This window comes from Haemorhous mexicanus, chromosome 15, assembly GCF_027477595.1.
Source record: "Haemorhous mexicanus isolate bHaeMex1 chromosome 15, bHaeMex1.pri, whole genome shotgun sequence".
In the NCBI taxonomy this organism is placed as follows: domain Eukaryota; kingdom Metazoa; phylum Chordata; class Aves; order Passeriformes; family Fringillidae; genus Haemorhous; species Haemorhous mexicanus.
In genome coordinates, this window is record NC_082355.1 from 12,195,419 (window position 1) to 12,265,666 (window position 70,248).

General features: G+C 42.0%; 4 protein-coding genes across 5 annotated transcripts; 3 read left to right on the forward strand and 1 right to left on the reverse strand.

Annotated features, from left to right (window-relative positions):
• Window positions 1–18,506: 18,506 nt before the first annotated feature.
• Window positions 18,507–24,050, forward strand: CCNG1 (cyclin G1). Its single transcript, XM_059859887.1, has 7 exons — window positions 18,507–18,681; window positions 19,088–19,351; window positions 20,376–20,629; window positions 21,218–21,296; window positions 21,379–21,477; window positions 21,720–21,914; window positions 22,512–24,050. Exons 2-6 carry the CDS (start codon window positions 19,088–19,090, stop codon window positions 21,909–21,911), a joined length of 888 nt encoding a protein of 295 aa, XP_059715870.1. The 5' UTR covers window positions 18,507–18,681; the 3' UTR covers window positions 21,912–21,914; window positions 22,512–24,050.
• A 2,302-nt stretch (window positions 24,051–26,352) lies between these two features.
• NUDCD2 (NudC domain containing 2) lies at window positions 26,353–30,650 on the reverse strand. Its single transcript, XM_059859889.1, has 4 exons — window positions 30,308–30,650; window positions 28,977–29,025; window positions 27,621–27,772; window positions 26,353–26,692 (listed from the first exon to the last, which is right to left on the reverse strand). The coding sequence occupies exons 1-4, from the start codon at window positions 30,494–30,496 to the stop codon at window positions 26,609–26,611; spliced, it is 474 nt and encodes a 157-aa protein (XP_059715872.1). The 5' UTR covers window positions 30,497–30,650; the 3' UTR covers window positions 26,353–26,608.
• Window positions 30,651–30,748: 98 nt separating this feature from the next.
• Window positions 30,749–43,298, forward strand: HMMR (hyaluronan mediated motility receptor). 2 transcript variants are annotated; one of them, XM_059859819.1, is made up of 18 exons: window positions 30,749–30,857; window positions 31,280–31,378; window positions 31,972–32,048; window positions 32,868–32,948; window positions 33,649–33,837; window positions 34,052–34,138; window positions 34,433–34,533; window positions 35,604–35,678; window positions 35,812–35,990; window positions 36,799–36,947; window positions 37,239–37,453; window positions 38,066–38,182; window positions 38,973–39,131; window positions 40,273–40,425; window positions 40,534–40,645; window positions 40,882–41,058; window positions 41,547–41,709; window positions 42,330–43,298. In XM_059859819.1, the coding sequence occupies exons 1-18, from the start codon at window positions 30,803–30,805 to the stop codon at window positions 42,347–42,349; spliced, it is 2,208 nt and encodes a 735-aa protein (XP_059715802.1). In that variant the 5' UTR covers window positions 30,749–30,802; the 3' UTR covers window positions 42,350–43,298. The 2 variants fall into 2 exon arrangements, with proteins under 2 accessions (XP_059715802.1, XP_059715803.1); XM_059859820.1 differs by having other exon boundaries at window positions 40,534–40,633.
• Window positions 43,299–46,825: 3,527 nt separating this feature from the next.
• MAT2B (methionine adenosyltransferase 2 non-catalytic beta subunit) lies at window positions 46,826–58,092 on the forward strand. The gene is made up of 7 exons (XM_059859821.1): window positions 46,826–46,986; window positions 49,940–50,134; window positions 50,980–51,094; window positions 51,384–51,536; window positions 54,190–54,383; window positions 55,278–55,391; window positions 56,479–58,092. Exons 1-7 carry the CDS (start codon window positions 46,924–46,926, stop codon window positions 56,647–56,649), a joined length of 1,005 nt encoding a protein of 334 aa, XP_059715804.1. The 5' UTR covers window positions 46,826–46,923; the 3' UTR covers window positions 56,650–58,092.
• Window positions 58,093–70,248: the final 12,156 nt, after the last annotated feature.

A 70,248-nucleotide genomic window follows, 5' to 3' on the forward strand; every position in this document is an offset into this window, starting at 1 on the left:
CTTCTGATACCATTTTCATTACCAAGATCTATATATATAACATGTGGACATACAAATCATGTATTCATTCCCAAACCCCTTTAACATTTTAAGTTCCTTAATTCTGTAGTTATTAGTCATTGATTTGTACTTGTATTATACCTAGCCTTTAGAGCTCTGGAAACCAAATACAGAATTTCTACGGTCTATCCCACTACTTTTACTGCTGAAATAATGAAACCTTATATAAGTTAATAATTTCATTATAAAAGTTTATTTCACTATATCTTCCAGAAAAGCCATTCAAGAAAGGAATATGCAGTCAATTATCCAATAGAATGAAGTGGTAATGCCAATTACCAAGTTAATGTTCAATTAGATTTAACAAAAATACTGCTGGGAACTTGAGAAGAGCCATAATACTGATGGCTCTTTATTAATAGAATGATAACATACAACAAAGCAAAACCTGCCAGCAATGAGATGTCAGACTATAAAAGAGTCCCAAGAACAGATGACTTTTCCTGAGATTTAAGCTTCCTACAATCCTCATAGCTCCTTAGGGAGCCATGTCAATTATACCATCATCAATGCAAATGGCATTTTAAAGAGTCTGCAATGAACAGGGAATGCAAATGCTGATCAGAGGTGCTGGTGTTCAGCACATTTCTCCCAAAAGCTCTGGCACCTCTTGTCTGCTCACTTGGTTCTGATTGTGTCATTTTCTGATGAGCCACTGGTGCCCCCTCTGCTTTTGTCGAACATCAGCCATTAAAAAAGGCTCATTTCCACCATCAGAGCAGTGTGGAATGCAGCAGTGGCAGCAGCAAGATGAACTCCTGTACAGAGATAGTGAGACTGTGAATTCTGATGGCTTTTGTGCTTGATAGGCTCTTCTTATTAAGGTAAAATGTTTTCTAAGGAACTACCATAAATAGAAAAGTAATTAAAAAAAAAAAAAAACACCTAGCAGAGCATGAAAACACTTAATACTGCTACATGGTATGAGCAGGAAATGAAACTCTGCCTGAAATTTAATTACCACTAATCAAAAAAAAAAAAAAAAATCCCAAATGCTCATTTTCAAAGGGCATTTGATCTGCATCCTCTTGATGCTCTACCCAGCATATAACAGGGCTGTTCTGGGAATAGATGCAAACAAGTAAAAGAAGTAGCCTTACAAGTCAAAACAAAATCACAGTATTAATGAAAGAAACTAGCATATAAATCTGAAAATAAATTAGAACCCAGCCATTCACCACACTGCAAGCCATTCACATGTGATATATCCACTTCACATTTACATATCAAGCAAAAGCCAAAGAAAATCTACATTTCCTGTGTTAAGAAGTTGTAATGTTTACCCCTAATGTTGCAGCAATCCCTTTCGCCTTCATCAAAATTTTGTATTTGTTTTTGAATAATGTAGTTTTAGAATGTAGTTCAGTTAACCAGGATTAGATGCTATTTCCTAAATTACTTGAACATAATGACTGATTTTTCTTTTTCCTAAAGGTTATTTCTAATACTGCTTCACCAATGGACAAAGTTGAAAGCATTTTGATAAAACACAGATTTGCACAAGAGAATCAAGAGCAAAAATAGAAATACTGAAAGATGAAATATGGGAGACAGGTGGACTAAGCATTTAATCAATTTTACATAATGCAGAAAGAGTTTTGAACGGGGCAGTGTTAGGAGATGTACAGATACACCCAATTCTAACACTGGCTTTTTATTTAATGGCTGCTCCATTTTGATTTTAGCTTTAGTCACACTTGGGTGCATCTCAAGACTGTTTAGGCTTGAAAGCAATGCTGGGGAGAGAGGGAGACAAGAGGGAGTGACTTACACCCAAACATACTCATAGGACACGGGTCATGTGCAGGATGAGGTGTGAGGTCCCTGCAATGCCCATATCTCCCTGGGGTTATCTGCCTCTTTATTGGAAAGACATGAAGGAGTTCCAGCTCAAGGACTAGTGAACAAGAATAGAATAGGGCACAGGAAGGTGAACTTTCAAGGGATGTTTTACCTTGCAGAAAGCCATCCCATGCACACCTTTCCACAGCACAGAAGAAGGTGCTTGTGCTTCACCCACATAACACATATTAACTTAATGTAACTGTCTAGGAACAAATTGTAAGCTCTTTAATTTTCCTTTTTTTTCCCTAGCATGCACAGCTAATCAATGAAGTAGCTTAGTTTAAAAATGCTCATGCTTTCTAATAACTCTGTCTCTTGGGAAAAACTATGAAACTAATACAGTGGTAATCTCCCTTCCATAAGGAATTCTGTCCTGGGAAATGCAACATTGTCCTAGCATGAACTGAATACCATTTTTGATTCTGTTAAGAGCTCCTTGGCTTTCAGCACTGAGGTCTGAAACCTCCATCCATCAGCAGCATTGATCAAACAGAAGAGCATCAAGGGTTGCACTTCCCATGTAGCAGACAAAAACTCATTTCACAGGAGATGAGTTCACTCATATGGCATTTTCCCCCTGTCTGCCCAGCCCCAAAGGCAAATCCTCCAACCCCTCTGGCACACACTTAACTGTTCAAGTCACCAATTCCCACATGAAACTAAGACAGTGTTCTTCTGCACGGTGTGACTCAGAGTCACACACCAAAGTCTCACCTGGATGTCCAGGTGGAGACATGCTAGGGCAGCCTCAGTCAGATTCACCAGTTCATAGATATCTGTACCTTACAGAAATATTTTAGCTCCCACACAAAAGATTTTATTGGACTGTGATATGATTAGGCATAGAATCATTTTTATGTATATACACCAATATTTGTCATCAAATGCAAGTTCATTTGGGGAGATTTTAAAGTATCTACATGATATTTCTAAAGGAGTTCAATCTTTTCATCTGGATTTGTAAAGGAAGAAAAGAGGTGGAAATTGTACTCAGCTCTCCCATTTGTATTTCCGTATTTATAAACATGGAAGACTATACTACAATCACTCCCATTTTTCAAATTCCCAAGTGCAAAAACTTCAGCAGAAGCCATATGAAGTGAACTTTCAAAGTCCTCCATGGAACATGAATCCCTGCTGCAGATAGCTGATTTTAAATTAGTTTTTAAATTAGTGAGATAATCCCTATTTTTAATTTGGTATTTCAGTAAAGGTTTCCATCGATCTCAGTTTTCCAAGTGCACTTGAAAGCCTCTAAGTAACAGCAGTAGGCCGATTTTTAATTTTGCTTTCACACCACTTGATTGGATTCAAATTCTGTGAGGCAAAATGATATTTGGCAGCAAATGACACAAGATGCCACTTGGCATCCTATTCTGATTTTTAAGCAGAAACTGTTGGAACACTTAAAATCATTTCCTTGTCTTACTATTCAGTATCTAAAATACAGGTCTAATTTATTAATGACTCCAATGTCAAATAGAGGAAACCAGCACACTAAAACTTCCTTTTACTGTAGATTGGAAGGATGTTGATTAGATTAACTAGGGAAAAGTTCAAAATATTGCATGAGATGTATGAAAAATAAGACCTACTACATAATCAAGAAACTCTGCAGACAAATAGAGACTTGACAATCCAAGGACTCACAATGGTCAGTTCAGGAGCTACATGCATGTTTTACAGACCACTGCAACCTCAAAACAGAATTTGATCAATCTATGGTTACATCATGAACACCATCTAAATCAGAATATTTGACTTGATTACCATCAGCCCACATAAACACTTATTGTATCTCAGTGGAGCTGCAGTACCACTAAGTACTATAAATATTATTTTCATGCTTCTCCCATCCACATCCCACTACTCCTTGTTACCCTCTCTCATCTCAGTGACTTGGCCATTTGTATGGCAATTTCCTCTAACAGCTTTACTCAGATTCCAAACTGTGCAAAATGCTGAAAAAGCAGAACAAGTAATTCAAGCACCTTTAAGAGGACTACAGAGCCCTTTAGCAGGCATTAGATCAGCTTCTGAAAAAACAATATTTATTTTGCAAATTATCCCTAAGGTCACTAAATTCCACAACATCCAGAAGCAAACCCAACAAAGAGGAATGCACAAGGAACACTTTTACTGTTGGGGAAAACCTCGTCTAGCTGGGACATACAACCAGACATAGATAAATGGGGTTTAATGCTTTGAAGCAGCACTAACTCTTACTAATGCTTGCTTCTGGCAATCAAGAAGCCTATCAGAAAGAGAGAACCAAAAAAAGAACAAAGCAGTGTCAAAACATCTGTCTGAGTTCCTCTGGTACCCCAGGGAAGGATCCATCATTAGAGACTCACATTACACAAGGTAGGAATGTTTAACCTCTCTTGATATTCACACAACAGTGGTCAAGGGGTACAGGTTTTTTGCATCTGTTTTTAGCCAGCATACACTGGCTAAATAGATATTATAGAAGATGACACCTTTCAAAAGCAGTAATGGAATTTTGTTCTGAAGCTTCAAAAGGACACAATATTAGTTCAATCCTCTGGTTCATCAGGGATTTCAACAAGGCCCACTTCAATCTCTACTTCAAGAAATGCTTAAATTGCCAAGGCTTCAAGCCAAGTTCCTCATAACTGGAAGCACAAGAGTAGGAAATATGTGCTGATGATGTCTGGGGCCCAAATTCCAAGTTCTGACCAGAAGCAACAGTTCAACCCTTCCAAACCAAACTTTCTGTTGAAACTGGCCTATCATAACAAAAGCATTTTGACAAAAACATCTTAACCAGCTCTCATACAACAGTCAAGCACTTAGTCTCAGAGAGGCAGATGATTTTGTTCTACTTCTCTTCCATACAGCTCCAGCAAGAACCCCCCTGGTTCACTCAGGCAGATCAAGACTAACATACCTTCCTCACAGCTGCCTCAATTCAGCCAACATTTGAGCATAAAGCATGTTCACATGAAAGAGTGAGAAACAAGAGCCTGGCACTTGTTGAGTTTATAGACAAAAAGCAAGATTTCTTTTTGATAGCTGGAAAAACTGTCAAGAAAGATAGATTTAGGAGCTTGAACATCACTAAACAAGCAGCAGAAATGAAAACACACCATCCATTCAGACATGCCAAATACCAGCTTCATTTGTGATTCTAAGTTATGCATCTTTGATAGCTGGGGCTGGGGAAGTGTCCAGACTGTAGTGAAACACTGACTCATGCAAACAAAGCATAAAACAAACAAAAAAACCCCCACCCCAACCAGCAAACCCTTGTGTCTACAAGTGACTGGGGCCCCATTGAACTCAGCCTGTGAGGTGTGGAACAGAAGATGTTTTCCATATGAGAAGCTCTCAAAGTTACACTGCCAGGTTTGTTGCTGCATCAAAACCCCTTGCATTTCAAAGGGATGGAACAGTAATGTTCATCCACCCCAGGGTTGGCCCAGGAGTACTGAGAAGTCCCTTCGGTTCATCTCCCGTAATTACCCTTCTGAACCCTGAGCACAAGTCCTGGCTCAGACACACTGTGTTGAGCAGCACATTAAAGACAAACTCGGAATTACCACGGAGGGAACAAGTGCAAAACAGTCCCTATGTGATTTTATGTTCACTTACTCTAGAGCAAGGGCCTGTCTGCTTCTGTGTCTCAGGAAAAATCCTACAAAGCCCACAACATTCAAAGCAAGAAACAGAACACTTAAGTTTTATCATTTTTCCCAGAACACCATCAAAAAGACACAAACAAAACATGGCCACTCATACACTTACAGAGCTTGTGCCAGAAGGAGCTTTCAAAATGTGACATTTCAGAGTGCTAGAATGATTGTTCACAGAAACAAAGCCAAGCAACAGAGGCACAGAGCACAGATGAGCCAGCACTGGAGCTGGGCAGGAACCCAGTATTATAATCCCACTCTGACTTCAGCCTCAAAAGACTTTTTGTCCTCAGTCCAGCTCCCACTGCTGCCAGCCTCTCCACTGATTTCAGCAAAGGTTGATTGGGCCTTGGGGCTTAAGTCTCAGACGGGCTGGATGTGCGCTGACTTCAGCTGTCGTGGTGAGTGCTCAGCAACACATCTGGGAGAGCAAGTCCTCTGCATGCAAAACAGCTCAGGTCACATCATCACCTCAGAGGAGTCAGAAGAGCACAGAACTACTTTAACAAGAAAGACAGCCCTGAGAAGGATGGTGACAGAGAGCTCCAACAAATCCGTCAAGAAGACTAAGCAGAGGATGCAGACTTGCAAAAGGTTTCAGAAATAAATACACATCTTGTAAAATTATTCTCTATAAAGCAGAGCATTCAGTAAGCTTCAAACTATAAACCAAAGCATTCTACAAACTGAAACATCATGAATGAAGAGCTGGGAATTTCAACATACCTTAAAAGCCAATACAGTTCTGTATGACTTGCAGTAAAGCGTCTTCTTTCTTCCCCTGGTTTATAGATATGATAAGCCAGAACTTAGATTTTCTTCTCCAGTCAAAGATGGCTATCTTCTATTGAAATTCTTGTTTCCATTAAAGCACACGTCACTTAAGTACTTAAAATGTACATCTGCAATATTTTGTTTGCATCTATCCACAACACATTGAACAATGTGTCAGTTTCATCCTTAAAATACTATTTTTAATACCTGAGAAGTTACACAAAGGCATGCAGGAGGCTATCTAGAACGTGGTAGGTACTAAAAAAACCATTTCTTCTCTGGTTTTCATGCATAGGACTTGAGAGAGCCACAATGCAAAGAGTAACACCACACCACACCAGAAGACTGAAAGTCTCTGCCCTTTTGGCTCTTCTGCCCAGCCTTTTATCCCCTCACGCTGATGCACTGCACCTGTGTGCCCTCTGCTCCCTCTGGGACTGGTCAGTGCCCCTGGGCACTCCATGGCTCACCTGTGTGCCCTCTGCTCCCTCTGGGACTGGTCAGTGCCCCTGGGCACTCCATGGCTCACCTGTGTGCCCTCTGCTCCCTCTGGGATTGGTCAGTGCCCCTGGGCACTCCATGGCTCACCTGTGTGCCCTCTGCTCCCTCTGGGATTGGTCAGTGCCCCTGGGCACTCCATGGCTCACCTGTGTGCCCTCTGCTCCCTCTGGGATTGGTCAGTGCCCCTGGGCACTCCATGGCTCACCTGTGTGCCCTCTGCTCCCTCTGGGATTGGTCAGTGCCCCTGGGCACTCCATGGCTCACCTGTGTGCCCTCTGCTCCCTCTGGGACTGGTCAGTGCCCTGGGCACTCCATGGCTCGTTACCTTCAGTAGGAGTCACCTGAACAACACAGCTGTAGCCCATTAGGGATGAGGCTGGGCTGCAGCCCCACTCCCACTTAGCACAAACCCTGTGCCTACATTTAAGTACCTCACAGACTCAAACCATGATTTTTAAGGACTGGGAGAATATGTATGGAGTTCAGTTCTCCTAACCTACTGAGGAAAAGCAGCTTGCAATAACTACCCGTTGTAAATAAGCAATTTCTATCACTCAGAGAAAATACTTGAGATTTTCTCAACAGATGAGTATTTCTCTGTTCAAAGAATTTTGGTTTTAAATATAATAAATAAATAAATAAAATCTCTATCTTCAAAGGAAGCCCTTTTTGCCTGCCCATCAGGAATAGCCTTACAATTACAAAGTGAATGCTGTGATGAATTCAAGCTTAGAACCTCCCTGGAGTACTTTATGAATCCTACTGGCTTTCAGTGCTGTCTCAGAGATCTTCCAGATAACAGTGATAAAAAAAAAAAAAAAGAAAGAAAAGCACAGCATGCTTCTGATCAAAGATATTGAATGAGGACGTAGAGATTGACCAAAAAAGCTGCCATTTCCCCTTCCCTCATAGACAAGCTTTGACTAGTTAGCAGCTATCAAAGCTGGGAGTTCTTGCATTGTGTCTAGTCAATGCCTGGAGCAGTGATGACTTCAGGCACTATGAGAAGGGTGGGACTGCAGACATCAGTATTGTAGTTCCTGCCTGGATCCTAAGGTGTTCATAACTTTCTATGCCCAGGGAAGAACTGAATATAAGTGCCCAAAATGGTTTCCTTCAGCAAATTCAGCAAATTCATCATCTATGGCCTGGTTACAAATTGTGCCATTAGCATTTGGACATGCTGCTGCTTAGCAGAGAATCAGCAATGCAGATTTTGGGTAAAGCTCAGGGTAAAAGGAAATAAAAAGGTAGAGCTGCAAATCTCTGGCAGGGCAGAAACTCCTTACACATTCCCAGCAGCAGGATGGGCCTTCCCTACAAGGTAAAGCAGCTCTTGACTGAGGCAAACAGGTCCAAGAAGATTTATCAGCACAGCAAGCACTAGAAATCACAAATGTAGGCAAGAGGATGAAAAGAAATCTTGGACCACGAGAGACAATAGCAATTAACATTACTCCATCCTGACTATCTAGTCCTGCCAGAGGACACAGAAGTTAAGCAGCACGGGACCTTAGAAATTACAGGTTATGTTGTTTGTAGCTCACATTAAAAAGCCTCGGGTTATTTCTATTAGCCAGTTTTTCAACTTATTCTTTCCTTAAGTAAACCAAGACGTGACTTGCTAATGCCAAGTTTATGGAGGTAGCTGTTAACAGCCCTTTGATTTCTGCTTGAAGTTCTAAAATACTTTCTAACAAAACCACACTTTTTTTTACAAGACAAGCAAGAAACACATTTTCTGTTTATCTGCTGGGATAAACAAAGTAGTAATTGGTAATTCATATCTTCACTAAATTATTTTCCTCAGTTGGAACTGAGACACACAATGAGTGAGCATTGAAAGGAAGAAAAACAAACATCTGAAATGCTACAGGTCTTTATCTCACAGCAATGATTATGAAGACAACCTTTACAGGTCTTCCTCTGTCAGTATGAAAAAAGTTCCATGTTACAATTAAATCAAATCAGATGTAAGAAAAAGAAAAGGTATGAAACACTGAAGTGTAAAGATGCTCATTACCCTGAAAGAAAAATGAAACTGCACACAGAGTAACTGCATAAACCACACATTCTTGTGTCACCAGCCAAAACAATCTTATTGATATATATTTTTAAATCTGACATTAGTTTGTAATAACATTTTCAAACAATAGTTCTTTCCTATTGATTTTCTGCGTAATCCATTAGAGAGAATGCTATCACCTTTGAGTCAGCTACGGGGTTTTAACCTTCCAAGAAGTCTGGGAACACAAATATGACAGTTTTTCTGAGCAGCATTGATTGCTGCATATTTTAAGTTATTCTGCAGAGGAATAGCAGAAAAATAGCTTCTAGATGCATAATGTATAAGCTCATTTACAGGAAGCAAGCAACAAATCAAAAAGGGAAAAGTGACACCTAAGAAACTGATAGAAGAAACAGCAATTTTGTCAAGATAGATAACAACATGGAAATTTAACCTTATGGAAAATCTCTCTTTATTCAAAGCAGGCATTTTGACAAACAGCCTTTTAATTTGCGAACTGTGCTTCCCAGAGGTAATGAAGAGCACCCAAAATGAAAAGGAAGAGCATTGCCCCTTGTCTCTGAGACCCCAGCACACAACTTGCCAAAGCTCCAAAAGGTAGACTTCCCTGCCACAAACTTCCAGTGCACATGGAGCATGGCACTAGGCTTCCTGGCCAATGCACATACTCACAAACCTTGTGATCAATGGGAAATACAAGGTTTGCAAACAGAATGCAAACAGAATTCTCCATGCTTCTGCAGTTCCTCGGACCTAGACTCGTGCAAGACTCAGATCAGCAGCTAGCTGATCTGTAAATTCCTCCTAGGGAAGGGTTTCCCAAGCCAATATCAGAATTAATTTTATTTCACAGCTTTAACCTGAAAACCATACTATGTTACAACATAATAAACATCCAGCCAGGAGTCCATAAATATTTAACTAATCAGTATTGGTTTTTGTTTCAGGCAGCTTGACAATTTACAGCTGTGTGCTTAATGAAGCACAGGTTCTCCTGGCAGCCACCAAGTTCAGCAGAACACAAAGGGTGTTTTCCCTGTCCATTTTCTAAGAAGAGATTCCCAAACTCTTGTCACTGACCATTCTGTTCTAACCATGCACACACCAGTGGCCTCAAAGGAAGGAGCCAGTCCCTGTTGGACCCCACTACTTGAGGCACAGAAAGTGACCAGCAAGGATGCTTTAATCTACACATTCCTTAGAAAGAGAACATCTGCAGAGTGCCTGAAGACATGCAGGTGCCAAAATGGCTCCATTCAGCACACAAGGTATATCTGTACTAGAAATAATTCCTGCACAAAAGTGCAAGTTCAGCTGGAAAGTGCCACTTGCTCCTCTTGCACATTGAGAAGGCAGCAGACACACAGCACAGCACATTTAGCCTGCAGTTACCCTTTGGACTGCATACAGACCTCCAACATCTTCCTCATCTCATCAGAAGTTTGCTGCCTACATACTTTGAAAACATGATTATGTTTTATACAGGTTGAGTTCAGATTCCCACCTCCAAGGCCCATCCATGCCATGGCTTACCAGGCATAGAAAGCAAGAAGTGTTACTCTCTGGTACAGACTCCACTGGCATACTAGAAGATAAAACCAACAAAGAAAAAATTAGCTGGATAAATTTTATAGTTAAAATAATTTGCAAGCAAAGCTAATATACTTGTTATTCAGCTTAAAATAAAAGCTTTGCCTAGCAGTTAACACTCAGAACTCAAGTGCAGATGTGCTCTCTGTCACCTCAAAGCCAGTGACTCTACCCCTTTTCATCAAACAGGGATTACATATCCATCTTTCACATTGCTCTAGCAAGCCTTCAGGGAACTCTCATCATGAGCAGTGGTGTTAGCAGGCACATAAATACAAACATCCTACCCTTCAACAGCCAGCAGCAGTTGTGCTCGCAAGGAATTACTCTTTCACTTCATTTAATAATCTGCCAAGTCTTCTGCAGAGACCTCAGCTCACTGTTCTGCACCATTATTGGCCTGTGACTGCAGAGATTCCAGGCTCACTGGAGCACAAGCTTATATAAAGCTGGGCAGACACAGAGAACAAACAAAAGCAGACTGGACACAATATCAGCAAATTCTCAAAACCATAATACCCAATTACATAATTAATTCTGTTATTCAATCCTGTTCTTCTGCCACCTCAGCAAGCTGTCTAGTTACAATCTTATCTTCATTGCTACATTAACTGCCCCAAAAACCTTGTCACTAGACAACACTTGTCACTAGATGCTGTATTGAAAAGTCCTCAAATGGTAGAAAAGTCACACTTCAAAACACAACATCCATCAAAACACCTGCAACAACATACATTGTTCTCTTGCAAATCCCTTAATATTGCTCAATACTGAAAGCCAATTAAAAAAAGCATGATGGGTCTTATGTTAATGCAAAGAGAGGAGAAATTACTCATCTAAAATTTCCATAACTGCTGCTGCAAAGCAGCCACATGAGGATGTAGCAATTAAAAGTACAAGATTTAAGTGCATGTAAATAGATTTGCTGGGTATCGAGCTAAATGGTAAAATGAAACACTGTGTGTATGGAAAATAATCCTTCAGCAAAAATTACTCTTCATTATTGTAAACTTGATAATTGGAAAATCTAGAAAATTTCAGATACAGATTTGCAAATTCTATTTGTCAAGTGAGTGCATCTTATTCCCTTCAGCAAGTTGTCCTGATTTTCTTGAAAACTCAAAAATCCTTCTAGGAAGAGGTTAAGTTAAAACTTCTATATATAAAAATATCTCCCTTCACATTCTTTTCTCGTATTTCTCAGCCCTGAATTTATAAAAGTAATTCCACAACACATTGGCTGAAACTCCTAATATAAATACAGCAAATCTCACAGTCTGTAATGAGTGTTACATGAAACATGAGCAGGGATGGTGCTATCTGTGAGCCACCACTGCCCTCATCCGGGAGAAGGCTGAATCTCGCAGGAAAGATTTTAATTTTCCACACAATTTTTGTATCATTAGTTTTGGTACTACAGATCTGAGAATACATACTGTCATTTACATTTTCCTTCAAGCTTAAGCGTCCTCTCTCAGTGAAGGGATTCCTTGTGGATGCCCTAACAAGACAAGGAGAAAAACCTGCTAGTACACCTGGGCAAACAAACAGAACAAATCACCAAACCAAGAAACCCACAGCATCTGCTTCTGCACGAGTGGTAACAAGTGATTGCAGCGCCGAATCCATCTACATACAAATGCAAACTCCAAATATGCAGTGCAAACAAATCAAAATATGAAAACAACTGGGATTCAGATCAAACAGAAAGAGGTAACAGAACAAAAAATAGTGGCAATGGGAATAGCTTAAACGTGCTCCATGTTATGTCATTCATAAAGGCAAAACTACTCAAGGGTGGAGGAAAAACCAACCTAAAGGGGGCAGAAGGACAAGGACTGCTGTTGAACAGGTATGATTTCCAAAAAAAGGCAAGGAAATGGAGTCATGACAAGAAAAATTTGATTAAACATAATTTAAACCAAATCTGTGTCACCAACAATAAGGAGCCAGATCAGTTTAAAGGAGCAGAAGGAATCACACAGCCTTGACCCACTATGACAGAGAAACAGAAAAAACCCTACCAACCAACCATTACTTTACTCTCCTCTTAATCCTCTTAAGTAAACCACAGCCCTAATAAAATAATTTAGCATTTTAAACAATAGTTTTGGCATTAACATTTGATTAATAGTAAAAAACTATTTGAACTGCTTTTATTCCACAAAATATACATTCATAAAGAGCATTCTTTGCCATTTAAATTGATTGTTAAACACTCCCTCCAGAAGCTGGGGTCATGATAATATTTTTAAGGAAAATATTTAGTTATCTGTTTAGTCTAAATCAATCCCCAGCAGTATTAGAAATATTTGCCTATTTATGTCTTCAATGAACTACTCATTTGGCCATTTCCACAAAAAAAAAGCTTAGTCTTCCCTTCTCAGAGTGGTAGCCCAGCCCCTAAAACTGGCAGCAGATTCTGAGGCTCACAAGCTGAATTCAAGCTGTTCAGCAATCAGTGCTGGTTTCTGCAGAAATTACTTGTCTCAGCTGCTTCAGATCTTGTAGTGGGAGGGTGACACAAGCAGAAGTCAGTGAGGCTGCTCACAACCATTTCTTTATTTAAGCAAGAACGAATGTGTTCCATCTTTTCAACAAACAGCCAGCAGCTTTAGCCAGCTGCGAGCAGGTTGCAGGGCACTTAGTCCCACCACAGGATTACTGAGTGCACCCAGCGCTGTTTGAGCCTCCACAAAGTGGTAGCAGAGACCACTGACTAAAAAACTTTCAACTTTATATACCATAATTAAAGAAAACTATGACAAAAATAGTAGAGGCACATACAGGTTGGGGGCAAGGTGAGAGTAGCACTGAGGGGACTGCAGCATCTCTTTCAATTACCAAATTTCACAGCACCTTTCTCACCCATATATTAAAAACTAAAAAATAGACTTTCTTCAGCCTCCTCTGGGACCTGCTTTTCAAATGTGCAGCACCAGACAAGCAGCACAACAGGGCTCATGTTTCCCTCAGAGACAACACTGTCACTCCAGCTACACTCGTCTGACATTTTACATTCACACATTAGGAGACTGTGACTATTTCGGGACTGCAAACTACTGTCTGAAGGACAGATAGATTATATAACCTGCATTCTAAAGTGGCAGGTTGCTATGGTTTCCCCTTGCAAGAACAAAATTCACTTCATTAGGTTATCTGAAGAGCTCCACTAAAACCAAAAGGGGCCATCAGGGAAGCAGCCTGTCCTTTAATCACAGCTCTGCCTTCCTGAACACCAGTCCATTTTTCTTCTGAAACAGCTTTTGAAAAGAAGAACGTAGTTCTGCACATGAACTAAAATACCCTGAGATGAGCTCTAACCAGAGCTAGCACAACAACGTGAATACTGATTGATTGGAGACTGCTGTACTGTAAACCTATGGTTTAGAAAAAGATATTTAACTCTTGGCTGTTTAAACTACCACCTGAACTACTTAACTAATTTGGTAAATCAAATTAGGAATTAGCAGAACCTCTTGACAAAATATTTCTTCCTTATAAAGACACAAACCCAGCCGAAGCAAATTCCCATGAGCAGGTGTCACCCTGCTTCTGGAGATCATGGCAGGAATAACATATTGAAGATACTGTTCTTTTTCCCTCAACAATCTTTTCTGTGTATTTTTCCTTATCTCCAACTCCTATGTGATCCATCAAACAAAAATTACTTGTTCAAGCCATCTCTTTGGGCTCTTCAGCCAAGCACAGTGCCAAAGACTCCCAGTACTGCTTTTAGCAAACTGTTTTCAACCACTGAGAGCTCCTGAGCCCTCAGTTAGTGTTTCAAGGTGCATTCCTTTGGGATTTACGAAAAAGCTGACTTTTTTAAAAAGAAATAAAAGCTTCCAAGTGCAAGTGATTGACTTCCTATTTTTTTTTCTTAACAAAAACAGACAAACCGTGCATTTCCATCATGCCAAGTCTCAGCTTAGAGGGCTCACCAACTGTTACTCCAGAGTAGTCAGGAACAATGAGCCCATTATCAGCAAGCCTAAAGCAAATGTGCAGCACCCACACAATCGTTGGAAACATTCAGTCCATAAGCAAAAAACATTAAAATACTGAAACATGAAGCATGACTTTGTACTGTCTTGTAATGACTCAAGTATTTCTAACAGTTCTCTCTGAAGGAAACTGACACTTTCCCCAGGCTGCTCCTCCCAGGGTGATTAACAAAAACAGACACACTTTTGCAGGCCTATTAATCATCACAAGTGCCCAGTCTCAGCTTTCCCCCCGTCTGTTCAACAAATTACCCTTTGTTCCAAAATCAGCTGACATGACTCTTCCTAAAACAGCACTGCTGAATCTTCTCAAAGTGGGAGAAAATACCTGGCTGAAAATTATTGGTGGAGAAAATGTAACCATGAAGCGTAGGGGGATACAGTATGGGTAAATGAAGGTGGTATAGAAGGTAATCTTATCCCCCAATGAGTTGCAGCTGGAGCAATTACTACAGATTAGAAGCAGGCCTGATCTTAACAGGCCACACCTGTAGCCAATAAGGACAAGTGGTATGAAAGAGTGGATTGGTGGGCCCTGGAGTCAGATGGATGCTGCAAGGGTCAGGAGTAGTCAGTGCTTACTGGTGTTCCCTGTGAGGAACATCCAGGAGGTATGAAGCTCTGGTGATGTGAAATCCTTACACTGTAATGATGTTAGAACTCATCCTATCTAAGACCACAATGAAGAGCACAGGACTACTGCTAGTTTTTAAGTTTATGCTGTAGACTCATCATTTCATACTCCATGTGCATTCTCTTCTTCTAGGGCAGCCAATTACACACCAGTCATATTCATAATGCTTGCTGATGCTCTTAACAAGGGCTGGAGGAAAGGAGTGTGAAACAGGAAAGCATTTTCCTGAATGATGTCAACAGAAACACCGTGTCAATGTGGTGGCATGTCTGGCCAAGCAGGAGAGCAAGCCAGCCACAGTCCTTCCTTGACCTTGAACTTACTGAGGCTCCTGGATCCTCAGGCAAGGAGTATGGTGTGTGAGAGATGACTGCTCACTTTTAAAATTTCAAAGGTTTATTAAATCTTAACAAAAAATAGAACAAAAGGACTAAATATGGAAACATTACAGCACTGGGAACCCCTGTGACTGTCAGCCATGTGCTTGTCTTCAAAATGGATGCTCTGTGTTTTATACCTCTAGTTCCTCCTAAAGTGTTGTCATTTGACTCCTTCCTTGCTGTCCAGTGGTAGAGATGACTTTCTTTCACCTGGATTGGAGGTCAGGTGTCACTACATAGCAGAGAGCCAACCCTCCTCAAATGCCCCAACTGCAAAGGCCCCCCCCATGCTAACAATGCAAGGGGGAGGACATATTACAATGACATTAGTATACATTTAGAAAACTTTTCTTAGCATACATATAATGTTCACCCCTTAATTGTGAGAGCCAACTGTCTCATTACTGATCTGTAACAGGTGGAAATCTCAGGTGAGCCCAGTGCACATATTTACACCCTGCAAGAGCCGACTGTGGCAGTGAGGATTAAACAGACACAGATTTCTGAAAGACATCTGACACAGGTTAAGTAGAAAGGAGGTGAAGATACCACTCCTAGAGCTTTCCTCTCTGCTTCTGTGGCAGGCTTACCACCCAGCCCTGCAGCACTCCTTAGCTTGGCACAGGCACTGGGAGCAATGTGTGCCCTCAGCTACCAGACCAATCCACAAGAAATGTGTGTGTCTTTGTCTCAGGCATGACAACCACTGAAGAGGCAGAACAGACATCTAGGAGAGAAGATGTAGCATCTTTGCTATCCAGTCTGAATCCTCCATCTCTTCTCTGCCCTCTCTTGAAGCACTTTCCATCCACACACAGTAGCCTGCAGAGCAGACTTTGAGCACTTGCTGCAGCCACTCCAGTGTGAAGTCTGGCAGTTCAGAGCAAGACACTTTGCAAGCTGCTGCCCAAGTGGCTGCAGAAGCCCCATGAAGGTGTTTTGGGTTTCTGTTTGCCAAATGCCTCAGCCCAAAGAACATTTTAGAATCATAACTTATATGTTATATTGAATCAACATGAACTGCTTTTCCATGCCATCACCTCAGTCCAGAATCCTTCTGAAAGGACAAAAAACAGGCCAGTGATTTTGCCTGCTGTTGTGGTTTCACACCAGATCCATGGCCCACTGCTTTTTACAGCACTCCCTTAGTCTATTTTTAAGAGCAATTTGAGAAATAAAAGCTATTTAAAACAAGCAGCATGAAAAGAAGTATCATTTGCTTCACATGATTATTATGTGCATAGTAATGACAGGAAGAATACTGCAAATGTTTTCCAACTCTTAAAAAAAAAAAAAAGAACACTTCCTTTGCAATATGTAATTTTGAATTTTAATTTAGATAACTCAGACTATTTACTGGCAACATAAATATCCATATTCATGACATCTGATTTGCTATAATCTTTATTTCTGATGTGCTGCATCTGTGAATACTTGAAGTACTTGAGTTTGCATTCATGGACAATTATATGGGAATGTCATCCAATAGCAACAGATTGATTTACAGTTTAGACTTCATAGCACCAAGAGACAATTCATTTTCTCTCAGATGGGCTGTGACATGAGGCCTGGAATTGATGCTTCCACTCTCATTTTTTTAACTAATTACTTTTTCTTGTCCAATAGACATGCAAATCAAGGGCATTATAATGAGGGTCAAACCAGTGCCTTCTAGATACATTCTCTCAGAGCATCTCAGTAGTTTGCAAAGGTCAGAGGAAGGAAGGGAAATGGACAGCAAGTAGAAACTTGGATTTCATGCACGTGTTTTGGAGAGGAAAGAGGCACAGGTACGGTATTTGGTCATTCCACCTTCACACCCAAGGACTGCCTCATTCTGACTTCCACTGAGCCTTCCAAAAATCCAAGCTCTTGTTATGAAAAACACATTTTTCTTAAAAACTTCTGCATCTCTAACTATATTTCCTTCTAGTCTTGCCTGACAGAAGTTATTCTAAAGTAGAAAGGGTCTTCCAATAAAAAAAAATTTTAATTAATTTCCACAGGTGATAGGAAGAATTATACAAGCCCACAATAAATCTGTGTTAAGTATGAATATCACTTTTGATGCATATATTGTCAGAGGGGCTGGAGAATGTTAAAGACATGAACCCTTTAATGCCTTGTACTGGAGAGGTTTCAGCAGTGCTGGAGGTGGGAGCAATAAAACCCTGAACCCCTTCAGCCCTGAGGGAGAGCATCTACCCTGGCCTGGAAACCTAGCCAGGAGCCACTCCAGGGTTTAGAAGCCATTTATGCTTCAAGAGCCATTTGTTCTGGTGCCTTATCAAGGCTGACCTAGAGCAGAGGCTAGACAGAGTTAAAGAATAAAGTAGGTATTTATTAAAAGGCCTCAATGGATTCACCTTGGGCAGCACAAGAGCCCAGCCAGGGCTACACCCAAGATGAACCAAAATGGCCACCAAAAAATGGATGACCGGTCACGAGGTGTTTCACTTTTATAAGTTCTGGTCCATTTGCATATTGTAGTTAATTGTCCAATTACACCTTTAGGTTATGAAGTCACATCGCTCTTGTTTTTTTTTCTCTTCAGCCCACGTTGTTTGGCCACGTTGTTGTCCATCCTCTCAGGCCTGAAATCTGGGTGGCCGTCCTTAGTCCCAAGCTAGAGAAGGAATTGTTTTGTCTCCCTACTCTGCGAAGAAAGCTTACCAACACTTAATATGAAGCTCAGAACTACGCACTAAAGTAGCACAGAACCTGAAAAACACAAAAGTTAAAACCTAAGGCATCAATATCAGGGCTGGGTGGGCGCTCAGGGAGTTCCGAGTACCCCAACGAACGTGACCATCACAGCGGCCTGGGCCGGCCGGTCCGGTCCGGTCCGGTCCGGTCCGGTCCGGTCCGGTCCGGTCCGGTCCGGTCCGGTCCGGTCCGGTCCGGTCCGGTCCGGTCCGAGGGGCGATGGGAGGGCGGCCGCGCGCCCCGTCAGGCGCAGGAGGGGGCGGGGCCGTATGGCGGGGGCGGGGCCTGGCGCGGCGGGGCCGCCAGAGGGCGCCACTGCGCGGGCGGGGCGGCGGCTCGCGGGCTGGGGGTGCGCGCCGGGGCCGCGGGGCCGGCCGGAGCCCGACGGAGCCCGGTCCCAACCGCCCGACTCCGCTCCGCTCCGCTACCGTTCCGGACACTCCGGCCCGTCCGCCCGGCCTCTCCTCTCCCGGGCGGGGAGCGGGGCCGCACAGACAAGGTAAGGGCGTGCAGCTGGTTCCCGTCCCGCTGGCTGCACGTTTGACGTCCCCGTGCCGTGTCCGGACCGTCCCCTCCCGTCCCTTCCGTGGGGTGGGCGTTGTCCCTCCGTCCGTCTGTCGCTTCGTCCCTCCGTCCCCCGGCGGAGCGCGCAGATCGCCCGTCCGCCAGCACAGCCCCGTGGCAGCGAGGGGCAGGCCCGGGCATGTCCCGGGAGGCGCCGCGGGCGCGGCCCCGCCGTGCCCCTCACACCCCTGGGCTGCGGGGCCAGCGGTGCCCCGGGGGCGCCTCGGGGAGCTCCGTGCGTGTGCCCGGTCTGCCGCAGCTTGGCCGTAGAGTTTGTGGGGGTTTTGGTGAGTTTGCCGCCTTTCAGCTGTTTGACTGGCCGGCGCTGTTTCTCGTGGCAGATGATCGATACCCCGGCGAGCGGCGGCGCTCGGGACCCGGTGGTGGAGCTGCCCGCGATGCTGGATCAGGAGCTGCGGGCCCAGCCCCGGGCCGCCGGGCTCCGGCTGCTCGAGGCTGCCCACGACAATGGCCTGCGAATGACTGCGCGGCTGCGAGACTTCGAGGTGAAGGATCTCCTCAGCTTGACTCAGTTCTTTGGCTTCCACACTGAGACGTTCTCTCTAGCTGTGAATTTCTTAGATAGATTCTTGTCAAAAATGAAGGTAAGGCTTTTTAAAGGGTAAGCTCTCAGCCTGGTTCCTATTCGAAACTGGAATGTCTTGGGTTTGGATAAAGGTTGCTCCTTCCAGAGGTTCTTGATTGTGCAGAGCTAAAAAATTCTGCTGTCCGTTTAGATTTTGGTATTCTTAAGAAAGGTTTCCTCTGGAAAAGGAAAAACTAAAGGATGTCCACGTGCTGGGAAACAGGACATGTTAATGGCTTAGACCAAGACAGAGTGCCTGTCCTGCTGCATAGATACAAAAAAAAGTTAAATTACTTCTTATTTAACTGCTTTTTCAGCCTATCAGTTAGCCTTGTGTATATCAAGATGCTGTTGAACACCTAAAATCTCATCAGACATTAGTTAGCACTGCATTCTCCTGTGCAGATGTGATATGCTGACCCGAGTTGTTTTAAATTGTCTTAACAAGACAGGATTTGAACAAGTACAATTTGGACAAGAACAAAAGCTTGTTTTGCTTGTGTGTTCACACAAAAATGAGAAAGCTAAATGGAATGAATGGGAAAATTTCAAAGACTTATGCATTCAGGTTAAGCAGTAAAAATTGGGCCTGCATTGTCTGTGTAATAAAAGAAGACAATTTATATATTCATGTACATATATATGTGTGTGTATATATACTTAAAATAAAGTTGTAATCCCCCAGTTTTTTACTATCACTCAATGTGTAGAACACTTTATGTCCTAAAAGCTTCCTAGTAGGCTATTTTAGAACTTTATTAAGAAGTCAATCAAAATTGCTCTGCAGTCTTGCTTTTTAGATAAATAGATGCAATTTACAGTGCATAACTGTTTTCTTGGTTAAATTAATCTGTTTGTTTGGTTAAATTAAGATAATAATGTACAGTAAAAGACTTAGTTTTCAATCTCCAAAAAACAAAACAACCACTTATCTCCCATAATTATTTGATGAAATAGATCGGTGCCTACAGTTTGAAACTTGCATGTTGTAATAGCTGATCAGAGGCCTTCTTCTTTGAAAATAACAATTCACTTTTCTTTAGGTACAGCCTAAACACTTGGGCTGTGTTGGACTCAGCTGCTTCTACTTGGCTGTGAAGGCATCAGAAGAAGAGAGAAATGTGCCCTTGGCCACTGACTTAATCCGAATAAGCCAGTATAGGTTCACTGTTTCTGATATGATGAGAATGGAGAAGATCATACTGGAGAAATTGTGTTGGAAAGTCAAAGCTATAACAGCCTTCCAATTTCTACAGCTCTATCATTCATTCATTCATGAGAATTTAAGCTGTGAAAGGTACAATAACTAATCCTGATTTTGCTATAACTGCCTAAGACCAGAAAATGTAGAATATAGAAAAATAAGCAGGGAAATTGCTTGAGTGATTGGCCTTTCCGTACTTTAGAAATTCCACAAACTTCCCTATACTCATAATTGTCATAAATGTGAGCATCTGTGCTTTAATATTACTGTAATTTTAAATATTGTTTGCATAAATGGAGTATTGCTCTCTGAGCCAAAAACCAAACTTGCTCAATAATGATGGAATAATAAATCTCTGCTTATGCTGCATTGAAGTATTGCTTCATTGTAAAGATTGCAAAATATAGTTTAAAAAAAGATTCCTTTTGCTACTAAGCACTGAAATTCCTTGTTAAGCCTGCTTTGGTAATGCAACTCTTCCCCAGTGTAACACAAGATTTATTTTTGGCATTGAGACTGCCAAAAGTGAACACCTGTTTGAATGTAACCCTCGAAGTTCTGGGACAAATGAGGCCTTTGTTTAGATAATGAACATTCTTGCTGCTTCTCTGAGTTCCCAGAGGGATGCTGCTTTAATCAAGCTTGCGTTCCTCTAGATTCACTCATCTGTTTTTATTACAGGAGAAAATACCTTAATTTTGAGAGACTTGAGACCCAGCTTAAGGCCTGTCACTGCAGAATCATGTTTTCTAAAGCCAAGGTAACCATCTTGAAAGTTCAAAGAAAATTAAACTGCTGAAACTTAGCAAAGCAGTGTTTAAAAACATCTTCTCTTTCTCCAGCCTTCTGTCTTGGCCCTGTCTATTTTGGCACTAGAGATAGAAGAACAGAAACTGCTGGAGTTGACAGAGGCATTGGAATTTCTACAGTTACATGCCAAGGTATGTGCAGATAAAATTTCAGGGGAGGGTGGAAGAAAAATGCATGGAAAGGTCTACACAGTGGGGAAGGAACAGTTGCATTGGCATATTGGTTTTTTTGGTGGCTTTCTTGTGATGTTTTGTTGGGTTTTTTTCATTTGGCCTGGGATATATGGCTGCCTGTCTTGAAGAAGCTGAAAGTTCACGTATAAAGTAAAGATTCAGCTAGTTGTTAACATAGGACATTCTGTCTTGTTACGTAGATAAGCAACAGAGAATTGACCTTCTGGAAGGAGCTAGTGTTGAAGTGTCTTACAGAGTATTCCTCAAGCAAGTGTTCCAAACCAAATGTGCAGAAATTAAAATGGATTGTGTCTGGACGTACAGCTCGGCAGCTTAAACATAGCTACTACAGAATAACACACCTTCCTACCATTCCAGAGGCCACCTCTTAACAGGTAAGTCCTTGTAAAATAAACTTCTGGTAATGGAGGAGTAAAATTTACTGTTAACTACCTCTAGGGTCCTTACAGGTTTCCTCCTGGAATCATGGAACAGAAGCATAGTTGTCCTATTCTCATGTTCATGCTTAAAGCACTGCTGTACCTAAAGAAGTGACAACCTGATTAATGTATGAACACTGGAGAAAGAACTGATGTGTGTTGTGGTAGCAAAAATGTTCTACAGACACTGGGGCCGCATGCACACTACAATGTGGAGTAAAGCTTGGGAAAGGGGAAAAAAACCTTTGCTCTTACCCAAAAAGAAAACCAGGCTGTTAGAATGAGTTCACTTAAGCCACATAAAACAGACAGTTTTATAGTTTTACTTGTAAAACTGCTTAGTGAGGACTAAAATCTGTAATTCGGTTATTCCTGTTACTGTTGTTTTACTCTAAAAATGGTAAACTTCCTTACCTAGACTTTACTTCCAGAGGCTACACATTTTTTTGTAACAGCCATCTTGCTGTTGTCTTGCTGCATTAAGATCTCATGCTTTGTTTGGCTTTTGTAGAAAGCACTTCAGTTGACTGGTTTGTTTGGGTTTTTTTACAGGAGTACAATAAAATGGGAAGACCATCCTGTGACCTTGTCAACTGGCACAGAATATTTGAGAAACAGTCTGAACTGCGATCTTAATAATGAAGAGCTCAACTCATGGAAAGAACGTGTAACATTTCAGACTAAAGATCCTTCCAGCAAATACCAGTTCTTTTCATGATGAATTCAGTATGTGGTGTCAGTTTTCATTCTTACTTGGTAGACTGTTCACTAGTCAGTGGAATAACACAATCCCAGTACAAGGAATTTTAACACCTTAGAGTTTGTAGAGCAGTTTGTGTAATCTAACCTCGGTTTACAGTAACTGCAGGTGCTGAATTAGGTATTAATTTCTAAAACCTGGTTCAATTTCTGAGTATTATGCAATACTAGGAAAATCTGATGTGCAGTAGTGCGGTGCTGCAGTGTGTTAAGAAAACAAAGACTAATCCAACTCAATATTGATGACAACAGCAAATGCCTGCCAGCTCACCTGGTGTGCTGTTTGGGCAGTACCTTGTGTCCACATGTTCCTGCCATGATGGGCACTGGCCTCCTACCACAGACACATTAAACAGCAGCCTGTGATACCCACTGAACGTGTCAAGTAGGTAGAGCAGGAAAAAATAGGAACTTTACTGTGTTCCTTTAGGAAAGACAGTCACTAGCACAGCCTCAGTAACTGCAGTGTTTTGTGAGAGCTGTAGTTTGCTGATGCCACTCTCATTGAGTGTAAAAACTTGGTGATACCCAATGAAGGACTAAGGCAAAGAACTGGGTTACATGTAACCCTTTCATGCCCTAAATCTGACATAAGTTTTCCAGAGTTTTGCTGTACTAGAGGTAAATGCTGATACTGAACAGGCACATTGTTACAGGTACAGTAGGAGCAGGGCTAGTTCCCCCCTGTGGCCTCTGTGTAGGAGTAATCCAGATGAGAAACACTGAAGATTGCTTCAACTCTGATCTCTTTATTGGTAAGCTTTGTAAAATACAACTGTTTGTTCTGAAGACCAGGTCAATATTTGAGGCATTCATGCTTCTAGTGCTACAAAGGAAGTGAGTAAAATGAATGTGTTATTGTATGTTAGATGAAAAGAGGGTCTGGGAGAGTTGCTAATGTCCTCTTGAATTCTGCATCACTGTGGGACAGAGGCTGTTGGCAGTAGGCTGTTAAAACTGATTGTTATAGGGACTGATGGAACGGAGAAGGAGAGATCACAGTGGGATGAGGTGTTGGCCAGCCAACCCTTCCACCAGCTGAGGTGGAAACCATTCTTTGCATATCTCAGACTAGTTAAAGCTTTTACAGAGGACTCCATTCCAAAGCTCTCTACTGGACAAATCAAATCTCATGAGCTCATGGGAGTGATTGCACTGCAAAACATGTAACTGGCTGTCACACCTGTCATTGCTGCCTGGGCATTGTGCTGACCTGTGCAAAGTGATTCAAAGGTGTGGTCAGCCTACTGGGAGAGGATGCAGTGTGCAATTCTAATTGTCCTGTCTCAAGATATGTACCTTTAAATTAAACATTGAAATGTGCTTAACTAAGGAGCTTTTTTCCTGTAATGTATGTAATGCAACATATTAGTAGGAAGCCTATAAATGTGACTTACACCTGGACAGTACCTGGAGAAAAATTTTCAGGCAGGAGATAAGACATAATGCAGATTTTTTTTTTTTCCCCACCCCAGTTTATTTTTATAAGAGGTTGAGGCTGCGTGGGAGGAGCCACACGAGAAAATGCTAAATATCTTAAAATATCTTTTCTTCAGCAGTGAATCACAGAATGGGTCAGGTTGGAAGGTACCATGGGTGGGATCAGCTGGTCCCACCTCCTTGCTCAAGCAGGGTCATCCCAGAGCACATAACACTGGATTTCATCCAGACATTTATTTATTAACTCCAGTAAGGCAGACTCCATACCATCTCAGGGAAACCTGTTCTGTGCACAGTCACTGCACAGGAAAGTGTTCCTCATGTCCAGGTGGAACTTCCTGGGCATCACAGAATCACTAGGTTGGAAGAGACCTTCAAGATCATTGAGTCCAACCCATGCCCTGACACCTCAACTAAGCCATGGCACTGAGTGCCATATCCAGTCTTTAAAACATATTCAGGGATGGTGACTCCACCACCTCCCCGGGCCAGTCATTCCAGAACTTTATCACTCTTTCCATAAATAACTTTTCCCTAATACCCAACCTGTATTTCCTTTGGTACAGCTTGACACTGTGTCCTCTGGTTGTGTCAGTGCTGCCTGGAGAAAGAGCCCAACCCCACCTCACTACAGCCACCTCAGGGAGTTGTAGAGAGTGATAAGGCCACCTGTGTCTCCTTTTCTCCAGGCTGAACACCCCCAGCTCCCTCAGTGGTTCCTCACAGGGTTTGTGTTCCCAGCCTCGTTGCCTCCTCTGGATGCGCTCCAGCGTCTCAATGTCCTTCCCAAACTGAGGTGAGCTGGATGCTGCACCACCCACCACCACTCTCTGGGCCCGGCCATCCAGCCAGTTCTTAACCCAGCAAAGAGTGCTCCTGTCCAAGCCATGGGCTGCAGCTTCTCCAGGAGTGTGCTGTGGGAGACAATGCCAAAGGCCTTGCTGGAGTCCAAACAGACACATCCACAGCCTTTCCTGCATCCACCAGGAGCTCCACCTGGTCATAAAAGGAGACCAGGTTGGTCAGACATGACTTACCATGACTTAAACCCGTGCTGGCTGGGTCTGATACCCCGGCCATCCTGTAAGTGCTGTGTGGTGACACTCAATATAAACTGTTCCATTACCTTACTGGTTCCATTACCTTACTGACTGGAGGTCAGGCTAACTGGCCTGTAGTTGCCAGGATCCTCCTTCCTACCCGTGTTGTGAATGGGCATCACACTGGGCAGCTTCCAGCCATCTGGAACCTCACCAGTGAGCCAGGACTGCTGGTAAATCATGAACAGCTTTGCAAGCTCATCTGCCAGCTCCTTCATCACCCTGGAGTGGATCCCATCTGGCCCCATGGATTTATGAACATCCAAGCAGCTCAGCAGTTCTCTGACTGCCTCCTCCTGGATAACAGGGGGGCCATTCTGCTCCCTGATACCACATACCAACCAAGAACAACAGCTGTCCTGAGGACAAGGCATCTTCCCACTAAAGAGGCACTTCCCACTGAGGAAAAGAGAGTGAAGTACTTCCTCCTCCTCATCTGCGGGTACTGAGTTCTCTCCCACATCCAATAGGTTGGTCTTAAAAAAGGTTGGTTGGTTTGTGCCCATTGCCTTGTGCTGTTGCTGGGCTCCATGGAGCAGAGTCTGGTCCCTGCTCTGAGCTGTCCCTGCAGACAGGGACAGACAGGGATGAGGTCCCCTCTCAGCTGTATCTCCTCTGGAGGCTGAAGAGCTCCACCCAGCTCCCAAAGCCTTTCCTTGTAGGGATGTCCTTGGATCCCTTCCACAGCCTTTGCTGGACTCGCTCCAGGAGCTCCATGTCCCTCTCATCTTGAGCAGCCCAACTGGACACAGCACTCCAGATCTGGCCTCACCATGGCTGACCAGAGGGGCAGGATCACCGCCGTGACCTTCTGGCAGTGTTCTTCCTGATTCACCCCAGGATATAATTGGCCTTGTCCCAAGGGCACTGCAGGCTCAGGGACAGCTCGTTGTCCACCAGGACCCCAAGGTCCTTCTCCACAGAGCTGCTCTCCAGCAGATCAGCCCCAGCCTGGTGCATGGGGAGATTCCTTCCCAAGTGCACATAAGCAAGAGTAAGAATCCTTAATCCTTGCATTAAGACAAATGGTAGATTTATAACTGATTCGTTTACTATAGTGTTTCTAAAAAGAAAAAAACCATCCAAACCAAACATTCTGCTTAAAGACGTTACTTTTTATGTACACTTTTCTCTATAGTTTGTGCCTTAGTATCTTAAAGTTATCACAGCTTATAAATCAGCTGGTAACATTTTGTCTTCAGTCTGCTGGAAAAGATCTTCTTTCTCTTCACTGAAGTAATTACTTTTGACAACAATCCGCTGAAGAGATCACTGAAGTCTTCAACAGTTACATGATTCCAGTCCTTAACTGTAAATTGTAATTTGTCTAAAGGGTCACATATAAAAAGTTCACTTTTCAAGACTAGAAAAGTCTGGTCCTCCTTTGCTGTAGTTTCCAGAAATTTCTGCCCCACTGAAGTCAAACCCAGGGTTCTGATGGAAGTAAAATTAAAAACTGTTTAGTAAGTAAACTATTTAAAATAAAAGTGCTTTAAAAAATCCCAGACAACCCACAAAGAAAAAAAAACGAAATTGCTTTTTGCTAATATTCTGCCATTGTAATAAGAACATGTAACAATCAACTTGTCACACATTTATCACAGCACTGCAATTCTTGGAACATGCATCAACAAACTCTGCATTGTCACAGTTTGGTTGCCTGCTGCTGAAGTGACTTTGTAATGCTGTTCTTACTTAGCAAGTAGTCAGATCTGCCAGAAAAGAAATTTTAAGGAAAGTTTAAGAACGAGATCTGGCTTCTGGTGTCCTTTGAAACTGCCTTTTGAAAATCTAAGTATGTGCCCTGATGGATTACAAGGTTCATAAAACTGCTGTTCTCTGCCGCAGTACATAGCCTGCTGATTCAGCTGGCACATAAAATGTTGTAATTCTGCACCTCTGCAGACATGTACAGGAACAGTTGTGTACCAAAGATATAGCAAAACAATTTAGGCAATTTTAGTAAAAGTGCAAGGAGCATCTTTTCCGGCGAACTACTGCACTCCATCTTACATTATAAACAAGTAGAATTTGATGTTCAAATTTTATTGTAAATATGGCTTTGTCATAATTCTAGATAATAACAGAAGTTGTGTGTAGCCTAACAAGTGAAAAGTTGTTAGGAAGATGCAATTACCAAAACAGCAATAGCACCTCCAAACTCACCCGAACTTATCACAAACCCTGCAGACAGAGTGCAGACAGAATAATCTCTTCAAAGCACGGAGATAAAACCTTGTAAAAGCATTTTATAGATATTGAACTAAAGCATATATTTCCATGGCATTTGCTCAGCTTTCCTGGCCATAACCTCTGTGTGCTAACAAAACATAAAAGGATTAATTATGGTGCTTTAACTTACTTCTCTTTGGAATCGCTCCAGTGTAAGTTTCCTTTGCATCTGGTCCTGTACCCAAGGATCAGCAGCATATTCATTTTCTAACAGAGAGGTCCAACAATTTCCAGCATCTCTATTTGTCTTCATTAGAACAATTCGTATCAGCTGCCTGTCTTCTGTTGAATGAAAACACACAGAGCAACTTTAAACTCAGTCCTACATGCTGGTTCTTTTCTTGGTTTGGTGAATTCACCATTAACAAGCACAAGAAGTGAAGTAATTTAAATTCTTAATGCCAATGCCAACATAGTTCTTGATAAATAAATAAACATTAACAAGAGAAAAAAGGCTGAAGCAAAGATAGCCTGTACTGTCATCTCTCCCCTTCTGGCCTGTAAGATGCTGAAGCTGTTTTAAGGGATTAAACACAGTTCATAAGTACTTCTATTGCAAGCATAAAGTAACCTATTGGAGATGTTCACAACAAATATTTAGTCTATTAATATAGACAACTTTGCTAAGGCAATAATGAAAAATTTAAGGTCAGGCTTTACAGAGAGTTATTACGAACAAAAGCCAGAACTAAGTTTTAGCAACATATGAACAGATAATTATTTAAACAGAGTGTGTACGGCCACAGAGAATTTATTGGAAGCATGTTTCAAAGTAAATGTGCATTGCAGGGTGTTCAGTTCTACTGAAGTGAATAACTGCAGCATTAAAAGTGTATTTTGAAGATTATTTGCATACTGATAAAGACTGGGCTTCACTTCACAATGTGTATTTAAATTTTAATCCTTAAATTACTAAATTATCAATAAATATTTAATATAAATATTGAGTGGAAAAGAAAACCCTTCATGGGAAAACACTGAGAAGCACAGTCCACAAATACAATTGCCAAATCCCAAAATAATCAGAATACTTTACAGTATTTATGCTATAATAGCCCAATATGCTTTTTTTCCTCATTATATGTAGGAACTTTAAAATTTCTTTCTTATTCTCTTGGACTGTAGATTTAGTCATTCATTCAAAAAATGTAATAAAGAGTAGTAAATATGGAGAGTCATAGACCACGCAGCTCTACCATAACTGTTTACCTTTACATGAAGGTTTGGAAAAAACTTCTCATTATATGGAAATGTTCGCAACCCATTGATTAGGACCTTCCAGGATGTGGCATTTTCTCATTAAGCTTAGTCTCAAGTGGTTTTTTAATACCTCAGTTCCTTAATCCAGCATTAATGACTTGCCTTTTTACAAAGCTATGGGAAGAAAGTAATCTTTCCCATTAATAAAAAGAAGGTAAATTATTCTGCAGTGTCTACTGGAAAGTTTTACTGTCTTTATAATGTCACTTCAGATGTAGATTATTACCTAAGGTCCATGTTCCTTCATCAGTTACTGTAGAGTCAAAAAGTTTACCCTGAAAAAGACAGGTACAATATTACAAATCAGTAAAACCTTTTCAGCATACAGTTCACATTGAGTTATCAAGTTTTACTCACAACTTAGCCACCTTGTATTCTGCTGAAAATGAATAGGGTGACCTGGCCCGACAAGTATACACTTGCATGTAGCCTGTCAAAGAATTATTGCTTATTACGCAATTATTTTTTTTAACTGAAGCATTTAATACCTTGTTTCAGTATCTGGAGTCATTGAAAAGGCTTGTGTTTCTCAGCAGGAAATGCCATTTTTAACAATCTTGTCATGAAAACGCAAGTGGTTTTGCCAGGAGTAACATCTAGCTCTGGTGCAGGATACAGGTAGTATGAGCAGTTCATTATAAATGAAAGTAAAGTAAATCTGTCTTTAGGCTGGGTTTTTGTTGGTTTTGTTTTAGGTTTTTTTGGGTTTTTTTTTTTTTTTTTTGCCTTCTGGAGCAATTAAAGCTGTGCACTGAAATGCTGTCCACAATCACATTAAAACCCATGTGAATTTGTATTTTTATTTTTCATAGAATCACAGAATCGATTGGATTGAAAGAGACCTTAAAGTTTAACTCCAGCTCCCTGCCCTGGGCAGGGACACCTTCCACTATCCCAGGTTGCTCCAAGCTCTGTCCAACCTGGCCTTGAACACTTCCAGGTATGGGGCATCCACAGCTCCTATGTGCATCCTGTGCCAGGGCCTCCCCACCTGCACAGGGAAGAATTTCTTCCTAATATCCAATATAACACTTTCTTCTAACAGTTTAAAGCCTTTCCCCTTGTCCAATCACTACACGGCCTTGTAAAAAGCCCCTCTCCAGCTCTCTTTCCAGGTACTGGAGGACAGGCGCCATCTGTAAAACCTCGTGCAGGTGAACAAAACTGTTTCCAAAGAATGCCATTTTTAATGTACCAAACCCGGGATAAAGAAGAGAGGCACCACAAGGCACAGGTGTGCAAACCTTCTCCCAGGCGACTGATGACAGTACATGAGGACACAGTCTAAGCTGTGCCAGGGCAGGTCTGGGCCGGACATCAGGAAGAAATTTCACAGAAAATGTGACAGACCTCGGATCGAGCTCCCGGGGAGGTGGCACAGTCACAGTCCCGGGATGTGTCTAAGGAAAGCCCGCGGCCGGCTGACACAGTGCTCGGTCTCAGGCTGGACTCGGTGATCTCAGGTATTTTATAACCCAACTGAGCTCGTGCCCCCCGGCGCCCCGCGGCCTACGCGTCGGACGGGCCGCTGGCCCGCTGCCCGGCTGCCCGCGGTACCTGCAGCAGTTCCTGCCCGCCCACGGCCAGGGCGATGTGCCGGCTCCGCAGGCTGCAGCGCACGTCCTTGGCGCGGGTGCCCGGCGGGACGCGCACCTCGATGAACACCTCCTCCAACGTCTGGTACCAGCGGCCCCAGGGCGTCACGCAGGGCACCACCCCGCTGCGCTCCTCGAACGGAGCCGACATGGGACACGGCGGCAGCGGCCGGCTCCGCGATGCGCACAGAGCCCGGCGCACAGTGAGTGAGCCCCGCACACACCGAGTGGGTCCCACACGGCGTGACTGAGTCCCGCACCGCTCCGCGCTCCCCGCGCCCGCCCCGCGCACGCGCACCGCCGGCCACGCCCCCCGCCAGGCCCGCAGCGCGCGTGCCCCGCGCCGGGCATTCCGATTGGCCGAGGCGGGCGGGGCGGCGGCAGCTGATTGGCTGGCCGGCGCGCGCCGCGGCCGTTGTCCCCTTTGAACGCCGGGCCGCGGGGTTCCAGCGCCGTCATGGCCTCCGCTCGTGCGCCGCTCCGCCGCCCCCTGCACCGCGATGGCAGCGCTGGTACGTGGGGAGAGGGCACGGGGGGAACGGGGGCCCTTCCTGTGAGGGGCAGCGCGGTGCCTGGGAACTCTCTGGTTCTCGCAGGGGTCCCCTTCTAAGACAGAAAGTCCCGACTTCGTGTTTAGCCCTGCCGTACCTATCTACCCCTGGCATGCCGAGTACAGCCGTGAGCGTGTATAGTGTAACTAAAGCGGTGCTAAGCCTCGCTGGCCTCTGGTTCCGTAGTACGGCGCTGTAGGAGGAGTATGCAGAGCTTGTCGCGGCTGAGGTACTGCTAGCGAGAGCGTTTGCTGATGTACGAGCCTCTCCCAGTGAGGTTTTGGCTGTAGATTTACCCTAGATGTGTTATCTGTCTTATTGAAGCTGCAAACCCTGTCATTAGCCTTCATTGTTTTCTGCTGTTCTGAAAATCTCATTTTTAGCACGTACCCCCCTGCAAGGATCTCGTAACGTCAAGCCATCAGATGGAGTGGGAAGTTTGCTGTCCTCGGAAGCATGCCAAGGGGTTAGGAAACAGAAGAGTAAGTAAAAATTGCACAGAACACGATGATAAGATATCTTTAGATATTGCAATTGTTATTGCTGTTACTGCTCTGCTGCTCAGAAATTGGTTTCTGTTGCAGAGACTCAATGCCTACCTTCTAGCTTAAAGAGCAGCTGTAAAAACATCTGTTGGAATCTACCAAAAATAGCTTTATATGTTTTTTCTGCGAATTGGGGCCGGGGTGGGGGGAGAGCCTGTGGAGGTCTAATAAGCTACTTATTAACCTAGGGTTTAGAGATATTTTCATGCATATTTAATATCTGAAGCATCCCTCAGTTCAAAACTGACATTATGGATCTGCATGATGGCAGGGAAACTTCGCAGAAGGGGAAATATCAGAATTGTCTGTCACCTAGTAGTCTCTAAATTTTGTCAAGTACCCAGATGACTAATATTGAACTGGCTGATTGCAGTAAAAAAGCAACTGGTATTGAGTTGTGAAGTTGATACTCTAACAGCCAGGTGTCTTTTGTACACAGTCAATTAACCTCGTGTAGTTTGGTTGCATTTGCTTCACTGTGTGCATGCACACTCTCTTCCTTCACCATTCTCTTCTACTTCCTTCTGCAGGTGAGACAAATCTGAGCAGTGAGAAGAGTGCACCCACCCCAGTAACTGCAAGGAGACTCACATCTCTTGGATCAACAGTAAGACTCTGCTGTGGTGTCTGTAGCACTGTTAAATCCCATCTAAATCTCTGTGATTGCTTAAACAATGCAGCCTCTTCATACAAATGTCATTAATCTACCCAAGTGAACTGTGAAACATGATGTTGCATCTGTGTTCCTTAAGACCTAAGCAGGAAAAATGAAATTGCTGCATCCTTGGGAATCATGTGATAATTAACTTGGTACTACAGAGCATCTTGTTCTATTTGGTGCTTTACTTTTGGGATTTCTTTTCCTCTTGCTCACCATGTAATTATGGTTTTAAGGCTTCCTTTTTAAGGAAATGGTGTTCTTGCTCTCATGGGCTGGGCCAGGCACAGGAAAACCTGGTGCTGAAAGAAACAGGGACGGGATGGTACTGCATGTGCAGGTTCTCAATGTCCTTTGCAAGCATATGGATTTCAAGATTAGTGGCTTAACAGGCTGAAAAATGATAGCCCTGACATGCTAATTGGGTTCATGAGTATTGATGATGTAGGATGAAATTCTGCAAACAAACCTGAGGTGAAGATATTAACATGTTTTTATGGAGCTTGGGGGTGCTAAAGTCTCCAACTTTGTTCATCTTCCTGTCCCTGTGGTTATGTGCTGTCCTCTCAGAGTAATGCTTTGGAGGAAGTACAAGGGTAAACCCCATCCTAACCTGATACTTTTCTGCCCTGTCTGGGAGAGACAAAGGTTTGCTGTTTATTTGGTGTGTATCTTGGTAGTGTTGTCTATGTGTAGCACCCACTCTTGTATTTAATTGTGTTCAGCTACTATGAGGCTAGAGATTTCTAACACATCTCTCTTCCAAAGCCAGCTAACGGGATTGCAAAGACTAAAAAAGATGTTCTGCTTCTGAAAGAGAAAAAGAAGCAGAAGGCATTGGAAAAGGAGGTATGAATCCATTGTGTGAGTGAAATCCTGTCATGTCTCCTCCCACTTAAAATGATAAAAAATACCAGCTGGTAGAATTGGCCTCTTTTGCATCTGATGACATACAAGTAATTTACAAACAGCTCTGTGCAAAAGAAGGATTATCAGACATTATGGATGTACAAAGCTCATGGAATTGCATTAATTCCTGCTGGTTGTGAACAACTGTTCTGTCTGTCTTTTTAAAAACAGAACTAAGTCCTCTGTTGGCTACCCCAAGAAGGTTCTGTTTTGTTGAACAATCTCTAGCTAAATTTTTTTGCTCACTAATTGTCATACTTTTAATGCTTAAGAGGCACCCTGAACTGTATCAGTACACTTTGGTGTGCTAATTGGTGCCTTGTGTCTCAAATGTCATGTTCTGCCTTTTTGTGTCCCACAGCCAGAAAGGAGAGTTGGCTTCTGTTGCCCATATAAGCTAAGACTATTCTAATTTTAACACTTTGTACTGGCTTGGAAGCATAAAATAAGTCAGATGAAATATTGGTATTATATGGTATGTAATAATGGGGAATTGTGGAGCTTCTATTATTTCCTTCCTGTGAATGAGTTGCAGATACATGTTCTGAATGAAAATAAAAACAGTTTGGATACCTGTGCATGTGGTTTACTTGGTTGAACTAATGATCGTAGGAAATAAAGAAAATACCTCATTTTCTAGATTCGTGCATTAGTGAGAGAACGTGGAGAGCAGGATAAAAAACTTCGTGCTCTGGATGAAGATCTTGTCAAGATGGAAGCAAAGCTGAGTGCTGCAGTTCAGGAGAAAACTTCTCTTTCAGCAAATGTTGCATGCCTGAAGAAACAGCTGCTGGAGTTAACAAGAAGCAATGAGCTACTCAAGTCCAAGGTATTCAGACAAATAAGTGCATTTTTGCTTCCTGTGCAAGAGGAAGCTTTACTTGCTGATCAGCAGGTGTTTTGATGTAAAGCATGTCTGGTTTGGGATCTTGTGCCCTCCTGTCTAAACACAGAGTGGGAGGGGAACACTTGGAAAAGGTTGTGTGGACAGCACTTCATACAAAGGAATTACACTTAGTGATTTTATCTTCTTTTCTAACAAGATGTCTGAAGATGGTGTGCAGAAGAAAATGAGCAGCTTGTGCATGGAGTTGATGAAGCTCAGAAACATGAGGGATGCTAAGGAAAAGGTATGACCATTTGTACAGGACAGTAATTCTGAGCCTCTCAGGAATAAAGCCAGTGATCCTCAGTGTAGTTTGGAGCTCTTGGTGGTAGTTGTTGTCTAACAAGTGGCTGATATCTTTACAGAGGGATACTTGGAATCACATTTAGCATACTAGCTGGTGCTAACATTAAACAGGAGTGATGATTAAATTTCCTTTTACCACTGTCTCTTTCACAGTACCCTTTTATTTTTTTTTACTAAATTTAATTTTAATGTTAATATGGTGTGTCTTGTTGTTTTGGTTTTTTTTTTTCAGACTGCTCTGGCAAAGCAGGAAAACATGGAAATGAAGCTGCAGGAAGTGCAAAGGAATCTAGAGCATTCAAAAGGAAAAGTAGCACAGTTACAAGAAAAGTTGTAAGTGCTAGGAAGGGAATTAGATTATATGATTTGACCTGGCTGTGGTTCCATGCTTATCCTTTGTAGTAACCAAAATCAAGGCTGTCTCCCTGCTGAGAAGGAACAGGGATTATCAGGTTTTGGAATAAATATAATGGAGTAAAGTTCTAGTAACTGCTGTGGTTTGATAAAACAACCACTAGAAACATTGTTTCTGTGGTCTATCTAGCCTTTTTCTAAAATACAAACTGTATCATGTCAAGCCTTTGTCTTCCAGTGTGGTATGGGTGGGGTTTTCTTGGGTATGGGATGGGGAGGGAAGACCCATGTCTTAAGCAAAGAATTCTTGTTCAGGTTGGAGGAGGACATTTGTATGGATGGGCTGTTTCTGACCCTTTAGACTACTAAGTCAGGAATAAGCAAGAATAGAGAAGCATTAGAGCAGGAGCTGAAATCCTACTTCAGCAGACATTTGGCTTGGATTTGATGAACACATTCACGTTCTTCTGAGAAGTGCACTGAAGAGCCATTGTGGTGCCTCCAGAGCTCCTTGGGTGTAGACATGTGCTCTGAAGAAAGGCAACTGCAGAGTCTCTTGGTTTCAGCAGCTCTAGGTAGAAGGGGAGTGGTTTCTATCTTAGCACTTTCTCTTCTGCCCAAAAAATGTCTTGTTCTGCACAGGAACAGTGCACTAACATGCAGCCTGTTGCTGAGGATAGTGACCTGGGATCAACTTCCAGGCTGTGTTCAATGTCAGGTTGGCACAACTGGTGCTGCAGCACAAACTTGGCTGTGAAAATACACAAAGGTAATAATGCAGATAGTGCAGGTCACAAAGGGAGGAGATGGTGATTTGCTAAAAAAGCTGCATTATGTTAATGCATTATTATGTTTGTGGCATATTGCTTGTGGCAAAATGTGGTTTAGCATCTTTACTACAATGAGAAGACTATCTGGAAAAGGGGTTAGAATGACCTCTTAGAGCCAATATCAGTTTTTGAGCCAAACTGGGAGATGAAAAGTATGTATTACTAATTAACTCTGGATTATTTTAAAATACGTATGTCATAAAAACTGTCTGGTTTTAGGTCTGCTACTGAGAGAGAGAAAGTTGAAGAAAAGTCTGACACTGAAAAACTTTTGGAATATATTACAGAGCTCAGGTAACAACAAGTTGTTCTCAAGAAGGCAGTTGTCCTCTTGAAAACCAACAATCCTAAGCATTTTCCTTTCTGTTGATGTGTAAGCTTACAAGCAATACTTAGTGGTAACAAGTGCCTGAATTTTCTTCTACAGTAGTGTAGCAGAAACAGCAGAGAAGTACAAACTAGAAGTTGCTCAGATGGAGGAGACACTGAGTAAGAAAGACAAAGATATTGAGATCCTGAGGAATACCCTCAAAGCAAAAGAGGAGGAGTCATGTAAACTGGTGAAAGAACTGAATGAGAGGTGTCAATTGCTTCAACAAGAGAAAGGTAATTTTGAGTTCTTGTACACTGCTCTATATGTGGGATCACTCACATGTCTTAAAGCACCTCAAATAGGTGTTTTCTAAAATGTCAATTTAGACTGGTTTGTTCTAAATGAGAAGTCATCTCTGAGCTCCAGCTAGAAACACCAAGGCATGTTTTTAACAACAGGGAAATCACTCAACATGTGATATCTGTTAAGTCTGAATTGGTGTTTGCATGGAGGGTAACTTGGGTGCATAGCATAGAATGAAAATTGTAGGAGTGACTTTAATCTGAAAGGTGAACACTAAGATCTTGTTCCTTACTCTTCACTGAGAAGCAGTATAATATGGTGTGAATTCACTGCTAGCAGCTTGTTCACAGATTCAACTGAGGTGTTGGGAGTGTGGCAAGGATCCTTCTTCACTTCTTTACTACTTCTCTCCCAACTCTAGCAGCTCTGCAATCTGAGACATGTACTCACTTTTCTGTACCAGCTGCCTTCTGTGTGCTAGTTTGTGGAAGAAGCTTTGGGGACCTCATGTAGTTGCTTTCCCTGCCCTACTGCTCTTCTGGTGGAGGCTAATTGCTTGGTCCAAACACTCCTGCTGTTAAGATGTTTTTAAAGTGGTATATCCTGAGCCAGTTTTGAGGAGTTTCCAGATGGGTTGTAGGTATGCATTTGTTTTGTGGGGGGGGTTTCTTTCTGTGGTTTTGGTAGTTAGGGAAGGGAAAAACAAAGATAGAATGGAAGTATTATGAATAATGTGTATTGTAGCTATTTGAAGATAGAAAAGGGAATTTATGTTATATTGACAATTTTTCTATGCAGAGAAAGAGTTGTCTGAGGCCAAAGGACAGTTCCTGAGTATGAGTGCTGAAATAGAAGACCTGAAAAAAAAAAATGATTTGGTGGAACAAGAACACCAAAAACTCATTCAGAAACATGAGGAGGTCATCTCTCAGCTGCAGCAAGAGAAGGTAAATACAGGCTATTAATTAATGTAAAAATAGATTGTAATCCCAAGGAGTGGCACTAAAAATTGTTGTTTGCACATGAGATGTGCATTCCACAGATAAAATTATCATTAATATGGCAAAGTGGGTATTGGGCTGCAGAAGCTTGTGTTATCTATTAGGTCTAAGAACCATTCCTGGTGGGATGGGGGTTTTGGTTCTTCCCATAGATTTGAAACTTAAACATGTCAAATTAACCCTTAACTACCCAGGAAGTACTGGTAGTTTTAAAATCTGTGGTATTCTGGCATGCAGGAGTCATCTGCATCAATGCAGCAGAAGTTACTAGAGTTTGAAGATGAAGTAACAAGTGAGAGACATCTTCTGAAAGAAGAACTGAATAGTACCATGAAGGAGCTGAATAAATTGCTTGCAAAGGAAAAGAAAGCTGAAAAGTTGGTGAAGCGACTGGAACAAGAAATCAAATCTCGAGGTCTTGAACTCACACAGATGGAAGAAGAGTTGAAAGGGTTTGTGAAAGAAACTTTCTGATTCAAGCTTTGAATAGAAAAATGTTAAATTAGTAGTGTAAGCAGAGCTTCTGAGCCCAGTTCAGGTTTTGGAGACCTGAGCAGATCTGAAGTTATTTCTTGCTGATTGTTGATTACTGATAGTGATGAGATCTAATCACTAGCAATAGTAACTTGAGTCAGTATCAATAGTAATTTGAGTCAGTTTTACGTTGTTGTCATTTAAAACAAAAAAAAAAAAAAACGTTTGGGGTTTGCTTGAAAGGCTGGTATTGTAGTACTGTGACGTTGCTGTGCTGGGTAAGACATGTGCATGTTGTACTGACTATTTCTGTCCTGGAAAAGGCTATGACAAAAATATTTTCAAGCCAGTTGTTTCTTGTTTAAGTTTACTATTAGTCTTCAGTCTATTCTATAGCTCTCTTGGAAAATAAGGGGAGGGGGAAATCCTTAGTGACACTTGTTGTGGAGATTGTGCTTTAGCATGTGAGAAGTTACTGGTTTGTCACGATTGATTGCTGCTGCTTCCAGCTTTCTATAACTGATAGTAGCATTTGGTGATGTGTTCACACATGCTTCTCTCCAGAGTGCAATGCTGAATTTTTATTTCAGGAAGAATGCAGAGCTGGAGCAAATCAAGGCAATGCATAGCAGTGCTGTATTGAAAATCCAAGAAGAACTCAGCAATACACTGCAAGAACTTGAAAAGACTATTGCTGACTTTGAAAGGTATTTAAGTTTTAGTAATGTATAGGACAAGCATGATCTCTAAGATGACAATAAAATGTACTGTTCGCTTATGTGCTACATGTGAGTGTTGGCATGGCATTTGAGCAGAAAATTTTGTGATGGTGTTTGGTGGCATTAAGAATTTATTCCTTGAGTACTAGGCAAGTGTAGTGACACAGTATCACTATCTAGTTCAGGAAATTGGATATATCTTCTTCCACAACATAATGAGTTGGAGGAGTTGAGGAGTCTTCAATCACAAAGATTTCTAACTAGCGATGGTGTTCTTGACACTGAAATATCTTGCAGAAAGACTTCTATAGACTCAAAAATTTGAACTGAATTGAAAGTAATTTCCTACAATTACTGCACTTATTTTACCTCAAGATATTCAGGTTTGGAAAGAAGATAAGTGATACTGTTATTACTAGGTATGTGTGTCAGCCATGAAGGATCCTGTGGGATATTTGCCAATGCCAGCTACAGACAGTAGGTGCTTGGCTGGTTAAAATAAGCTTCAGAGTAGGTCCTTTATGTTTAAAAATACCTACAAAATATAGTAATAGCTGTATCACAGAATTTGTCATAGTTTTACTGCTTATGGCTTTATGGAGCTGTGGTGTGGTTTCTTTCTTATGGATTTATGAGTGCCTGTACACTGCCTTATCTTCAGGTTAGAAAATCTTTGGTACTTGCTAACAGGAGCTCGTATTGCTCTTGTAAGGTGTGAATGTTTCAGTCTATTTTGCCTGAAGAAATAAGATTTTTCTCCTTTTTACTGTAATACCAGCTACAAGAAAACGTCAGCTGAAGAAATCTGCAGTTTTAAACTGGAGAATTGCTCTCTGCGAGAAGAAGTCGCCAACCTGAAAAAAGCAGGCCAAGAGAATCTGCAGTTGCTTCAGGAAGCAGAATACACTAAAAACAAAGCAAATGAAGAATATGCAAGGTACTACACAGAAACTTTTCCTTAAGCTAAAGAATGCAAACTGAGGCTTGCCTTTCTACCTAGAACCTCATGTGATGCTCTAAAGATCAGATCAGTATTTGGTGTAACCTGAAGTTTCTTGCTTTTCCCAGTGCAGAAGGCTGAAAATACTGACAGACAAAATTTTATTAAGCTTTATATGCATTAGGAAACTGGTCTGCCCAATCAGTTCTTTTGACTTTTGTTTATATATGAAATATAAAGGAAAAGGAAAATACTTGAATGAAATATGTAGGAATGTTTTCTGTTTCAGAAATACCAGTTACAGTGGCTCCTTGGCAAATGAGATCCCCAGGGGTGACAAGCAAATACTTAATGCAGAACTCACTCTCTGCCACTCCAGTCTGAATGATGTCACCTCAAATTCTGCTCATAAGCAGATGCCAATTAATCATTCATGAGTTGCCACACTGTGATGATATAAACTGAGGTCCTCTCTCTGCCTAATATGAGGCATCACAGTGCAGCTGATGAGAAATAATACCCATAGAGTTGTGTTAGGCCAGTAGCTGAGGACATGCTTCTGACTCTAACAGCAGTTCAGTGATCCATGTTCTCTATGGTTCTGTGCTGGTTAAGATGCTGCTGTTTCTTTCCTCCCACCTGCTTAATGTCTCCAGTTTTCATTAGAGCTGGTAAAAGAAAAACTGAAGAGCTGTTTCCTGGCTGAGGTGGCAGGGAAGAGATGGAGCAAACAGCTGGGGCTGAAGAGGGATCAGAACTTGTAGGTGTAAGGTTTTTGAAATCTTGCATACATCCACACTGAACAGTCTTGATTAGTTTCTGCTTGAGCAAATCTTATCATGTCAAGCCTAACTACTAAAATGTCCCTGCTAAAAGCTGTTGGCATTGAGCAACCTTAAATGAGCAACATGATCTTTGCTTCAAAAGAACTGCTTGGATCCTTATAGGAAAAGGTGAAAATGTTCATCTTAAACTTAATTGCCTTCTGTATTACTGTTAACTTTGTGGCACTTCTTATGTAAACCTTTATTTCAGTTCTACTAACAGCTTTTCAACCATGGTTACTTGTGGGTTTTAGATTTAGTGTAGTGGAAAAAAAGTAAAAGGGCTCATTAAGAAATGATGGTATCTTTCTCAGGATGCTTTTAGAAGTCCAGACCAAGCTTGCTCTAAAAGAAGCGGAAACAGAGAGAACTAAAGAGTCTTGCCTTGCACAAGTCTCTAAACTGCAGGAAAAACTTGAGGAGCAAACTGAAGACTTGAAAAGAGAACTTGAAGCAGAAAGATCCAGGTGACTTTTCCTAACTTAACCTGCATATAATGGCACAGCCAAGTTTTATTGGGAGAAGTGCTGAGGGCTAACAAAGAACGTAATAAAACTCTGCTCCTTGCTTTTTAGGAAAACCATAAGTGAAGATGTGACCTCCAACTTAAAGGAAGAGATCAAGACCTGGCGTAAACTGTATGAAGACTTACATAACAAAGTTAAGCCTTTTCAGGTGTGGTGTGAAGTAGGTGTTTGTTAGTATCTGTTGGCATCAGACTTCTGCTCTTGGCTCAAGTTCTACTCTTGAGAAGTAAATATGGTTCTTCCCATTCTAGGGCATTTCTTCTGCAGTGGTTTCCTAAGTTAGTATCCAACCAGCCATCCATTCCCTTTACCAAACTCATCTTCCATAGTAGATTTCAGTTCAATAACAAGCTATGCTTAGGTGAAAGGTTTTTAAGACATTCAAATGTATTTCAGCAACAACTAGATGCTTTTGAAGCAGAGAAGAATGCTCTCCTGGAAGAGCATGGGGCAGCCCAAGAAGAACTGAATAAACTGAGTAATGCATATGCTAAACTACTTGGCCACCAGAACATGAAGCAAAAAATCAAGCATGTTATGAAGCTGAAGGAAGACAATGCCCACCTGAAGCAGGTTTGTGAAATGAAAAATTAGAGATCTTCAAGTTACTAATGTGCTTGATGCCTTTGTTATTGTAAATATTTATAGACTAGTCCTGCAAGCTACTGATTTCTTGGGTTTTGAATTCCTTGTACAAAGTAGATTACGGTAAATCTCCAGCCTCCAGAAATGCCAAGAGTTTTATTTTTGACTGAATTTACAACATACAGAGGGATCAGCAGTACAAATAACCACCTCTACTCTTAGCTTGGTTGGCTTTTCTTACTTCTTCTTGGGATCCTAGACTTAATAACCTATCTGCTGGACGTTTCAGACTCCCATACTGCTTATTGGTGTTACACATGCTGCTGGTTTCTCTATACCTGTATGTTTGGGTTGGGTTTTAATGCCTCCAGTAATTGTCTATATGTTTAGCATTAGGCAAAATGGCTCCCTCAGTAAATGATGGAGCAGACTTTTCTCATGTTCTTCATCCAACTTCCAAGTCTTGTTTTGCCTAGGATGTCTCAAAGCTGCGTGCATTGCTAGCCAAGGAAAAGCAAACCAGCAGGCGGCTTCAGGAGCAGCTGTGTGCAGTACAGGGCATCAAGCATTTTGATCCTTCCAAAGCTTTCCAGCATGATAGCAAGGAAAATATTCCTCCAAAAACACCTTTAAAAGAAGGTAAGTGTGAGATTGATGTGGCCTTTTTACCTCTTAAGCTTAACCAAAGAAGGTATGACAGCCTTGCATAGTCTGCTCCATCTGAGGGAGGTGAGTGGCATCTCTTGTTCCACAGCAGATGTTGGAGGCTGCCATCAATGGGCACTTCCAGGGTACTTTCCAGCCCAGATCCTTACAGCCTGGCAGGAATAGGTGGTGTGCCAGGTCAGACGGCAGAGCCATTTTCCTTCTGTCACCAACTCACATGTTTCTGCTGATGAGGTGGCAGGAAGTGTCTCCTGCAGATGCCATGGGGTACAAGGGGCTCAGCCAGACCCCTTGGCACCCTGGTTCTTTAGCTATCTGGCAGGACCTTAAACCACTGTAGATGTCAAGGTAAGGTGCAAAAGGTCTGCAGATAAATGTGGAGTGGAGGAACAGGTGGAGAGAACATGGGGGCACACCAAGGGAAGCAGGGTGGGGGGACAGTTTCATTATAGTGTCTGTTGCAGGGTCTGAAATCCTGGCTTGCCTGCAAGGTTCAGTGTTGGGCCTTCTGCCCCCCAGGAGACCAGAAATTATTTCATGTGGTGGGAGGACTAGGTGAAAAACTCCAACTTAGTAACATTTTTCCATTGCAGGTAATAAAAACAAAATTTGAGGTCGTCTTGGTATCAAGAAAATAAATCACCCATAAATTTGTTTGCTCCAGGAGACTTCAACAGACTGCTTCTTCAAGGTGAACTTGGATGCTATATATAATACAAATCAGTAGGAGCCCTAGAGAAATGATCTGAAATTATATATTTTTAGAAAAACTATGTTTTACTGAGAAGCAACAGGTGACAGCACATTCCTGACTGGTGGTAACATCATTACAGGCATGAACTCTGGAAAGTGTTCACTGTTGCACATTTTGGGTATGCTGAGGTTGCTTAGTTAGGTTTTGAACAGAGCATTTTAAGTTTGGAAAAGGAGAATAAGCACTGGAGATTAAGATTACAAATTAAATGGAATTTCATGTGTTTTTTGATTTTGTATATTTTCAATATTTTTTTTTGCATCTATCCAGTGTATACAATTTTATCATAAATTAATTTTGCTGTTTATAGCTGCTTTGGTACCAATGGCAGCAGTACTGCCAAGAGGCCTTTTTACTTCCATGGCCTACACGCTGTAGAACCTGAGTAGAGATGGGACTGTACACTTAATTTTGGTATTGTACAGGATCTATATTCAGTACATGTGAACTTTAATCCTGGGGCTAGGTGTTGCAGCTGTTGATCTTCAGAAGAGCATTTGCAGGTCCAAGTCAAACTGACTGCGTTTATCTAAATGTTTGTGTACTGTTACTAAGATTGCTGTCTTAAGAGCAATGCTGTGTCCACTGGACTCTTAAACTGCCATAAAATCTTTGTAGCCAGCTGTTGTAGGTAATCAGTGCTCCAGTGACAGGGAATGACAACAGAACTTCTCTCACTTGGCTGGGGGGACACCACAGAGCTCACATGCATTGTACAGACTGGAACTTGGACAATGGGGAAAGAATCTGTTAAGCTGCATTGAAAATTAGGAACATTTTACCACAATAAAAGTTTGAAATTAAAGAATTTGTCCATTTCCTTTGCAAACAGGTATAAACCCCAAAATTACATTATAGTAGGATTCATCTAATGTTGTTTTTTCTAGTCTTGTCTTCAAAACAAAGCCCAGTGTCAGTCTTGCCTCAAAAACTACATGTTCTGTAGTCTTAGGGAAATGATTTAGCTGAACTGTAGAAAACATGGAACCTGCAATTCTCTTATTTCTCTTTATATAAATATAAATACTGATTTTAAGTCCAAGGTGGAACTGTGGTTTTGTGTGTCTGTGCAGGTATCTTACACAGAGGTGCTGCAGAGGCAGTACTCAAAGCTTAGGTGGTAGAATTTATTTGCATTTATACTGGCATCATGAGCTTACAGAGACTTGATAATTGCTAAGAAATTATATACAAAAAATGCACATTAAGGAAAGAAGTTGCTAGATGCTTTCTTTTAATGTTATCTTTGTCTATTTGCTGGATTACTTGATCCTTTGAAGACTGAGGATAAGGATTAGATGCAGGTGCTTTAATTAAGAGAGCACTTGGTATTCGGCCTGAATTGTTGAGAGATTTTGATAAAGAAGTTGCTAGAAGTATTTTATACTGGTGTTCTCTCCTTGTGGAGAAAAAAAATTAAGGTTTCCTTTTCTGAAAGGTGTAAATGGAGTAAAAAAATGTAGAGGAAACAGGCATTTGTCTGAATATTAGTGGAAGGTTCCACCAAACTCAAAACATAAAAATGGAGCCACTGATTTAAGGTACTTTTTGGGTTTTTTTGACTGAAGGTGCAAATATGCCAAGGGAAGCCAAGAATGGCAGGTGTCACAGGACTGGGCTTTTAGGGTTCCTACATCCTTGTCTGATACAGCTGACATGAGCAAGCTTATATTGACAGAAAAAATGACCAACTCCAGCAAATAATTCTGCTAGCCTTACTGCAAGGGTGATCCTTGAGCTTCAACACATTGATAAATCATAGAGCAGAGTGGGGAGAGAAGCAGACCATGGAAGTCTAGGGGGAGTTGAGGGCTTTTTGTCTACTTCAGTCTAGGAGGCTTTTTTGCTTTCATGCATTATGAAATAAGTATTAAAAACTGTAACCTTGACATTTGTACCTCAACTGACATTAGTATTCACTGCAGGAATGCATTACTTTGATGTTGTGGAAGATTTTTTTAATTGAAAAAGCCAGGATTTAACATCAATCTCTGATCATTTGTCCTACTGTATTGTAGCAAGAGCTGGGCTGTGCTCAGTTGAAATGTAACATGACGAGCTCCTGGAATTCTCAACCTGCCTGACCTAATTAGAGCCCACCTCTTGTTTGCTATAAAAGACAAACTGTCTAAGACTCAGTGCCAGTGCTTTGAATGGATCTCATGCACACAATGGCTGTGCTTGCTCACGCTGGCTGTTATGGGGTAAAAATTTTAGCTCATACTGAGCTGCTTAAATGGTACCACTGGGACCAGACCAAAAGCTTAAGAGGAATCAGAGCCACACGTGATGCAGGGCTTGGGTGTGTGTTTTGGTTTCAAAGGTCAGCAGAGCCAGTGCTGCTCGCAGTCCATGTGCTCTCTGCAGGCACAGCAGACAAAGGGACAAGTGCACAGTTGAACTGCAATCATTTCCCAGGCTGCTGAATCCCTCTGTGCTTTGGCAGTGCCTGAAATGCTGCTGGAAATGGAGCAGGTAAGGCTCTGCATATTTGCATTAACAGGTTGCTACCACACTTTGGTTACAAAATCAAGGGAAAAATAAATGGGGAGGAGAGAGGGAAACCTAATTCTGCTGTAGTCTCTGTGAATTGCAGTCTGAAATGTTAATTCAATGAGTGGTCCATTTAATCACCCAGGGATGCATAATGCTAAGTGAGTGTGATCTAGACAACAATAGAATTCTTACTGTGAAATCAGTGTTTCACAAAGTGGATGGAACAATAATAAAAGTATAGGTACAACACTACAGAACTTGAGGTAGATATTTGAGGAAAAAAATAGATTTGATTACATAATGAAAATACAAAAACTGCATCTAATTTAACTTAATCTGGTGACAAAGATGGTAAGATGTTTTACAGGCTGATTGATGATTGTAGCTTGAGATTTCAGTGTTCATGCTTTTGCTGTTTTTCTCTTGCTCTGAGCCCAGAAGACAAAATTTTTATTTCTCTACCATGGTTTTTGTTAAAATGCACCGAGAGCTCTTCCAAGCTGTGCTGGGAGGAGATGGTGTGACATCAGGTGTACTTGCCTCCATGCTGCTAAACAGTTTGGTATTTCTTTGTAGTGTCTTCTTGAGTTCAAATTCTGAATTACTGATGTTTTGAAATAGAATTCTAAGGTTAATGGAAGGAAATTAAATGTCAATAGCTTGTTACAGAGGAAAAAAGGGCATCTGTATTCCATGAAGGCAGAAACTGGCTGAAGTGGTTTAATTTTTTTTAGGTTTATACATATTTTTGTACTTTAAACGTTGTCATAAAGGTAATTGACAATATTCTGTAAAATTTTAGTATGATTTGATTAAATTTTGGTAGACTTTTCTGGTTTTTCTTTGAGTATTACCACTTAAAACTACTTTAATCAAGTCAGCTGAAATAAAGCCATTGGCATGGATTCAAGTGTGGAGTAGCTACAGTGAGTTGTGGCCAGTAATTTTTATGCATCTATCTATTTTCAGTTTTCCTGCTTAAAAAATATTTCTTGCCAAGCGCAGTCTCTGCCTTTGTGGGTCAGAAATGGTACAGTAACACTTGGTATACAGTATCCTGTTACCTTCAAAACCTTGTATTGAAAAATAAATTACATCTGTCACCTGGTAAGCATGTAATGATGCACTCAGGATCAGTACTGTAAGCAATGATTACTCTCTCAAAAACAACCCCCCCTTCTCTGTGGGATTTACCAGTTGCTTTTGCATCAAACTCTTAGTAAAGGCAATTGAAAATGCTTTTCTCTACTCTAAAACGAGGAATTAAGTAATTTATAGTGAATATATAAATTTACTATAAATGACAGAGCTATGTGCAGGATCATCTGGTATTTTGGTCTAATTCTGAAGTTTCAGTTTGTTTTTTTCAAGTGAGAACTCCCAAAAGAAAGTTCACAGTTTGAATAGGGGAGGTGTGGTCAGAAGTTCAAACGCAGCGCCCCACCTGCTCAGGGCAGTGACTTTAGTTACTGTGGAGAGCACCAGGAGCACGGGCCGAGGAGCGGCCCTGCAGGTGAGGCAGCCCCGAGCTCGCGGGGCCGCGGGAGCGCAGGCCCCCCCCTCACTGCCGTCCTTCTCCCCTGACGCCAGCAGCGTTCGGGTGGCCGTGGCCTGTCGCCGCGGCTGTAGGGCGGGGCGGTGCGGGGCTGGCTGCGGACATGGACGGCTCCACGGCTCGGCCGCCCCCGCCGCTCCTCCGCCCGCCCCGTCCCGGGGGCCCACGCCTGTCCCTTTAAATACCCGTCCTGGCCCTGCCCCCTCCGGCGCGCCCCGGCCAATGAGCGCGCGGCCGGGAGAGGCGCGTGCGTGGGGCGCGCGGCGCGGCGAGGGCGCCCCCCTGTGGCGCGGCGCTCAGCCCGGGCGCGGAGCCTCCGTCGCGCAGCGCCGGGAGCCGCGGGCGCGGAGCTGCACCAGGCCCGGCCCGGCCCGGCCCCGCCATGGTGGGCCGGGAGAAGGAGCTCCGGATCCGCTTCGCGCCGGGACGTTGCGAGCTTGTAGAGGTTAGGGCGAAGGGGGCGGCCGCCCGCCGCGGGGCGGCTGTATCGCTGTGCAGCGCGGGGCCGGGCTGGCAGGCCCGGAGCGCTGACGCCTTCGCGGCGGGGCCGGGCCCGGGGGTGCCGGGGCTGCGGCCGGAGGGGCCGCGGGTACCTGAGAGCCGCGGCTCGGAGCGCCCACGGGCGCCGGGAGTTGGGTCCCTCTGTGTCCGCACGGCCCCGCCGGAATGGACAGCGCGACGCTGCGCTCGGGGGTCGCGGCGCCGCTCTCGGCGGGCCCGAGGCGCGGGGAAGGGCTCGGAGATGGAGACCGAGTGCGGTGGTTCCACAGAGGATTCATTCCTCGGGGAGGCGCGTCCGTGCCCGCTGTCCCGGGCGGGGTCGGTGGTGAGCCACAGGTGTACGTGAGCTGCCGCAGCAATGAGGGTTGGGCGTGGAGGGAGGGGCAGAACAACTTCTGGCAACATGAACGTAGGTTCACCTGTCATTGCGAGCCGTCGGAAAGCCCCAGGCTTTGCCTTTTGCTTTCTGTGTCTGCAGGGCATGTCAGAGCTGAGAGAGCTCAGTCTCACGTTCCCTTTCCTGTAGTGACTTGGATCTCATCGGATTATGTTGCAAATCTTTTACACCAGCGGCTTCCAGGTTTTGGTGGCCATTCCTTAAAATTGATGTTTTCAGTTCATCATGATTTTCTAAATAAAAATATAAAGCTTGAAAAGTTTTTACTAAAACTCTGAAAGTACGTGTTTCTGGTCTTCAACTTAAAATGCATCATGTTTTGTTCTTTTTCTAAGTTTTACTGTCATTTTATATTTTGGTAGTGTCTGCAAAGTGATCTGATGTCTCGTAAATGCTGTTTTTAAGTCTGATAATGCTGTGACTTGTTAATGTGAATTGAGACTTCTAAACACAATACTTTTTTGTTGTTCTTGGTTAATATCAGTAAATGGGGATTACAGTAAATGGGATGGTTCGTTATAAACCTCAAAATTGCCTGTTTTGGTAGTGTTAAGAGGACCAGCATGTAAATGCTGCTGCAGCTAGGTGTTGTCCTGTGAATGAGCAAGGCAGCATACAGGGAAAGGATTCATCTCTTCAGGTTCTGTATCACCAGAATGTTAAAACTTCTGGCAAGAAGAGGTTCAAAGTGTGTTAGTTGGTGTTGGATATATGAGAACTATCTATCATTTGTCTTGCTCTTTCAGAAACAAGTGATTGGAATCAGTTAGTCTTGCAGACAACAGTAGTAGCATGCAAGCTGTGCTTGGTGAAAGCTGTGTTTGTGTCCAGTTCAAGCTGTGCTCGTGATGTAACATCCTCTTCACAATATGTAAAATAAACAAACTTAGATGAATGAGGTTCTAAACCATCAGGTGTAGCAAATGACACTTGATTTTGGCTTGGTCACTTCCTACTTATTGAAGATATTCCGTGATGTTTTGATGTTTTTAGAGAACCTTTTGACTTTGTTCTGCAGCAAGTGTTGGCGCCTCTGGCTGTGGAGGCCCTGATCATAGGTCCTGTGACACTATGCAGACTTTGCTAAGAGCAGTAGTACAGAAGAAAACAGTAGTTGCATGTTCTTGCTCATGCTGTGTAGAGAAGCCAGAGTAGCCTTAAAAATGGTAAACCAGCTTGTGTTCTCAGGTGAAATTTAAGGATAAAAGTAACTTTTTGAAATGTCACTTGCTGTAGTCTGTCATTTTCAGGCAACTGTCCAGATGTAAATTATTAATTTTCATCTAGTGGGAATAAATCAGCTTTCATCTGGAGATTTAGAGTTGAGAAAAATTCCTGCACTGTGCTGGGAACTCGGAACAATTGTTTTGGGTAGGCTGTTTGCATTGTGCCCTCTGTATAAACCCTTATGGAACAGAAGCTTTGTAACTTCACGGGTGAAAGACAGTGAGTGGGAGTGATTGCTGTGGCTTCCTGTGCTGCAGTCCAGAAGTAGCAGTCTGGTACAATGCTTAGAAATTACAGGGCTATTGAGATTGCATAGCAGAAAGCATTCTATCATGTACAGAATTATAGTAATTTGTCACAAATTGTCCTTGTGTGGAAAGTGGTCAGGAAACCCAAGATCTGTGGGTTCTGCACACAAAGTTTTTTCTGCTCAGGCATGGTAAAGATATGCTTTCATTTTTGTTTTAGCAGGTGTTTTTTTGGGTTTATTCATGGCAGATACAGAAGGAAACCATTAAAGGAAAATAAAGATTGCAGAAACAGACATGGATTTTGTGTTTGCTGTCTTGAAAACCTGATGTTCTAGTGAGAGGTGGTATGAAGTTGGTGTGTGCTGATGTTCACAGCTGTCCCAAGTACCAAAGTGTGCAGGAGCTGAAGTAAGCTTCAGTCTGTTGTATAAATTGAGAGCTGAAACTGTCAAATGGCTTCCAGGTGCATTTTGTAAAATTGACAAGATAGCCATATCTTGGTTTTGCTTGCTATTAGACTATTGTGTTGAATAACAATTAATTATTCTTCTATTTGATGATAAAATTCAAGAATTTAATTACTACATTAAGTTATATTGTGTTGCTGCAGCTTTTAACAGGCACAGCCTATCCAGAGTTGTTTGTTGTAGGATTTGGACCCTATGTGTTACGTCTTTTGGGTCTCTTTTCCAAAGAAGTTAATTTTCTCCTTTCAGAATGCACAAAGTTATCAGCATTTGAATGAACTTAAAATTCTGTCTCCGCTAGTGGTTTGGATTGTTGTAGAAGTAAATGAGCTTCCCACTGAAGTTTTGTTTTCATTACCTTTGAATATGTGGTTAAATAGTTGAGTGGCTGCAGTGTTGGTCCTCCCAGATGTTGGTGTTGAATGAGACACTCCAAAAGACTCAGGAGAAGCTTTTTTGGTACAGTAGCCTTTGACTGTAGTTTTGCATACTTCTAAATAAAAACAGTACAAAATTACAGTAGAAACAAAACTTTTCCTGTTGTCAATTCCCTAGGAAGATGTTGACATTCCCAGCAGGCGAGTTTTGATCACTGGTGCTACAGGACTTCTTGGCAGAGCTGTGTTTAAAGAATTCAATGAAAATAATTGGAACACAGTTGGTTGTGGATACAGGAGAGCTCAGCCCAGATTTGAACATGTTAATCTTCTGGATTCTATTGCAGTTCATGACATCATCCATGATTTTCAGGTAAGTTTCTGGAGTATAAAGTGGATGGGAGGGGTAGTTTATGTGTGCAGTAGTCAGCTGATAGTGCTGCTGAGTTCTGGGGCATGAGTGGGGCTGGTGCTTTGGCAGAGCTCTGACAAGGGTGTGTGCTCTTCCCCACCCAGAGCAGAGGTTTGCTCTCTGGGTACAGACAGCTCTGGCCTTTGCTGTGCTCACCACAGGCAGGCTGCAGGCACAGCTGTATGTGCAGCACACTGCAAAGGAAAAGATACTTTTGAGTTATTGACACAGTAATGTGTCAATATGCAGTTCTAGGGAAGTGGAGGAATATTTAAATACAGCAGCAGTAACTCTGTGTAGTGTGCAGTGTTCACTGTTTTTTCAGTCTGAGTGCTAAGAGGAATACATAAAACCTGAAATACATGATCCAGGGTGCCAATCTATAAAATGGTAAATATTATCTTAATAATCTGCAAAATCAAGTAAGCCATGTGTAAATAGCTTAGCTAAAAATTTTTAGTACCCTTGTGTGTGTGAGAGATCTATCTTATATTAATATATGTTTTACTATACAGAGTTAAAAAGAAAAAAATCCCCACAGCTTCAAAGTTGCTGTAAGATTGAAGCTGCTGAAGACCATAATTTCACAGTTAATGACAGATGTTTTTCTTATCTTGAAACAGCATAGTTTTATTCTAAAGAGATAGTAAGGAAAAGGTGTTCCAGGTGTTCTGGAATGCCAGAATTTAAAATGACAATCCTATTTTTATTACTTAGTTTTGCCTGAGGGGTGTCATTGCTAGAGTTAGGGTGCAACTGCCATCTCTTGACATGTTGGTTGTTTAAAATTAGTCTTTAATTTCCAGCCTCATGTTATAGTGCACTGTGCTGCAGAGAGAAGGCCAGATGTTGTAGAAGGTCAACCAGATGCTGCTTCTCAGCTCAATGTGGCTGCTTCAGCAAACTTAGCAAAGGAGGCAGGTAAGGAGATCATCTCATGGATTTGCTGTCTGGTTCAAATCCTGCATCTGTTTATACAGGGACGTCAATACAAATAGTGCAAGTGTTAATGTCACTTCTGCCATCAGTGTGCTGTTGATCTGCCTTCCATGAGAGTAGTGTGCACAGCTCTGTGAAGGATCAGGGAACAGACGAAGCAGCAGGAATGAATGCGCATGGAAGATGAGATCCTTGGGAGATTTAAGGGTCTGTTGGGATTTCAAAGAAGACATGAATTAATGAAAATTATCTATAAACATTTCCTTCCTAGCTGGGGTTGGAGCATTTCTGATCTACATTAGTACAGACTATGTATTTGATGGAACAAGCCCTCCATATAAAGAGACTGATGTGCCAAATCCCCTGAATTTATATGGTAAAACCAAACTGGAGGGTGAAAAGGCAGTTCTGGAAAACAATGAAGGTAAGGCACTCAACCATTTTTAATACAGGCTTTCTATTTTTACTATTTTCCGTTATATATTTGCTTAGTAGACTCTTAAGTCGACAATGAAGTTGCAAAACCATGGAAACGAGTTTCAGAGAAGAACGTGATGGGGGGTTGGTCTCCTTGCTCATGAGCAATTCTTCTTGCTTATATCTTGACTAAAGCTTTTGTTTCTTACCTGTTCCAATATTCATTCATGTTATTTATCTCTTCCTGATGGACATTCATAAACCTTGGCCTATTGTGAATCTGCTGTTCCTAAGGAAAGATAAAATACTTCATTCAATATATAACTGCAGTTATTTATGGGGATGCATTGCAAGTGTTGTTAATGCATGTTTACTTAAAGGGAAAACCAGACTTGTGATTCAGTAATAATACAGCTCAAATCAACATGGAGCCTCATTTACTCTTTGGGTTTTGCTCTATTTTGTATACCAACAGGCCACCCATTTTGGTTTTACTCCCCTGCACACATTGTATTCCTGCTTGTAACAAAAGGTTTAATAGCATATTTATGGCTTTAAACAACCATAAAAATGTTTAAAGTTTTGTTCATGTCTTTTCTTAATGCAAATGTGGCACATGAAATATACAAACATAATTTTTAAAGTTCCACATAAGGGAAAAGAGCATGTTCCCTATAATTTAAGATTAATTTCTTGTGTAAAAGAGATTTGGCAGTTTCTAGGTAGTGCACTGTCAGTAGTGCACTATCAGATTATAAGGAAAGAAGCACTTGCATTTTATCAAAAAATATGAAGAAAGTTATGTCAGTACACATGAAGAAGAGGCTTCTGATACTCATACTGTGTTTCTGTGCTTCCCAACCAGAAAACCAAACTATTGATAAATTAGTGTGATGGTCTTCCAGTAAGTAAATATATGCTGTGTATGATGGATTTGGCATTATTATTAAGAAAGCAACTTTGTAAAAAAAATACTTTGATAGGAAAAGTCTCATCTAATTAAAAATAAATTTAAATGACAAGTTATTCACTCCACCGCTAGATTAAACATCATCTCTGAATTTGACTGTGATGCTGTTTGCTGCCTGTTCTACATTGGTAATGAAGATAAGACTTTACCAAATCCAAGGATGTGTGGGTATCCTGCTAGAGCCTTCCCCCAGCTCAGCACTGCAGTTTGGTTTTGTAACCTTTTGGAGCAGGATCTGTCAGGCAGCAGTGGGTATTATTAGCAGGAGGAGTGTTGAGGTGGTGCTGAGTAAAGGGTTTGAAAAGATGTATTTGTATGAATCAAGAGAACTCAAGTTTTTTCCATGTTCTAGTGTTCCAACCACTAATTTACTGATACAGACTAGGTAGAATTCCATTGGTCAGCTCTGTAGCTGTGTGAAGAACTGCCCTGTTCATTTCTGTTGTAAAATGCAAAAATCTCCAGTAAATGGTTTTAATTTTTTTTTAAAAGATACTTTACTTTGGTTAGAAGGGGATACATACTTATAAATATATATGTATATGTATAAAATTATGCTTATAGAACTACAAAATGTCAGGAGGTCCTCAGAGCTGTTAGTCATGAGGCTGATCCTCTCCACATCCTAGAGAGCTGAGAACAACAGGAAGGCAGTTCTCGTCTCAAAAAACGAGTATTTTTAAAGCAATTTAAAAATAGATGTTTCAACCAGTATTTAAAGAGAAGCGCATATCTGCTGAGTTACCAAAAAACTGCATCTAGAGCAGCAGGAAATCAATCTCATGTTGGGTTTTCTATTTGTTTTTCTTGTTTAAGTACTTACTTTGGTTTACTTCTCTGTGAGAATGATTTCTGTGTTAGCTTTTTCTGCTTGTCTCTCCAATAGCTGTAGCATTTTCCTCCAAGTATATTAAGAATGGCAATTTTTTGATGACTTCAGCTTCTAATTTCAGGTCTGATTTTTTTGTTTTCTCTTTCAGCAAAACTTACTTTTAAGTAATTTGTCATAGCCTTGGATTCTCCTCAGAGGCTTTTTGAGTCTTCATGACAGAGATAGACTAGTATGATGTATTCCATTATGAAATATGTTTCTCTTTGCATTTTGTTAATTTCTCAAATGACTCTCCTGGAATCTGACATTGTTTACTTTTGTGTTCTGTGAACCTCCTCCTCAGTTGTCAAGCTTTTCATTTATTTCAAAGTTCATGTCTTTTTTTTCTGGTAAATAATCTCCTTTTTACAGGAGGCTTCTGCATGATGGGTAAAAAAGCTTTGTAATTTATGCTCGAATAAGATGACCTGGGATTGGTGGGAATTTCTCTCCTTGCTCTTATCTAGTGAGGATGGGGAGTGCTGGAGAAACTGCACAGAGTATTTGGGTTTTTTAATTTTGTAATTTTTGTTCTAACCCAAACAGGCATCTTTATGCAATTAATAAAAGCTTGTTAACCTTCTGGAAATCAGTGGCATAAATGAAAATATATAATAATAATACAACAATTTCTATAATCTTAGTGTTTATAAACTGGTTTTGATATATATTAAAATTATATTCTGAGAGCTAACATACTGCTTGCATTTTATTTGTGATTTGTAGATGCTTAATCAGCATATTGCTTAACACTTCCACTTTTCGGATTGTGATGCAACATTGGTACCCAGCCATGATCTAAAATATTCTTTCTTTTAGACACTGCAGTACTTAGGATTCCTGTCCTGTATGGAGAGGTGGAAAGACTGGAGGAAAGTGCTGTGACAGTTATGTTTGATAAAGTGCAGTTCAGTAATAAATCTGCCAACATGGACCACTGGCAACAGAGATTTCCTACCAATGTCAAGGATATAGCAGCTGTTTGCAGACAACTAGCAGAGAAGAGAATGTTGGTAAGAATGGCAAGAAATGAGCCTCTGCACGGTGAAAACAGTTGGAGTTCTCAGCTCTGCTTCTGAACATCTGAGAACTGCACATCACCTGGATTATTTGCATTTCTGGAATGCTGGGGGGGAGGAAGGAACTGGCTGTAATATTACAGAATCTCTGCATGACTATGAGGGTCTTTGAAACAAGTGGTTAAAGAGATTGGACAGAAACTTCTGAAAACTGTCTTGTGTCTCCTGGTATAGAGTAGAGAATTAGAAATGCCAATTTATTCTGATATGCCTTTTACAAATTAATAGTTTGAACTAAAAAAAAAAAACATGTGGTTGAATGTAATTCTCAAGGATGCCCTTGTTTATTGTATTAACCACACTGAAATGGCCAAACAATGTCTCTGGACTGGAATATTTCCTTGTATTTGTTCACCACAGCACCTTCAGATTACCATCTTTGCAAGGTAACAGAACAAAACAACCAAGAGCCACCTTCATGTTTTTCACACAGTAACTTTGAAAACATGGACTGCACTTGTACAGGGTTTGCAGTTTAACATTCAGAATCTCTGTCAAGCTTTTTGCCTTTGTTTTTGAGTAATTGAACATCACAGAATAGCTGAGTTCCTCCTCCCCAGCTCTTTGACCTTGCTTGGTTGGTGGGCAGCTCCTTCCCCTCTGTACATTGTACAGACTGTCTGTGAAGTCAGTTTCTGGTCTCAGTTCTTGGTCAAGTGTTCTCTGAAAGGGTACAGATGTTTCTAGAACATCCATGAGGTGCTGTAAGATGCCTTTTGAGATAGATAGGGTCTTGCTTCATGCTAATTCTGCACAGTTCTTGCACAGGAATTAGCCTGAGGGCCAGCTGGCTGCTTCCTTTCATCTGTGCTTCCCTTTCTTCTCTAGGACCCATCAATAAAAGGAACCTTTCACTGGTCTGGCAATGAACAGATGACTAAGTATGAGATGGCCTGTGCAATTGCAGATGCTTTCAACCTTCCCAGCAGCCACTTGAGACCAGTAAGTGATGTGTTGTTGGACCAGTAGGCAGACAGATGTGCCTGATCATTGCAAGTAGCAAGTCTCCCACTGGCAGTACAAGTGAGCTTCCTCTTCAGGACAGACTATGCATGTCCAGCACAGCAGCTCTGTAGCTGAGGGGACTGGTTGGTGTCAAGCTCAGGAAAAAAACAGCTGCTTTGACCTGCTGAATTAGGAAAATTATGCAGTCACCCACCAGTTTCCCAGTCTGTAGTGTAATGGTGTTTCTGCAGAACAGTTCCCCCTAGTCACAAGCAAATCTGTACTTTAATGTTACAGATTGATTGAATGTTAACTTGAACATAGGGCTCTGTAAAAGCTGTGCAATGTCTGTACTTTAATGTTACAGATTGATTGAATGTTAACTTGAACATAGGGCTCTGTAAAAGCTGTGCAATGTCCGGATTTATTTTTGAGTACATGCACTTAAGAACTGCAAATTGTTTTTGCTTTGCTTAAAACACTCATGCTGCACTTTTATTGACACTTGAGACTACCCTTAAAGACATACTGGTAAATGTGATGGGCATATGACATGTCAAGAAGATTCTACCTATGTACAAAATAAATGCTGAGGATTCTGAATTGGTGAGCACTGAAACTGAAATGTGACTTGGAAGATGGAAGAAAAACAATGGAGAATGCTTAGTCTTAATTTTTTCTGCCCAACTCTGTTTTTCCTCAAGACATGGTTGTCTTCATATTGATCAAGATGTGGTTCTGTTTACATTCTGGAATATTCCTTACCTTGTGACAATAATCACAGAGTGAAAATAGGAATAAAATGTTGAAAAACACAAATAGTAGCAGTAAAGAGAGTGAGAAAAATTTGTCTTAAGACAGTGTACATGGCCTGATGGGTTGAAATAAAGTTAACTATATAACAAGCAAATAGCAAAAAAATTTAAACTGTAGAAACCCCGACAAAATAGAAGGGAGGAGACAACCATAACTATGCAGAAAACTGTAAAGAAAATAGTTCTAATGTACATGTACAAGCATTTTTCTGTCAGTTCTGCTTACTTATTGGTGTGGGGGTTTTTTTGTGTTCTGTTTCTCTTTTTAGATTACTGATAGTCCAGTTGTGGGTGCTCTTCGTCCCAAGAACGCTCAGCTGGACTGCTCCAAGCTGGAGATGCTGGGGATAGGTCAGAGAACGCCATTTCGAGCTGGGATCAGAGAATCACTTTGGCCTTTCCTTGTTGACAAGAGATGGAGACAGACAGTCTTCCATTAGTTTGTAACTTTTTTAGTAAAAGTATGGTATGTGGCACTTTTTTAAAAGAAAAAAAAAATAGTTTTGTATGAGTGTTCTTAAATGGTGACATTTATGAGCTTTCATTTAATTGGGTAAACAAATGGTCTTGCACTAGTGAAACTTAGCCTAAAAAAAGTTCAGTGACAAAAACTGAGCCTATTTGATGTCATGGATTTTTTCCTTCCATTTATACCAGTCTAACTTGATATCTGTTCTTGGTGGGTTGAGGTTCTTAGTAATGAGTACTGTGTGATGCTAAGAATGACTCAGATCACTTGCTGACTTAATTTTGGCTGAAATATGTTGTTGATGCTTAAGGTCTGTGCCATTGTTGTATATACCATTTCTCTTCATTAAAAGACATGGTCAGTTACTTTATCACCAAAAATCTGAGGGTTTTGTTTTTAATTTCTGAAGGTGGTGTTCTTAGGGAGTTAAGCTGAAGTAGGAATCCTTAAATATTTGTTTTGCTTGAGCTCTGATCAAAATGTTTTTTAAAAAAGTGAAACTTTATTTTTGCAATTATCAAGTGTACTTTTTATGCTTGAAATATTTTCAGAATGTTCTGTAAATTGAATGCCTGCAGCTTTGTATTTGTACAGGTAGTTGTATGCATTTGTTTTCATGGTGACTTATAAAAGCTAAAAGCTAGGGGAGGGTGGGGGACAGTGGGCAACCAGTATTTTTGACCTGGGGATTTTTTGGGTGGGGGATTGGAGTTGAAGGATTCTTCTTTTTTTTTTTTTTTTTTTTTTTTTCTTTTTTCTATGACAGTAAAAAATTTTCATCCTTCCCTTCCCTTTTTGGGGATAGCATTTGCAACTTGTTAATGGAAAATGTTTGTTATTCAGTACATGGGAGATGGAGAGGAAAGTGTTCAATAATTTGTAGCACTGCAGCAGCTTTTGCACAGACTGTCAGACCTGGCAGTGCTGCAGCTTGTTGTGGAATAGCAAAGTGTGTGAGGTGAAAGTTTGCAGCATAATAGAACTGCAGCAGTCTAATAAAAGACAGTCTTTAAAGCTGGACTCAATAGCCAGATAATGTGGAGAAAGAACATTCTAAAGCTTTGCTTCCTTTTGAAGTTGTAGAATCAACAATATGAATGTTCTGATATTGCTAGCAGATTATTAGTAAAGCTAGTAAAAGGTCCAGTTGGATGGTCATGTATTTTTCTCAGGCTGAAATGAAGGGGAAGGGAAAGATGTTCAGATTTAATTTTTTTTAAAGTGTGTGGGGGAGACGCATGCAGAAATAGACCAATTGAAGGTCTGTAAGGGTGGGCTTCACATTCAGTCATTTCATTTCAACTGGCATATGCTAAGCAATCATAATCCCTATCTGTTTTAGTCTGAAGTCCTGATACACACATGGTAACCTATCTCCAAAATGACAATAAATATATATTGCCAGCATGAGAAACAGTCGTTGATTCTTTCTTTACCATCAGGATTTGTTTATCTGAATCAGAAATGTTTGCAATTCTTGAAATCCGTGTGCCCTTTCAGCATTGGGGTTTTTTTCCTTCTTTAATTCAGTATTTATTTCCAGACTTGGAATAGATTGGATCAGTTTCTCTGTCAGTGTCACTGCCTTGGAGATATGATAAATGTACACACCAAAGATTCAGAAGGTGTTGAAAATGTGAGCCCTGAAACATCTTGGGCCTCAGGGCTGGATGAGGAAGATTCTATGTCCCTTCCACTTGCAGAGAGCAGTTTGACCAGGAATGAATAAAGGATGACTTCTCTCCCAAGGATCAAGGACCTGAGGGAGATGAGTTGGGCATTGTAAGGGGATGACAAAATTGAAATATTTGAACTTTTTTTTCCACACTGAGCAGGTAAGTCCCACTGTCCAGTTACAATACAGCCTGTCAAACGGGATCTGTGTCCTCAGCATCACTCTTGGAGACTGCAGTCTTGAGGCATTTTGCTACTGGACAGACACCTTGGATGACATTTCCCTCCTTTGCTGTAGAAGTCTAAGATAGCACCTATAAATATTGCAAGAGGCAGTGGAACTAACACTGTCATTTTCCAGTCACTTTAAAGTTATGTAGCTGTTGAAAGACCTTGTCACACTCTTCCCTTTTTGTTTCTGGCTCCATGACACTGGAGGTGTTTGTGTTCATCTGCAAGGGCCCAGGAACCTTTTAGAGTCAAAACTGCTGTGCTTGCATGAGACACAGTCTTGGTGCTGGGAGGAAAGAGTGGCCTCTTTTTACAGAAGCAGTGCCAGTTTCTGCCAGGTTAGTGATTGTGAAGTATGGCAATACGGAGTCCTGCTGGAGTCCTCATTTGGGGGTTGTTGGAGGTTCATATTCATTTATTCATTGCTGTCTGTCAGCAGTGGGCATAAAGGAAGAAGAAAAGTCACTGGTTGTAAAGTCTCATTCTCTGTTCAGGCTGGCAGTGCTTTGGAAGCCCAGCAGAGCAGGAGCTGATGTGTCTCAAACCGCAATAACAGGATGGCTGTGGAGCCAGCCAAGGACTGTTGGTGTCTGGTAAGGGGCCACACAGGGGTTGGGCAGCACCTTCCTGGAACAAATACCCTTGTTCTGGCTGCTGGACATCAGCACAACACATTGAATTTTGGAGTGCTAGATTGTCTTAAATTCCAAAATTTAACATTTGTACTGTAAAAACTGAAAGAAAAAATTTTTGTAGCTCTACATGTCTGCTTTGCTTTAGTACTCTGGGTTTTATGGTTTATGGGGTAAAAGCAAAAGAGGAAAACCAGATGATTGAAATCTTTTTGGTTAGTAAGAGCCACATTTTTGGAAATTTACATTAAAATCTCGAGGAAAACCTCAGCCCAAACCTACTTTTTAGTGTCTCTTACTTCCTTCTCTATGTTATACAGTAGACTTCAAATAAAAGCAGGTTGGTGACAGAAGTTGGTGACATTTCTGATCACACAAAGAGAATTCAATTCATTTTGGCATCTGCTGTCTGGAAGAGGATCTGGCCAAGTGGTCAATGCACCTGTCAGTTGCACACTAAATTACTGCAGCTGAAGGAAGGCAGAAGCAAAGTGCACCCCTGATCACAAAGAGAGGACATTCTGATCTCCACCTCCCTAGGCTGCAGTGCACTCAACAGTAATAGAGTGATGTGCCAAGTTACAGCTGGCTTAGGAGGCAGCTGGGCCAGCAGCTTCCCTCCCAAGCCCACCATGGCCTCTGAGAAAGATGTGTTTCAAAGGCTCTTGTGAATTACAGGGACTGCAACTGAATCCATGAAGAAAAGCTTCATTAAAAAATAATTCCTCGGGATGAAGTTCTTCTGTGTGCTGAAGTTCATAAAAAAGAGCTGAAATAATTCAGTCAGCCTCGCCTGACATCACCCCCCTCTAACATCACACACAGATCTAAGCCTTTATCTCAGCATATTGAATTCAAGTTCTGGCACAGAGGCAAATATGGGTATAGGAATTAGGACAGTTGGCTGAAACCAATTTTTCAGTGATTAATATAAGGAGAAATAAGCCTGTTAAGGAGGATTCCCCTTCTGGCACCCCTCAGACTGCCCACTATGTGTCTGAAGGGACTGCATGTCTCTCCAGGAGGCTCAGGAAGGACCTGCTTGTGGAGAGCAGGATGGCAGCAGGGGAACAACTCCTCCAAAGAACCTGGATGTACCTGCAGGAGGTTCCTGCAGAGCTGTGACCTGTGCCTGTGGGGTAGCTGGCAGAGCAGGTAACACAATCTCCAATGATATCAGACATTTCTGCCCTAATGTGCATGAGGCTGCTTTACATTAACTCACTAATGACATAAATTATTCAATTTTTCACCTTTCTGATCCCACATACTCTGTAATCAAATTGAAACTGGGTGTTCTTTTAAGTGGCACATCTTTATTTAAGTTATTTGCTTCATGTGTTTACTTTACAACCAGTCCCTCACATACAAAACTGCTTGTGCATCCAACAATTACAGTATAGCAGGAACTTCTATGAACTGTATAACATGATGAAAGTATATAGCCTCCTACAATATCCACTGGTTTTGATGAGCTTTTGGACTTTAGAGAGGCATTGAATGGTAAGCTTAGTGCTGTCTTGAGGGTCCCTGAGCTGCAGCTCTGAGTTCAGGGAACTCATGGCTTTGCAGTGTTTACTCTATAACAATTTGATTCAGTTATTTGCCTGAACTGGTATTTAATTAAAACCTTAGAGATGTGAGACTTCTGTCTGAAATGGCTCCTTTATAACCTGAACAGGTCTCTTGAGTAGGATTGACTGTTCAGTGACACTGACTTCCAAAATAATGACTGCTGTGTAATGTCATAGGGCATTTGCCAGCATGAAAAAATGTCATTAATAGGTATGGAAAAAGAAAAAATGTCTAGGCAGCAGGGATTAAGAATTACATTAAGAATACTATTACAGAAAAGATTTCTCTATGTGCTTAATGTTCCACTGATTTCAGTAGGGTTCCTTACCATGCTTACATTTAAGTACAGGATGAAACTTCTAAGCATCAGTGCTTGGGAGTACCTTGATGAGAGGTGAATAAGGATACAGATTATGGACTTTCATGCATTTTTAAGTTTTGATAGTACTCTGCTGGGGATACTGTAATTCAAATTGCTATCAAAGAGTGCAGCAGTTAACTTCCAAATCTTTTCACTGCAGTCTAGGAACTGGTGATGGCAGTGAGTGCAATCACAGGGGATGGACCTGATGAGATCCCCAAAGCCACTGCTCCTACCCCAGCCCTGTGACAAGTAAGAATGTGTGCAAACAGAGCTTACACTGTATTTTATGGGGCTGTTGTGTTGGTAGAAGGCAATGGAGGGGCTAAGACAGTTTAGAAGAAATCTGGGGAAGCTAATTGCTCACAGTGCCTACAAATCAAACAGAGACATTAAAGAAACACTGTATGGGAAAAAGTCCCCTTGGACCAACATCCATGGCTCTGCTGTTTGAGCAAAGGGAACAGCCTGCATGGCCAGCAGTTGTGGGAACAGGCTCAGAGTCCTCCAGGATGGCCAACTTCCAGAAAACAGAAAAGACACATTTGGCAGGAAAAGCTGCTTTGAAATTTTGAGGTGGATGTACTTTTAATGCCTGGTTGTACACAGAGACATTTTCTTACCTCCTGCTATGCTCTTCTTCCCTCTACCAGCAGTCCAGCACACAAATCTTCTGTAGTCAAAACCAGGAATTTTAATTGCTTGTCCCCTTTTATAGACATATGCTAGATTTGCCTGGTATGTTTGGTATACAACTGGTTGTACTTGTTGCCACTGTCTTGTGGGAAGTGTCCAAAACATCCGAGTACTTAACAAATTCAAAAAAAGGTTCTGTTCTTGCCTGTCTTGCCAGTTGATTCAGCTGGTGTATTTTTATTTTAACTCAACAAGCAAAAGGTCTGATTTTCAGAATTACTGATCATTATCTAATAGCAAGTATCTTGTTATTAGAGTCACTATTCTGAGTCATTAGAATATAGGTATGTCAGGGAGTATTTCTGAAAGTCCTGAGTGATGGATGGACAAATAAAGTGTGAGAAAAAGGAGTCAAGGTTAAGGAATCCATTAAAAAAGAAGCTTGGATTTGTATACCAGTCCTAGCCTCTTAGTTCTGCTGACCCAGGAAATACAAAGAGGTAGCACAAATATCCTATATAAGTCCAATTAATTCAACAACAGCTCTGAAGAACTCATCTCTAGGGCAAACACCCGAGAAAAATATTAGAAGGACAATGCCAACTGCACCATTTCTGCTGTGAAGAAAATTGAGTCTTTCTCTTTAACAGCTGGAAGAAACAAATGGGATGAATCCATGACCTGGGAGAGGTGATGGAATGCATGCTCAGCAATTCTGCAGCTGGCACCCAATTGTGAGGAGCAGTTGTTATATTCAAGGGCAAGGCTGCCATTCAGACAGCTCTAAACAGGGAACAGACACTGGCAGTAGTCTGAGTGAATTCATTTGGCCCATTATTCATGAGAAAGGCTGGAAAAGGTCAAATTTTGGAAACTGGAATAAGTGAGATGTTAAAAGATTTTATGATTATGCTGGAGCAGACGGTCAATTACAGGTATTAAAAGCTGACAAGGCACCAGGTCAAGATGAATTATATATTTCTATATTCTAGCAGGGGTGGGAAGAGGAGCATTTTGAGCAGCAAATGCTTCGCAACAGTGGAGGTTCAAAAACTGAGTGTAGGTCTAAAGAACTGAAAATTAACCAATATGCCCTTGTATATAAAGAGGCTCCATTTTGTCCAAATTCAGTTTGTGAATGAAAATGGCAGGAAGGGAAGAGTTTGTGAATAGAAGGGTCCAAATGAAAGCAGAACATATTCCTCTATATGATATTCTGTATATTTTCTCAAAGTAGTTAATCTAAATTGTAAATCACTGGTCTTAAAATAGTTTTGCTTGTTTCTTGCAAGAAAGGGCAATACAGGAACACAGCCCAGTGGGTGACAGCAGCAGTATCTTTCATCCCTCCCAGGTGTGTGAATATCAAAGAGACAATATGAAAAGCTGCTTGGCTCTCACAGGTGAAGTAGCCTCTGATTTTTCCCCTGAGGACCTAGAACGCCAGACATCCTGGGGGACAATCTCTGATCAGCTAAAGGAAAAGAAACAGGGACCAAGTCTGTGCACGACTGTTTCAAGTCTTTAGTGGATAGTTAGCTCCAACAAAAACACAGTTGTGTACACTGATGACAGTGATGCACAAAGGCAATAAATAATGGAAGAAAAAAAAAACCATAAATACACTGAGAGTACAGGATAACCAGTACCCATAAACACAAGTTCTCCATCTGAAAAAAAATACATTAGTGTAAATGCAGATATGCTTAAGTCAGTCACTAAAATGTTAAAATGTGGAATATTAATCTTATTTTTTCATGCAAACAGGATGTAGATGCTGTAAGAGCAAACCTCCATCTGGAACCACTCTGCAGCAGTAGTGCCTGTTTCAGCCTACACCAGGCCTGCACACTCCCTGAGAGAACTGTTCACTTCAACCTGACTTCTAAAAGCACAAAAGGAGAATTTTATATCCCTTCCATGAGACCTGTATGCACAGTTCTAGTCTGAACCTTTGCTTGTGCTTTTGACATCCCCTCTCCTCATTATCTTCCGTACAATTAAGTGGGGAGTTTTGCACAATGCCCTCCTCCCTCCTGCTGAGAGCTGCTCTCCTTTGTTCATCAGGAGAAAAGTCCAGCTTCTTCAGCTTCCAGAAACCTGATTCACCCAGCTGTGACAAGGGGACCCTCCTGTAAGTGCCAGCATACCCCACATATCTAGAGGATTCACTTCTGGAGGTTAATGCTAAAATAACATAGAGGAAAAGAAGAGAAAGATTTAGAAACAGCAACTCCAGACAAAAGGAAGGGAACTATGAAAACACTGGCTCTGAGCCTTTCCCAAAACCTAGCAAAGGACTCTTATTTCTTCCTTCTTCTGGGGCAAAACAGGTGGAGTTGAATGGAAGTTCAGCAAAATAGCTTGGTATTCAGGCTTTCTTTTATTTCTATTTTAGTTACAGATGTCATGTTATGATTGGTCTCCTTCTTGTTTGATTTTTGAAGAGGACTTCCAGTAGGAAGAGATAAAACATAGAGAGCTGAGAGTATGGAAATGAATGACTGCAAGGGGCAATGCAGGAAACAGAATACTGAACAGATGTGAAAAATGCATGCTCATGTTCTTAGCAGTGGATTGAAAGGCTCAGAGACATGATTTAGATCACCAGGGAACACTGCAGACACATGTCAGGGCCCTGAGGGAGCCACTGGCCCTGCAGCCCCATGCCCTGGCCCTGGCCCTGCCTGCAGTGTGGGGTCAGCTCCAGGATGGGGCTGAGTGGGGAAGAGCTGTGGGAAAAGTCCCTGGGCCTTTCCCCAGTGGCCACTGCCCCTTCCCCTGCCAGCTGGGGACAGGCTGTGGCCAGAGGATGAGGAGCTCAGCCTGCCTGCCCCTCTGGCTTCTCCCTGGCCAGGGAAGTAAGGAACCCTAGAGGAAAGAAAAGGCCTCTAAAAGGCTCTAGGCTGGGTGAGATCACAGAACCAACTTACAGTGTTTCCCTTCTTGAATCTTAATGGTGGGTACTGTGACTTTTTCTTTCTAAAGTGTGTATTTTACTGATAATTTATTAAAGGACAAAGTGCAGCATTAGGCATCAGTGAGCATCTAATAGAAGCAGAAGGAGAAGAAGAAGATTGAGAACACTGCAGGCTTGTAAATCTGATCTCAGCAGCAGAAAATGCATGGAGAGCAATTATGCACACAGAACATTTAGATATATGCAATTGCTTAAGGGGAGTCAGCGTGGATCCTGGAAAAGAAGATTAGGCAAGATAAATGTGCTTGGCAGCTCTGAGTAGGCAGGACAGCTAGAGTGGATATCATTTATCTGGATTATGGGGAGGGAGGGGAAAAATTCTTATTTCTGCATAAACTGAAAGATGACTCATTTTCCAAGTCCATAAACATAGCTTGAGAAAAGAAAGCTGGTGGCCCAGGTTATGGCAGGTAGAGACAACAGGAATAAATATCACATACCATTTTTACAAAAATTCCCCATCTGATTTTCAGACTGCTTAGTGAACCCCTGAGGCTTTGTGTTTCTGTCAATTGCATTTAAGCAACCCCCACTGGCTCTAGGATTGTCCTGATATAACCTGAGCCAGGGCAGCAGTTTGTGTGGCAGAGGCTTGAGCCTGCATTCACCTGTGAACATCCACAGAAGCAGGGATACAGGAAGGGCTCCAGCCTGGCATCAAGGACACTGGCAGTAATTGTCACCCATTTTAAGCTGTGGTGGAACCTCTTTTAAAACCACATGTTGCATTAACTCAGGGGTGGAAAGCACTGGATCTAGGACAGCTCTCAGGGCTTCCATTTTCATTTCCATCTCCAGCAGCCATTCTTATGATTTTGCTTTTATTCTACATGAAACATTTTAGAACTTAGAGCAGAGCAAGGACATTTTCACTTTAGAATATACAGCTGAGCTGGAAAACTCTTCACAGATTGGACTCTTTTGTGTTTTTCATGTCTCCAGTTGGAGTGGTCATACACACCCATCCATGGCCCATTTATGGCCTTGCTGCTGCTGTGCCACCACTTCAGAGCACGTACCCAGCAATCCTCAGGAATCAAAACCAGCTGGAGCTTTAAAGCTCAAGTCACTGCAAAAGCTCATTTTCATTCTGCACTGAAGGCTTCACCCAGTTCACACAGAGGAATGGAATTGATCAGAGTACCTTTCACAGGGGACAGCCTCATTTCTAGTTCTCAAGGGAGCTGTTCCTTGGGTGCTCCTGGCACTGGGATAAAATATTTGCATACCCTGACTGCCTGCTTTGTGTGTCCCAGACTGTAACATGGTGAGCACTTCTGTTCTGGCTGTGCTTTACAATCATTTCCCTACACAAAGCTACACTTTTTGTACAAACCAACCCTCGGTCCTGAGGCACCTTTGCTCCTCAGACCATACCGCAGCTTTGAGTTAAAACAGAGCAACTTTGCAAGACTGTTTTCTCCATTTTTCCCTTCTGGAAATGAACCCTTGGGATGTGCACCACAACCACCAGCCAAGGAGAGCTGAGGGTGAAATGGAGAGCTCAGATCCCTCACAGGGGGAACAGCCTGTGAGCTACAGTGGGTGGAATCTGTGTAAAGCTGGTGAGCCCCAGATGCTGGCTGGGGAAGAGCCCCACTCTAGTGCCCAAGCCCCAGTGCTAGAGCAGGCACAGCTGTTCCTGGAGGAATTCCCCAAGCCTGCTGTTGAGACAAGCCTATCCTGGAAAATGTGTTATCTCCATGAATACCTATAACGCTTCTCTCGTGAAAAATCGGAATATTTTATGTGTGTTGGGGTGGGTGGTTTCTTTTGGTTGTAATTGTTAGTTTGGAGCAGGGGTGTGGGCATGTTCCTGATTATGTTACTTTCTTCTTCTGTTTGTTTCTCTTCGTTTCTGGGTTTTTTGCTTACTTTGTTTGGGTTGTCATCTTGTTTAATTAAAGCTCTCTGCGCGCCGCGAAAGAGATGGAACGAACTGAAACTGAAGCAAGGCAGCAAAGATGGTTTTCAACAAGCTTTCCTTTTCGAGTTTCCCACTTGCTCAAGAATCGGTGTTTGAGAGCTGGGGTGGTGTTTGCTTTGACTTAGAAGCTGTCTGAGGCCGAGAGCCCCGGCCTGTGACCGGAGCTTGCTGCTGCTGCTCAGGGATGCTCTCCCGCTCAGGGATGGGGAGAGCGTGCGGGACAAGCCCCGAGCTCTCGGCCACCAGCCAAACACAGCAGGGCTCGGGGATAAGGACGGGCTGCGGGAACACTCCCGTGTTTGCAGCGTTAACCAAACGCGCAGGTAGCCAGGGACAAGACCGGGACATCGGGGAATTCCTGTATTTGCCTCAATTAGCACACACGTGGGTGGTCAGTGCCGGGGTGGGATGGAGGGGCTGGGTTCCCTGTTTGGGACAATCATCCGCACCCGCGGTGCCGGGCTGGGTTCCCCGTTTGGGACAATCATCCGCACCCTCGGTGCCGGGATGCGTTCTCCGTTTGGGACAATCATCCGCACCCGCGATGCCGCGCTGCGTTCCCCGTTTGGGACAATCATCCGCACCAGCGATGCCGGGCTGAGTTCCCCGTTTGGGACACTTATCCGCACCCGCGGTGCCGGTTCCGCGGGAATACCGTGGCCGCGTTCCCCGTTCGGGCCGCGGTTCCCGGGCGCGGGTGCAGTTGCCCGGCGCGGCCGCCGGAGGGCGCTGCTGCCCGCGCATCACGGGCTGCCGAAGGCAGAGGGAGTTCGCGGTTAAAAATTTATATATTGTTTATGATTTCTTTATTATTTCTTCCTGGGTTTACATTGATGCAAGCGGCCAAGCAGCTGATTTAGCTTCATTTGTCAGTTTGATGGACTCGTGCTAATTGTGTGAGCAGGGCGCCCGTTTCCCCGCCGATGCACGGCTTGTTCAACAGGTGATATTTAGATGCTAGTGCACATTGCTTGCTGGATGCTACCTGCCAAAGCTGTCATTAAGATTTCAGGTGTGTTTTTGTACAGGCAGAGTAAAATGGCTGGAGGCAATATGATCAGTTTTTTGGGGGGTATGTCGTAATGAATTTCCTTGCTCCTTTTATGCTGGATGGCTGAGAAACAATAACAATGCCCAAAGTCTGAAAGTTTGTGTGCCATCAAGCATGATGTCACACTGTAGCTTTCTCAACTGGTAAGAAAATCCTGAACACAATTGGTTTGGGAGTTTTCTTGTAAAATATATCATGAGAAAAACTCTACAAGATTTAGTTTTGTTTATCTAGCCTAAATATAAACAATCTCATTTTCACAATGTGTGAAATTTCTCTGTTTTAAATGGAGCGTTCTTCTGCTTCGTCTGGAAGTGTCAGTTACTCATACATGATGACAGAAGTGCATTAATAAGGCAGTCAGGAACAAAATGCCAGGGCCTTCACGTTGTGTCTCTTGACACCCTGGAAATCCCTGTGTTTAGTTTTCACTTACTATGGCAGATTGCGTAAGCATCGAAAAGAAATGCACCTAATCCTGAAATGCACTTTTGACCCCTTGTCTTTGACCCTGACACATGTTGACATTGGAAATTAAATTTTGGCAGTTTTGCTGCTCTCAGTAAAGGGAAGTTTGCAGAGGCAGACAGGAAATCCATTCCTCCTCTGCAGATTTATCACAAAAATGCTGAAAGCAAACAACAAAGCAAGTTTGCTTTACTGGAAACAAGCTCACACCTTTGCTCTTTCAAAGATCCTGTTTACAAGTTAAAGCCGTGGCTCAGACTGTCTTTCTTCTTAAACTACCAATCTATAGGTGCTGCCTGAAGGCACTTGCAGAGGAAAAGATCAGGAGATATCCTGCTGCTATCGTGGTCTAACAGAAGCACTTGATGTTCTGGAAACGGGATGATTGTGTTTCAGTAGTCTGAGAGCCTGGAGAGCTGAAGCTGAAACGGAGGCACAGGTGTGCTGTCACCAGCAAAATGATTGCTCTGTGTAGAAAAGCTCCAGCTGAAGTTACCCAGACTGATACAAATCTTTCTGGCACAAAGTGTATTCCCAATAAGCCTATTAATGGGTTATATCATAAAAATATTGTAAACAGGTCAGTTGAATGACTCGTGATGTTACCTTCCTCAAAGGCTCTGCCCACACTTGGAGGAGAGCTGTGTTTGAAAGTGGTGCTGGGGCAGTTTGGGTTCAGCTCTAGCTGTTCCATTAACAGCCTGGCAAGAGCTTGGATGAGATGTTAGGAACTATATTTTATTTTTTTCTTGGCGGAGGAGAGGAAGGTTTTGAATTTTGTTAGAATTAAACAAGGTGCTGTGAGGCACAAGTAGCTTTACTTTTTTTAAAATTTTTATTTATTTTTAGTTCCTTCATATGATTGGATTTGTGCTGAACATTTTTCTATGTTACAGGTCATATATGACACAAAATTCATAGTGGATTGCTTCTAAGACTGCTGTCAGCATGAAATTCCTTCTCAGAATAGACCCAATCTGTATTTGGAGAGAATTAAGTAAAATCTTTACAGATTATGAAACAGACCCAGCAATGAACGTGTTATGAGAACATGACAAGAAATTTCTCCTGTCACATGGTGGTTATGAAAGTCAATGCACAGAAAGAAGAATGTGATGAAGGAGTAAAGGTGTAGATTTGTTATGCTGGCTAGAAAATAAATGCAATAAGTTTGTAGTATAATTGGGAAGAAAACCCAAGTAATTTGGTGCCCAGTTCTGTGCTCTGTTTGCTGGCAATGACTAATTTGCATTTTGGCACTCTAAGAAAGTGGTACATGGAGGTAATTGCTTAGGATTGCTGATAATTGCCAGGTTTCCACTGGGCACTGATGTTGGTAAATTTCTGGTGGAACTCCATTTTAAATGTAGAAACAGATACGTTAAAAATAAGTAAAAATTCCTTTTCTTCCTTTCTGTCCAGGAAATGCTGTTAACGCTTCTCCCAAACTGTTTCCTCTTTCCAGAGGCTGTTCTTACAGTCAGTGAAGTAGGCAGCATGGTGTAGTCAGGATACCAAACTGAAGAGAAGCTCCAAATTTACATCCATGGCAGTTGCTGAGAGCTGCTTTTTAATTTGCATTGCCTCTTGCTGGCTGGTTCTGCATCACCACTCACTTTCATGGTGTGTTTATTACATTCTCAGGTATGACATGGCATTTCTTACTTGCAGTGAAGGATCACCTACAAATATAATGGAAATGTGAGGGTATTGTCACAATACCTCACCTCAACATTTGCTCAAGAACAGGTGCTTTATCTTTAAAATCCTCTGGATGGCACTGAAGCCTTAGATATATATACTGAGAGTCTTTTCTTTGGGTACCAAATCCTATTATCTAGGTTAGCTCATCTGTATTCAAAAGATCAGTGTTGCATTATTACAAAGATCCTTTCAAGTGTAAAAAGGATGGCACTTCATTACAGAAAGTAAAAGAAACTAATCAAACTTTCTTGGTGAAATCATTGACTTTTTATAGTAAAGGGCAAATTTAAGAATTTGAAAGTCCGAGATGTAAGAGTCTTACAGTTGAGGC

Bases quoted from the DNA above. Each gene is read 5' to 3' on its own strand.
- CCNG1 (XM_059859887.1), top strand. From the start codon at position 19,088: ATGATCGATACCCCGGCGAGCGGCGGCGCTCGGGACCCGGTGGTGGAG. The intron at 19,352-20,375 runs GTAAGGCTTTTT...ACTTTTCTTTAG, and splicing joins GATTCTTGTCAAAAATGAAG to GTACAGCCTAAACACTTGGG. The intron at 21,478-21,719 runs GTATGTGCAGAT...CTTGTTACGTAG, and splicing joins TTCTACAGTTACATGCCAAG to ATAAGCAACAGAGAATTGAC.
- NUDCD2 (XM_059859889.1), bottom strand. From the start codon at position 30,496: ATGTCGGCTCCGTTCGAGGAGCGCAGCGGGGTGGTGCCCTGCGTGACG. The intron at 29,026-30,307 runs GTACCGCGGGCA...TGTCTTTTTCAG, and splicing joins GCGGGCAGGAACTGCTGCAG to GGTAAACTTTTTGACTCTAC. The intron at 26,693-27,620 runs GTAAGTTAAAGC...TACTTCCATCAG, and splicing joins TGGAGCGATTCCAAAGAGAA to AACCCTGGGTTTGACTTCAG.
- HMMR (XM_059859819.1), top strand. From the start codon at position 30,803: ATGGCCTCCGCTCGTGCGCCGCTCCGCCGCCCCCTGCACCGCGATGGC. The intron at 37,454-38,065 runs GTTTGTGAAAGA...TTTTTATTTCAG, and splicing joins ATGGAAGAAGAGTTGAAAGG to GAAGAATGCAGAGCTGGAGC. The intron at 40,426-40,533 runs GTGACTTTTCCT...CTTGCTTTTTAG, and splicing joins CTTGAAGCAGAAAGATCCAG to GAAAACCATAAGTGAAGATG.
- MAT2B (XM_059859821.1), top strand. From the start codon at position 46,924: ATGGTGGGCCGGGAGAAGGAGCTCCGGATCCGCTTCGCGCCGGGACGT. The intron at 54,384-55,277 runs GTAAGAATGGCA...TTTCTTCTCTAG, and splicing joins TAGCAGAGAAGAGAATGTTG to GACCCATCAATAAAAGGAAC. The intron at 55,392-56,478 runs GTAAGTGATGTG...TTCTCTTTTTAG, and splicing joins CCAGCAGCCACTTGAGACCA to ATTACTGATAGTCCAGTTGT.